Source organism: Humulus lupulus, chromosome 7 (genome assembly GCF_963169125.1).
Source record: "Humulus lupulus chromosome 7, drHumLupu1.1, whole genome shotgun sequence".
Classification (NCBI taxonomy): domain Eukaryota; kingdom Viridiplantae; phylum Streptophyta; class Magnoliopsida; order Rosales; family Cannabaceae; genus Humulus; species Humulus lupulus.
The window spans coordinates 177,485,447-177,557,535 of record NC_084799.1 but is presented as its reverse complement, the minus strand read 5'-3'; the positions used below and the strand labels follow the sequence as shown (position 1 = coordinate 177,557,535).

Sequence of the window (72,089 nt, the reverse complement as noted above, 5' to 3'; positions counted from 1 at the left end):
AGTTTTAGACTTTGTGGTAAAAAATATCATATGCCAATATGGGATGCCAAGAAAGATAGTGTCGGACAATGGTACCCAGTTTGACAGTGACTTGTTTACCCATTTTTGCGAAAAAAAATGGGATAATAAAAAGCTTCTCCTCTGTTGCCCATCCCCAATCAAATGCCCAGGTTGAAGTAGTCAACAAAACCCTAAAAATCTCCATAAAGAAAAGGTTAGAGGAGGCTAAGGGAAGGTGGCCCGAGGAGTTACCTCTGATTTTGTGGGCTAATCGAACCATAACTCGAACTTCTACAGGGCATACTCCCTTCTCCCTAGCATATGGATGCGAGGCCATGGTTCCTATTGAAGTCGAAATACCTACAATACGAAGCCATGCGTACAATCAGGCCTCGAACCAATCCCAGCTCAAAGAAAATCTAGACCTCATTGAAGAAAGACGAGATGAAGCTCAATTGAAAAATGCTGCATATCAGCAACGAGCTACTAGGTATTTCAATAAGAGGGTTCGAGATATAAAATTCAGATTTGGAGACCTGGTCCTATGACGTGTATTTCTGGCTACACGAGACCTGTCTGCTGGGGTACTCGGACCTAACAGGGAAGGACCTTACTAGATCGAGTCTATCATCTGACCTGGGGTGTATAAATTGGCGAGATTAAATGGAGAGTTGGTTCCACGAGCTTGGAATGGTGAACATCTACGACCTTATTATCAATAGGAAGGGTGTTTTGTTGTAACCAAGCTTGTTTATTTTTTATATTTTTGTTAATAAAATGATAAATTTTGCTCAAAAGTTGTTTTCTTTATTAAATGTTGTATTTTTTGCAAACTCTCTCAATTCAATAACCTATGGTCACACTCATAGGATATTAAGGAGGCATCAGTGGTATACAATCTTACCATAAGTTTGAAAAAATAAATAACATAGAATAAAAATGTCTGGATCATTAACCCGACATGAAAGTTTTAAGTATACACATAAACTAATAAAAATATCTGGATCATTAACCTGACATAGAAGTTATAAGTGTACACGCGAGCTAAAGCTGTTTGGAAATAACCAGATTAACAAGCTAAAGCTGTCTGGATTTAACCAGATTAAAAAAATTTAAGTGTATGGAGTAATAACCAAACACGCGAGCTAAAGCTGCTTGGATATAACCAGATTGACGAGCTAAAGCTGTCTAGATTTAACCAGATTGAAAAAATTAAGTGTATGGATTAATAAAACCAAACACGCGAGCTAAGATTGTCTGGACATAAACAGATTATAGAAAAAAAAAATTAGTGTATGGATTACAAACTAGACACGAGCTAAATAAGTTTGGAACAAACTAGCTAAAACTAATCGACAAAAAGTTGGTGTAGATAAACCAACTATGAATTAAGTTGATTCCGAGGCTGGAAAATTTTGCAAAAATAATTTTCGACCTCATAACCTCGAGGACCTACTCGAGGATGAGAAAAAGTGACTAGAAAAGCAAAATATAACTAAACTACCAAGATTACATGCCATATAAGTACTTTCGAGTACATGGTAAAAGTAAGGTTTGACCTTGACAATAACGAGGTCAGACATGGATATATAGAGTAAAATGTGCATGAATGCATTGAAACTCGAGCTTAAATCCAACAAATTTGTTTGTGCGAATAAACAAACATAAAAGCAAGCATTTAGTATAACATGCTTGAAACATTTCGACCTAGAAATGTAAAGCAAAAATATTAAAGCAAAAGCTAAATGTAAAGTAAAATGCATGAAGGTTTTCGAGCAAGAAAATCATGTGCATAAAGATTAAAATTACTGTCTAAATTATAATGAAATTGCTCTAAAAAGAACTATGTATTGTCTTTGCCCCAAGGGCATATATATAAAATGAGTTACAAAAAATAATGGGACACAGCCCATGATTCCACACTTATGGAGCCGGCACCTTCTCCCCAGCCGCTTCTAATGCTCCCATGGTCTCCTCGGCCTCGAGCCTGGCGTCTTCCTCATCAAGGCGAGCTTGCCATCTATCGACGAACTTGGCCTCCAAAGTGTCTAGGAAGCTTGTATCGAGCTCGGGGTTGTTCACCCAGATTCGATACATTGCCATGTCAACAACATGATCCTTCTTAACCTTGAACTCCTCCAGGAGGCAAGCCTTCTCACCTTCGATGATGTCGAATGTGGCTGCCTTTTCTCCCTCTAGCTTGGCATTCAGCTCCTGAAGTTCCTTGATTCTGAAGTCCTTCTCCTTGATATCAGAGTCCTTGGCCTCCATCTTTGATTCGAGTTTAGATATCTTCGATGTCGCAGCCTTGAGCTTGTCTGCGAGCTTTAACTGGAGGTTATTCGCCTCCTGAGCGTAGGCCTGGCTCATGTAAATATCGTTGTTCAACTTGAAGTTAAGTTGAGAAAATGCGGCGAAAGCCTATATACATAAACAAAAATGGGTTATTAAACATACAGGATAATTCCGTATAAGCAATGTTACAGAGTAAAAGGACTTACCAAGGTGAAGAGCTCGTTGCCCTTGTCATAGAGGGTGTTGTTGTCACGGCAAAAGGTGAGGAGCACCAAGGTTGCTGAGACTTTGGCCGACTCGAGATAATATATTCGAGCCCAGACTGACTCCATGTGTCCCCACAGCACTATCGTTCACATATTCGGGGATGTGGGTCGAGACCGACAATAGACATTCCTGTGCAGGGACTTGTTTCCTTGGGGCCGGAGTAGTTCGTTGGGAAACCTGGACTTCAGAAAGAGGCAGGGGGTGTGAGATCTTGGCAGATACCCTGATCTCAGGGTCTGCAGCAGTAGCTTGGCTTGGGCCTTGGGATTCCGGGGCTGGAGGAGTCACCCCGGCTCTTTTTTGGATCTTTGAGAGGAGCCCCCTCTTTGCGACACCCTCTGGCGCTTACTCGCCTTCGCCCCCATAGGACAGTTCAGTACATTGTCCAAGTCGGACTCCATGTCGCCTGCAAATACACAATTTACACATTAGTGATCGAGCCTAAACTACAAAAAGAAGAAAGACTAAGGTCAAAAGAAACCTAACGGGTACTCTCTACCGAGCTTGTGCTCGGCGACCAAGATATGCCCCTATCTTCAGAGGATGCTGGAGTAGTCCCTTCTCTATATGTAGGAGATAGCCTTGAAAGGTCTCTATAAACATTGGTCCTGTATTGAATGGCGACCCCATCCCAAACCTTGTTTAAACTATACATGGTTTGGTATTGACCTAACTAGCTATCGAACCTACGTACCCTCTCATCTACCTAGGACCAAACGTAAAAGTTATCCCTAGGATCCGGAAAGAGGATTCATGTGTTGGGCTTGTGCTTAAGCAAAGAAAGGGACCACATATTGGAGCTAAGTATTACTTTACATCCGCTACCCGAGCTCGAGGCCTCGTCCTGGGCTTCATTTCCCGAGGCAGGCTGATCATGACGGCGAGCCACAGAGGGACGGGCCCGTGAGCTCAAAGACCTCTGTCTGAGGGGAAGTCTCTTTGTGGGAAGTGGCACATGCTCCCATTTGAAGTACTTGTGGTAGGCAGAGTCGTCTGTAGACTGGTATTGCTCCAAGAGGCTACAAGCTTGGAGTCGCTCTTCATGAAGAAGATAAGATAAAGAACGCTGACCATAGGGCAGTTGGAGCAGAGTTTCCTTATGTTCCACCATCGACTCCGAGGGGGTGGGACGGTGATAGTTGGCTGAAGAAAAGGTTACATGTTATTATTCCGAGCCTAGTCATTAAATGGAAAGGAAAAGGATAAGTGTGAGTACTTACGGATGCGTTGGAATGAATAGAATTTAGAATAAGTGTGGCCATCCGTCCAGAAGAATGCCAGCTTGAAGTTTGGGGGATGGTTTAACATATCCTCAAAAATTTTCTTCTCCTTCGGATAGCTCGGCAAATAATAGAAGCCATCCCCTCCCCGAGTTCGAGAGGGGTTGCTTTTGAGACAGAAGAGAAATATAATCTCTTGGAGTGAGGGTCCTTCCCACTTAAGTTCGTGGTACAGGGACTTGAGGGCGGAGATAACCCTATATGAATTGGTCTGGAATTGGAATGGGGTGAGCCCAACAAAATCCAGAAAATACTTAAAATAGGATTTCAGGGGAAGCAGGGCCCCTACCTTCATGTGCTCGCGACTCCAAGCTGCGAGCTTAATCTTGTTGTCAGGGTTGCCATCACCCGGGGCGAAGCAGCTCTGCTCGTTTAGATTTGTAGGTCGACTCATCAGTGTGCCGAAAAGTTTCAGGCCGTGGCAAGCTAGTATCTCAGAGATTTGATCCGTTGAGGTGACTGATCTCCAATAGTGCTTAGCCTCTAAAAAAACCTCTAGCAGGGTGGGAATGGATGCAGCTTGAGAGGTGGAAGGACGGTTCGAAGGGTCCTCCATCAGCGAGAAGGAAAGTGCACCAGGCTCGTAAGCAACGGTGACTTTGAGTTTGGGATCGAGTGGGACAGGTCTAATCTCGGGGTCCGGATCTGAATAAATCGTGACCCTGAGTATCTTCCTTTTTCTTTCTTCAATCTCGTCAATCTGACGTCGGAAACGGTCTCGGGTGTCCTCTTGTTCACACCTTTCATGGTGCTCGCGTATCAACCGCTGGTTCCGAGTGAAGGGAGACTTCGGACTAGGAGTTGATGGAGAGTAAGGAATTGCAAGCACTGACCCCCACCGATTCTTAGAGTTCTGTGACATCTAACAAGAAAGAAAAGGGTAAGGGCCAGGCATGCAAGAAATGACAGAGTATAATCTTGGTGATTTGAGCTCGAAAGCACGAGATCACGGAGTAAACTCAATCAAGACTGAGGTCTCGAGAGGATAAATCAAGTTCGAAATGGAACCCCGAACTATTGTAAAGTTTGGGCTTCAAGCGTGTACTTAACATGAGAGTGGGGAAGTTTGGATTCATTTTAAGGATCCCGAATTTTTAGGGATAAAGCTGACGGTTACCGAAAAGGTGATAGTATTGGATTTGTGCAGTTAAAAACCATAATTCAAAACCCCCATTTCTTGGCTTACACGTATCAACTAAACAATATTGCTAAGGCTACTGATTAGTGCATATGTTCATACGGAAAGAAAGTACGTAAAAATGCATGAAGAAATAAAGATTGAGAAATCAAGAAATGAAACTTACAGACAGAAGCTTGCGGGTACAACAACGTAATAGACTGAAGGACCGGTTGCAAGGATGATCTCACAGAGTCAAAAATGCTAAGGTTGCTTTGTCTTCTCAGTTTGGAGAACATGAAAAGAAGAAAAGAAAGTTTTGGCTCTGGTTTTTTCTTTGTCTCTAAAAGCTGAAATGGAAAATGTGTTGAGGAAGACGAAGTGGGCTTATTTATAGACCCCGGAAAATTAAGGGTCATAGTGATATGGACCGTTGGTTTAATTTGGAAACTGATCTCACGATCGGGGTACAAATATGATAGTGGCAGCAAAAAGATGAAACGCAAAAAGACGTGGGCAAATGAAAATAATACTCGAGTACTCTGACTGCGCAATCCGTGGCTAATGCGTGTCCACACTCAAGTGTGGAGGGTGGCTTGATTTACGAAAGTAGTAGTTCAAAAGTTTCCTTCTCATAGGATTCGAACTGATACTTTTGAGGGGGCAAAATGTTACACCCAAATTTCAAGAATAGAAATTTTGATCTCGAAAGTCAAGCTCGAAATAAGCCAAGTCGTCATAATCAGCTTTAATGAAAATATCAAAGACAGTCTCGCTAAGCAGTAAATGCGACAACATCGGAATTGGTGAGCTTGTAAACTACGTGGTCTCGGAGGAGTTCCGAGGTTATAAGCTAGGCTCGAAGCCACAATGGCAATAGTTCAACACTTGAATAAATCTCCTGATTCATTTTCTGCCATCAGACCAGACAGTTCGAGCTCGAGGATTGTGAGCTCGAAGAGGATGATCGCGGCAATGTTACTTGTTAAGAACAAGGCGAACTGAGGTATCGAGCTCGTGATGGGTGAACGGTCTCGAAGGTGTGAGAGTCTAGTGTCCAAGCTCGTAAGTTGTGTGTGAACATGTTTATTGTTATAAATGCCTATGTTTAAGGGATCAAATGTAATCTGTTATTAAATCCCAAATATCATGGGATTTTTACGAGTACATAATAACCATATACGTTTATTTGCATTTATTTAATTAATTTGTATCATAACTCCCCGAAATTTGAGGGGAGATATTCGGTAAACCACTCTATAAATAGAGTGGAATAATTCATTTGTAAAGAGAGAGAATTTTGTATTGGGGAAAACTCTGTAAAATTGCTTCAAGAAAGCTTTGAGAGAATTCCATAAAGTGAATAACACAGACTCGTGGACTAGGCAGATTTTAACTGCTGAACCACGTAAAAATCGTGTCTTTTATCGTTTGTTTTCTCTGGTATTTTGTTTAATTGTTCTTCATTTCTAAGTTGACGAAAAACGGCGTCAACAGTGTATATATATTGATGTGTACACATATTTATATTTTTAATTGTTAAGATATTTTGATTTGGAATTTGAAATTTGAATTTTTTTTACCTTTTTGTTTTTTATTTTTTTAAAGTTAGATATTTAAGTATTACTTAATAGCTTTACGTTTTTTTTTTATCTTTAGATAGATGCTATTTTTAAACTATTTTTTTTAAAACACATATATCTAAAATAAAACAATATTTTCATAAAATACATTACTACATTAATTTATAAATATATTTTTTGAATGTATTAATTTATATATAAGCGTCGTTAGTAGTTACGTTTTTTTTTATATTTTATTATTACTACATTTTTTAAACGTGTAAAATAGATAGAGTAAATGATAATATCTTATAAATATCTTATTTAAATTTTAAAAAACATGTAACTACATATATTTTTTAAAATTACTATATTATTATAATCTATAAAATGAATAAAAAAATTAGATTAAACGAGAAAATAGATAAATTGTTTTGGAGCAATTTTAGCTTTTTAAACAAGTAAAATAGATTGAGTAAATAATAATATATTGTAAATATCTTATTTAAATTTAAAAAATATGTAACTACTTACTTTTTTTTTAAAAATTACTATATTATTATAATATATAAAATGAATAAAAAAATTAGATTAAAGAAGAAAATAAATATTTAAATTTAAAAAATATGTAACTATTTATATTTTTTTAAATTACTATATTATTATAATTTATAAAATAAATAAAAAATTAGATTAAAAAATATATATATATTTTATAATTATTTTAGATTGCAAGATAATATCTTTAAAATTTTAATTTATATATCATATAAATTATGTTACATTTAATACGATGAAGGAGCTAGCTCTCTCATCAACATGAATATTCATTAATATCCATGACAACGTCACAACCGCATTTGATTTTTGAAATTTGGACCAATTTGGCTATGAACTAAGTTTGAAACTTTGACTGAAATTCATCGGAGAAACAAACAAATATATACTGTGCCAAAATTACGTCGGCCAATTGATTTGAGTAGTATCCAACTATCAAGAGGTGATATGTTTGATTGGTCAATTTTAAATTAAAAAAAAAGTCAAAAATAATAATATAAATGTATAAAATAAAATTAATATAATTATGACTGCATGCGTTGTACTGCGTGCGAGATCAAACAGCATATTTTAGTAAGGATTCTTTATCTTAGCTCAATCAATATCTACAAGTCGATAGTGTCGCCTCCAAAAAAAAAAAAAAAAGTCAGCCCACACAAGAATGAATGAGTCAGTCTCTCTTTTTTAAATTTCTCCTGCTGTTTTATGAGCCACTGATTGTGCGCCACGTCACATAGTTGACGAAACAATAATTCAAATATGTTTGATTTTGTAACTAAACCTGGGTTGACCACTGAATCTTATTTTTGCAGTGGAATAGAATGAAATGAGACAGCTAAACCGCCATTTAATAATATTCATTATTTTATAACAGTTCAACATAAATAAATATTTATAGAAGCAAAAGCCGCTTTCTCTTACCAAAGGCAAACCTAGAGAGAATATTATAAGACTTGAATATTTCGTTTTGTTCTTATCTTAATTCCAACTTAGGTAAAGCAGTACTAGTTCTCTCTTTCCATATATAGCAGCAGAAGCGCCTAAGCTATAAGCTTTATTGGATTTTCAATGGAAGAAATTGAAGTACCAAAGTATTTCATGTGTCCTATATCGCTTCAGATCATGAGAGATCCAGTTACGACCATGACTGGCATAACATACGACAGAGAAAGCATTGAGAAGTGGGTCTCAACGACGATTACTTCATCATCATCTTCGAACGACAGGATGATTACGTGTCCAGTTACGAAGCTGCCTTTGCCGAGAGACTCTGACCTCACGCCGAACCACACCCTTCGTCGCCTTATCCAAGCGTGGTGTACCATCAACGCCTGCAACGGAGTGGATCGGATTCCGACCCCGACGCCGCCTCTCGATAAGAGGCAAGCTCTTAAGCTCGTGAGAGATGTTGGGGCTAACAAGTTTGATCATTTGAAGATTATCATAACGTTGAAGAAAATGGGAGCTCTTGCCGAGGAGAATGAGCGGAACAGGAGGCTCATGGTCGAAAGTGGAGTCAACAAAGCCATGGCTTTGTTTCTCATAAGGTCTGTCAAGGAAGGAAACGTGGTTGGCATAGAAGAAGCTCTGCGTATTCTCCGACTCGTTTGGACTCCTAATGATGAAGTGAAGGCGTTCGTCAACGAAGACAGTGATTTTATTGATTCTTTGGCTTGGATTTTAAGCCGTAGTGAAACGGATATGAGATTCGAGGTCATGTCGGTACTGAAAATGGCGATCAATGTAGCGAATGCGAACCGAATGGAGCGGTTGAGGCTCGAAATGTTCATGAATATAACGAAAAAGGTGTTAGGTGAGAGAACAGTTTCGCATCAAACAGTTAAATCAGCTCTCCATGTCCTAATCGAAGCCTGTCCTTGGGGACGAAACAGGATGAAGATCATCGAATCGGGGGCGGTATTCGAGCTGATCGAACTCGAGCTCACGAAACCAGAAAAGCACACCACCGAGATGGTCATCAACCTTTTGGCGCACTTGTGCTCCTGCGCTGATGGGAGAGCACAGCTCCTCCAGCACGCCTGCGGCATAGCAATGGTGTCGAAAAAGATTCTTAGGGTTTCGGACGCCACCGATGACCAAGCGATTCACATTCTTTCTCTGATTGCCAAGTTTTCGGCGAGGAGTGAAGTGATTATGGAGATGTTAAGGGTTGGGGCTGTGACGAAGCTTTGCATGGTAATGCAAGCAGACTGTGCTCCATACTTGAAGGAAAAGGCTCGAGGTATACTAAGGTTGCACTCTAAAGTGTGGAACGATTCGCCTTGTATTGCTGTGTATTTGCTATCAAGGCATCCTCGGTAACATTTATATAATAGTATAATATATTCATGGCATATATAAGAATGGACAACATAATTGTTATATTATTTTATATAATATTATGTTAGATTAAATAATATGACAAAATATTGAAAGTTGCGCAAAATTAGACAAAATTAGACAAATGTGTATGTCCAATTGTGTAACACATTTTTTGAAGTTACAAAATTAGCTACAAATTTGTAATTTTAAAAAATTACCAAATAATGTGTAGATTGGGAGCTACATATTTTTAAGATTGAATTTCATAAGCCATATATAATGTGATATAAGTGTTGAAGATATATTTTTAACTCTCATTAAGTGTATGGAGGTTACAAAATCATGTGGGAAATGTATCGAGAGGTTTTGAGAAGAGGTGCAAAGTTGGGAGGTTACAACAGCCTCCGGGCCGCGGCATGGAAGCCATGACCTGGAATATCCCAGGCCGCGACTAGGGGTGCTGTCAGCCAAATTCCATTTTGCTCTTTCTTCAATTTGAATGTTTTCAACAACCCAAGTAACTCTCAAATCTTTATTTTAATTTCATAAACATTCAATTAAACATTTGTAACAACCAAGACGATTGATGAAATTTGAAATTCAAATGGTGTCTCATTACTCTATAAATAGGAGTCTAATGCTCACTTGTAAGACACATCATTTCTATCCACTAGAACATTTGACTAGAAATACACACCAAAATGCTTGATAATTCCATAAAGCTATTTCCATTTTAGAGTTCCCTTAGTGCTTAGAGAATATGGGGAAATAAGCTTTTGGGCAAATGCCTTGAATGTCCTTGTTCAAGTTGGTGAACCCCACTACTCTACACTTTGGTTGTGTGAGTGTAAGAGTTCATTTCTAGAGTTTGTTCTTATTCTTGTTCTTCTTTCTTTGTTTTATTTCTTTATTCAGTTTATATGTTTATTTTTATTGTTATGCTTTGAGTTGTATTTTCTATTTACCTATCATCTTCTATATCTATTTATTTGTATTATTTTATTTTGAGTTGTATCCATTTTTCTTTTTCTACATCTTTCTATTTATTTGTATCTTTGGTAATTGAGTTGTGACATTTATTTAATGAATTACCTTGTCTATTGTATTTTTGCATAAAGTTGTATTTTGGTTTTTTACCATTTCCATTGAAGCAATCTATTTTTCTCTAACAATCAAAAGCTTAACCATTTGTTTGTTTCAATGGAAGGAGAGACCATCAAGATCATGAACCAAGACCTAGTGAGGTCACTACTACAAAAACACAATTTTAGGACACTCACCTAGATGCGAGTCCTAAAAACAACTCCTCCGCGAGTCCTAAAAACTATGTGTGTCCTAAAAGTTTGAATATTTTTTTAACAAACATCTCCTGAACTTTTTAGGACACTCATTGCGAGTCTTAAAAAAATTTGTGAGTCCTAAAAAAATATGGAGAGAAAAATCAGGTTTCCAAATGGTGACTCTTAAAGAGAAAAAAAAAGTGAAAACCCATTATTATTATTATTATTATTATTATAATTATTATTATTAAAAACACCCTCATCTTCCCTCTCTCTCCACGTGCTATCTCTCCCTCTCTATCTTTATCTTCCTAAATGAAGCCCTAGCTGCCAGCAATCACCATCTCATCCTCTTGCCTCCTTCCATCTTCTTTCTTCCTCAGTCTCTCTCTCACTAGCTTCCCATCCCTCACTACTTCGGTGGCGGACGAAGGCTCATGGTGGGTGGGGACTTGCTGCAAGTACTGTGGCTCATGACGGGTGGGGGGCTTGCTGCAACGGTGGCTCGCAGGTGGTGGCTCGCAGGCGAGTGCTGGCAGTGACTGTAGCTCGCGGCAGTGGTGGCTCACAGAGGCGGTCTTGGGTCTTCATTTTCAGAAATATATACAATCTCTCATTTTCTTGCTGTTGATCTATTTTTCTTTCGTGTTGTGTTTGTATTAGATTGTATCTTCATTACTTTTGTATTTGTTTTTTTTTGGATCTTTATTACTTGACATGGAAAAGTTTTGTTTGAGAATTTATTCGGGTTGATTGTATATAATCATATAATATTATGAGTGTACATTAATCTTTGCATATGCTTGTAGTTATCTCAACAATGTTTGCTTTGATTTTGTTTTCGTGTATTGTATTTATTCATTCAACTAATCATAGTAATATTTCTAAAATTTTCTATAATATATTTATTTTAAATATATAAGTATATATTTATTATTCATTAGGCAATAGTGGGATTTAAAAAAATGGGCATTTTACCCAAATATTGATTTATAAAATAAAATTATAATTAATTAAAAGGCACTCAACGAAATTTTTTAGGACACACATTGCGAGTCCTAAAAAGTCTTTTTTGTAGTAGTGAAAACTTTTTAGGACTTGCAATGCAAGTCCTAAAAATCCTCAATTTTTAAGGCTCTCAAATAGAAGACTCGCGTCCTGTGAGTTCTAAAAAGCATTTTTTGTAGTACTGGGTTGGATAGGTTTGATGGAGATCCAACTTTACTAGGTGGCAAGACAAGGTGAAATTCTTCTTGACCACACTCAAGATTGCCTACATCCTTGAGTCCACCTTAGCACCTCTCTCGAAGCCAGCCGAGAAGGACACAACTGAGGTGAACAATGTGTTACACCCAAATTTTGAGAGTAAAATAATTAACCTCGAAATATAGGCTCAAAAAATTTAAGCTCGGATCTACAGATGTTAGCAGTACACTTATATGAATTATCAAGTGGTTCCATATCTGTTATTAGCACTCGAGCATGAGTTGCATTATTCGAGCCTGAGTTGTAGGCTTGAAGACACCAACCTTCTCCGAGGAACGTATTCGACCAAATTACTGGATGAGGAGGAGGATACAACTGGAATGATGAGATCGAAGCTTGGCCATTCTCAAAAGTTCGTCAGCACAATGATCAAGCTCAATGACGCATTTGGCCCACGAAATAGCTATTAGAAAATCCCTATTTCTTAGGGATTCATTAAATTTGTATATTAAATCCCTATTATCATGGGATTTTACTTAATTAGTGCACCTAATTAATATTATTAATGCAAATATTTCATATTTATTTTATTGATTATAACTTCCCTGAATTAGAGGGAGATATTCTTATAATCAGGTCTATAAATAGCCTGGAGTAATTCATTTGTATTCACGCACAAATTATACTAGAGAATACTCTGCCAAATTGCTTTCATCCAAAGCTTTGAGAGAGTAGTGATAATAACAGTGACTTGTGGACTAGACAGATTTTAACTGCTGAACCACTTAAAAAACCTCGGAATCCTTCTACTTTTTCTATATTCTATTTTAGTGCACTTCATATTTAAGTTGATGAAAAACGACATCAATAGAATGCTAGAACCAAAAGAGAGGAGGATTATCTCCTATGTAGGTGTAACGTCCTGACACTTCTAATAGAATTAGGTGCATTGATTAACGTGCTGGGAGTGCACATGGAGTAATTATGTGTGAATTAATTGATTTATGTGATTTATATGTTTATAGGATTGAGTATCCATGATTATGTGTATTAAATGTGTTTAAAGACCTTATTTTGTTAAAAATGGGCATTTTTGTAATTTTGACCCGTTGAGGGTATAATTGTAATTTTAGATGCTACGTGCTTGAGACCACATTATTATGTGGATATGTTGGTGATATTCGGCTTGAGTGGGTCCTTTGGAGCAATTTTAGGGGAAAAGTCACAACAGAGATAAATGCTCAGGTCGGGTCGAGCTTAGGGGTATTTTGGGAATTTTTGGGATATTTTTTTTGCATTTATTGGTAAATGAAATTAATTGGGTGAAATATTTGGGTTTAGTGAATTAAATTGGGAATTATTGGTGTGAGATTTGAGGTTTAGTATTTAGACAAAATGACAAAATTGCCCTTATTCTTAGTTTTGAGGATAAGTTAAGACAAGGGGGAAAATGGTCTTTTGTCCATTAGACTAAATAAGGTTGGACCAAATGCTGAATATTCTGGGTGGTTCACGTGTATACTCTCTCTCTCTCCTAGTTCTTTCTTGAAAGGGAGTTTTGAAGGCTAAGCACTAGACCTAGAACCAATTCTTGCAATTGATTGAGGATTTTGGAGAGAAATTCAAGCTTCATTCACAGATTGGGAGCTGCCAAACCTCATCTTCTTCCTTGGATTTCAGATTTTACAACTGAGGTAAGAATTTCTCAAGTTCTTCTTAGTGTCCTTCATTAGTCCTTGATGCAAGTTGGGCTTTTTGCTAATTTTCAGATTTGAGGCTGATAAGTTATTTTAATGAATAGGTTTTGGTTGGGTGTAGGCTTAAAACTTGTTGTACAATTTCAATAACCCTTAGCTGCCATAAATTTGAGGTTTGATTCTCAGTTTGGGGCAAGGGTTGAGTTTTGAACTCTGATTTGCAAAATTTTGGATTTTGGTGTGTTGTTGGAGTTTTATTGGTTCCTTGAGGTAGTGTATGAGTTGTTTTAACTGTTAGGTGGTTTGATTTGTGTTAAACTACTAGAAATCTAAGTTGGGAATGAGATTTTGGGCTTGAGAAATCAATGGAAAAAGCCCAAAAATTATGGGTTTGCGTTGTGGCCCTGAAATACAGTTGGGCGAAATATTTGTTTCTGACTGCGCGCGGCACCAGTAGGACTACAAGGCACACAATTTTCTAATTTTGGGGAATTGGCTCAGGGGCTCGGGGGGACGATTCCATCGCCTGGATTGATGGGATTGGAGGTTCCGAGAGCTAGGGATTAATCCTGGAACCCGTTATTTCTTAATAAGCGTACCATTTATGTTGGGTAAAATGTGTAGAAAAGTTGGATAAAAAAATGATATTTTTGGACATTGTGGGACAATGGGACATTGTTGGGCTCAAGAAAAAGGAGGCAGGTGGCTGGGAAGTGCACATGGCCTCTGGGCCGTGGGGCTCTGGCTTGGCCCGTGGAGCTTGGAAGGCTTGGGAGCAGCAGGCGGGCCCGTGGGGCTGGGAGCAGTAGGCGCGGACCTTGGGGCTGGGAGCAGCATGCGTGCTCATGGCTCTTGGCTTGGCTGGGCAGGGAGGCTTCGGGCCTTGGTTCTGCAGGTGGGTCGTGAGGCTAGACTGAGAGGAAGGGAGAAGCTGGGCCTGGGCTCCTTAATTTGCAACAAAGCCATTTTTTTCTCTATGATAATATGCCACTTTGTTTTCTCTCTTTTTCTTGCTTTTCAAGAGCAAAAAAAAAACAACATATTCCATACAAAATAAACATAAATTAAGTCATATTCAAATATTTTCAATTATAAAATAAATCATATTAATTCTTTGAAAATACTAATTAAAACTTAATTTAATTTCAATAAAAGTGTATTTTTTTTACTTCTAACTAAACAACAATAATTCAAATAATTAAACTACAACATTTTCAACAAAATAACTATAAAAACACACAAAAATCAATAAAATTAAAATAAACCTAATAAATTCAAAATCACTTAAAAACTTAACAAATCAATTAAAAATTCAAGAACTAAGCAACAATTAGCAATCAAATGTGGTAAATTAACTCTATTTTGTAGAGCTATCACACTCCCAAATTTAATGTTTTGCTAGTTCTCAAGCAAAAGAAAATTAAAACACATATTTTTTTATTGGGGATATAAAAAGTATTTTCTCAAAAATTGTACAATGAAAATAATTCTAAAAAATTATTATGAATAAACGTTAAGCTTATGTAATTAATTAAATTGTCAATTTTGTTTTTTAAAAAATAGATTTTAAAATTTATTTTTCACTTAAACTTATATGAAATAAAAATGTTCTTGTTATGAAAAATGTAATTTTTGTTATAAGCAAAATTGACCCAATAATTAAAAACAAAGCTTAAAAAATTATTCATATTTTTAAGAGAAATAAACTCAAACTCAATCAATATTTTTATCATTGAAAATGAAAAATATCACCAATTTGATTTTAACAAAACAACACAAAACATAATAAAACACATACTCTCCTAAGAATAATAACCATATAAACTTACTACCTTCAAACTTAATTTAAACATTGTCCTCAATGTGTTAAAACACAAATATAATTTGAATAGTAAAAGAGTTTAGAAATTAGAATGGTCATACTTTGATATTGTGCATCGTCAAGAGAATAAAAGATACAAGAGACAAAAATGAAATCACACATAAAACAAACAAAACAAATAAAACACAAGTTACCAAGATCAATAGAAATCAAAGAGCTTGGTAAACAGGATCCTCAAGGAGAATCTCATCCACTTCATTAGTTTTCAATTCTAAAAATAGTTTTAATTTTTGTCCATTAACTTTAAAAATATCACCATTGTTAGGATTTTCAATTTCAATAGCTCCATGTTGTAAAACAACTTGAACAATATAAGTGTCGATCCGCTTAGAACGTAATTTTCCTGGAAATAGATGCAAACACGAGTTGTGTAAAATGACTTTTTGACCTGGAGAAAAATATTTATCAACATGTTTTTGTCATGGTAAAATTTCATACGATCCTTATATTTTTTCGAAAATTCATATGCATCATTCCTAATTTCCTAGCTCATTCAATTGAAGCTTTCTTTTCTCACTTGCCTTATCTAAAGAAAAATTTAATTGCTTAATTGCCCAATAGACTCGGTGTTCTAATTCAACAGGTAAGTGGCATGCCTTCCCATACACAATTCTGTAGGGTGACATGCCAATGGGCATTTTGTACGTGGTACGATATGCCCATAATGCATCAGTGAGTCTTAAGGACCAATCTTCCCTAGTTGGATTCATATTTTTTCTAAAATTTTCTTAACTTCCCTATTAGAAACTTCAACTTGACCACTAGTTTATGGGTGATATGGTGTTGAGACTTTATGTGTAATGTCATATTGTTTCATCAAATGTTCAAATGACTTATTACAAAAGTGCGTACCGTTATCACTAATGATAGCGCGTGGTGAACCAAAATGGGAAAATATATTTCCTTTTAAAATTAAAGCACAAGTTTGTGCCATTAGTGTGGCATGCAATAGCTTCGACCCATTTAGATACATAAGCAACTCCAACAAGAATATAAAGATTACCAAAAGAGTTAGGAAATGATCCCATAAAATCAATGCCCAACACATCAAATATGTCAATGATAAGAACATGATTCAAAGGAATCATGTTTCGTCTAGTTAAACTTCCTAACTTTTGGCAACCTTCACAAGATTTGCAATAAACATATGTATCACAAAAGATAGCAGGCCAATAAAAACCACATTGTAAAACTTAAGGAGTTGTTTTCTTACAACTAAAATGTCATCCACATGCATGATCATGACAAAAAGATACGATTTTAGATTGGTCACAATTTGGAATGCATCTTCTAATTATTTTACCAAGGCAATATTTAAACAAGTAAGGATCATCCCAAATACAAATTTTCACCTCAGAATAAAATTTAGATTTATCATGCTTAGACCATTGGGATGGTATTTCTTTAGTGACCAAATAATTAACAATATCAACATACCAAGGCAAGGAAGTAACATGCATCAGTTGTTCATCAATCAGGAAATGTTTTAGTAATAGGAGTGCATTTATGAGTATTTTCAACAACTAGCATAGACAAATGATCAGCAACAACATTTTCAGGCCCCCTTTTATCACTTATTTCTAAGTCAAATTCTTGTAAAAGTAGGATCCAACAGATCAAACGAGACTTAGCATTGTTTTGGGACAAGAGATATTTTAATGCAGCATGATTAGAATAGACAATAATTTTAGACCCTAACAAACATGATCTAAATTTCTCCAATGCAAAAACAAAAGTAAGAAATTCCTTCTCGGTTGTGGAATAATTTAATTGGGCATCATTTAAACTTTTGCTAGCATAGTAAATTACATGAGGTATCTTTTCAAGTCTTTGTCCTAAGACATCACCTATAGCATAATTAGAAGCATCACACATTATTTCAAAATGTATTTTTCAATCAAGAGGTCGAATAATAGGTGCATTAGTTAAAAGATTTTTCAATTTATCAAAGGCAACATGACAATCATTATTAAAGACAAAAACATTTTCTTTTCCAAGTAAACGACATAAATGTCGAGAAGTTTTGCTAAAGTCTTTTATAAATCATCTATAAAAACTGGCATGGCCTAAGAATGAAGAAATTTCTTTCATAGTTTTAGGTGGGGGAAGTTTTAAAATAAGATCAACTTTATCTTTATAAACTTGTATTCCCTCGGATTAAATTACATGACCTAAAACAATTCATTTTTAACCATAAAATGACATTTTTCCCAATTAAGAACTAATTGTTTTTCTTTGCGACAAATTAAAACACAAGAAACATGGTGCAAACATTCATCAAAAGAAGACCCAAACACAGAAAATTTATCCATAAACACTTCAAGAAATCTGTCAACCATATTAGCAAACATTGAAATCATACACAGTTGAAAAGTCGCATGTGCATTGCATAGCCCAAAAGACATGCGATGATAGGTGAAAGTCCCAAAAGGGTATGTGAATGTAGTCTTTTCTTGATCTTCTGGGGCAATGGGGATTTGGTTATATCACGAATATTTATCAAGAAAGCAATAATAGTCATGGCCAGCTAAGCGTTCAAGCATTTGGTCAATGAAAGGTAAAGGGAAGTGGTCTTTTCTTGTGACATTATTTAGCTTTCTATAGTCTATGCACACTCTTCACCCTGTTTGTGCTCTAGTAGGGATTAATTCAATTTTCTCATTTTCAACAACAGTGGTCCCATATTTCTTAGGAACAACTTGGACTGGACTAACCCATAAACTATCATAAATAGGGTAAATGTTATCTACATTTAAAAATTTAATTACTTCTTCTCTAACTACCTCTTTCATGTTAGGATTTAATCTTCTTTGACACTCTAAGGTGGTCTTAGCATTTTCCTCTAGATGAATTCTATGCATGCAAATGGATAGGCTAATTCTTTTAATGTCTCCAGTGGTCCAACCTATGGCTTATTTATGCTCTCTAAGGACATCTAACAATTTATCTGCATGTTCTTTAACTAAGGCGGATGCTATGATAACAGGCAAGGTTTCAGACTCTCCTAGAAAAGCATATTTCAAATTTTCTAGTAAGGGTTTAAGGTCTAACTTTGGAGACTCATGAATTGATTGAATATGTTCTAAGGGTGAAAAAGGTTCACTTTTGGAATTATTTAAGGGTATAGACTCTAACAAAGAATTCACATCATCAATATGCAAGCTGACACCAAAATATTTTTCACAATATTCAAGCAAGTCAATTCTATTATCTTGAAAGATACTTTCAATCATGTTAACTTCATTGATTTTCTCACACTCAATAGATTTAGCAACATTAAATACATTTAATTCAACAGTCACATTCCCAAAGGATAATTTCAAAACACCATTACGAAAATTAATGATTGCATTAGATGTAGCTAAGAATGGTCTACCTAAAATGATAAGAATTTGAGCATGCACATTTTCAACAGGTTGAGTATCAAGAACAATGAAATCAACAGGAAAGTAAAATTTACCAATTTTTATCAAAACATCTTCTATAATGCCTCTAGGAAATTTCACAGAATGATTAGCCAATTGAAGAGTTATAGAAGTAGGTTTTAGTTCACCAAGACCAAGTTGTTTATAAACAGAATAAGACAATAAATTCACACCAGCACTCAAATCAAGTAAAGCCTTGTTAATAAAATGATCACCAATAATGCATGAAATTCTGAGACACCTATGATTTGTATATTTAACAAGACTCTTATATTGAATGATGGAACTGGCTTGTTCAGTTAAAAAGACATTTTTTTTTGGAACATTAGTGTTTCTTTTGATAGTGCAAAGATCCTTAAAAATTTTAGAGTAGGCGGGAATTTGCTTAATGGCATCTAAGAATGGTATATTGATACTAACTTGCTTGAAAATCTCTAAGATGTCACTATATTTGCTGCCTCTTTTGATTGGAAGTAGTCTTTGTGGGAATGAGACTTTGGTAATGAAAGGAAGGATTGGGGTATCCTCCTTTGAAGAGTCATTATCATTGGAACTAGTGGGTTGACTATTTTCTTTTCTTTTTTCAACCTTGGGTATGTAATCGTGTTTGACAATGTTATTTCATGATCTAAGAGTTAAAATTGATTTGGCTTCTTCATTATGGCTAGGATTTCCTATCTCACATTGGCCCTTTGGATTTGGAATGGGTTGATTAGGAAATTTTCCTGCTTCTCTATCAGCTAAAGTAGTTGCGATTGTCCTACTTGTGTCTCAAGTTTGTCAATTGATTGAGACTTATTTTGTAGGATTTGTTGAGTGGATTGCATAAATTGTTGTAAAATTTCTTCTAAGAAAGGTTTCCTTAGGATATAACTTATTTTGTGGGGCATAATTTTAGTTTTGCATGTTGTATTGGCGCCCTTGATTCATTGGAGGCTGGTTTGTCTCCATGAAAAGTTTGGATGGTTTCTCCAATTAGGATTGTGAGTGGAAGAGAATGGGCTATCATTTGGTTTCCCATAAGAATGAAGAGCATTGGCCTCCTCAGAAAAGGCCTCTTGGTAAGAAGGACATGATTGGGAATTATGGAAAGGACTAGAACATATAGAACAAATATCTTTTCTGGGTTGCATTGGAGAATTTATAATTTGACTTATAACTAAAGCTTCTACTTTTCTCGCTAATTTGTCTAAGGACGTTCTTAAGTCTGAATCATCTTTTACTTCATACTTTCCTCATCTTTTTGGTGAATTAGTTGCTCTAGACCTAGGGTCAAAATAATTCCATTGTTGTTAATTGAAATTTAAATCTTCAAGAGCGTCCCTTGCCCTTGAAATTGTAAAAAGATTCTGGTACGCATAGATTGAATCATTTGACAATTAGAGGGAGTCAAACCATCATAAAAATATTTTACAAGTTTCCATTTTTCAAAAACACGATGAGGACATTTTAATAATAAAACTTTAAACATTTCCCAACATTCATAAAACTCTTCATTTTCTTTTTGACAAAACTCAGAGATTTCTCTCCTTCGGTTACGCATAGGAAATTTTTTTAACAAAAAATTATTATAAAGTTGATCCCATGTGGTTATAGTCCCTGTAAGAAGGAAGTTTAACCAAGCTTTAGATTTGTCTTTTAATAAAAAAAAAAAGGAATAACCTAAGTTTGACCGACTCATCGAAATATTTTTGAAATTGAAATGTTGAGAAAATTTCCAAAAAATCTTTTACATGCATGTAAGGATCTTCTCTATCTAACCCATAAAAAGATAGCGATAATTGAATGATTGTTGGTTTAAGCTCGAAATGGGTAGCATTAGTGGCAGGCAAAACAATAAATGAAGGAGCATTAAATGAAATAGGTGAAAAGTATTCAAGTAAAGTTTTTTCTTGTACAACATTTTCGACAGCAGGATTTCAATTATAATTAACCATTCGTTCCATGATGCTTAAATTTTTACTAGCAGTTTCAATTTAAAACAAAGACAAACATCTTTTTACCAAACAATTTTTAGAGTTACGTTCCTATTGATACAAACAATTTTCACAAACAAGGTAACAAAGATAATCTCAAGTTCACAATTTTCTGATGTGGAGGATCAATTAAAACTGCAACCACAGAGCATACTAAGAACTTTTAGAGATTTCAAAAAAATATAATTTTTATGGTTTACTTGTCCCCAGATCTATTTGATTAAACTTACTCGCACACTAATAACAACTCCCCGAGGTTGCAACGACCCAAAACATACAAGACCAAAAACATACAGAAATCTAAACTTTTACTTTAAATCATTATACCAGAAATCCATATAATTTTTTTTTAAAAGAAAAGACTGTGTGCACACACTTTTAGTTTAGCAAACAAACTTACAACTACTCTTCCACAGAGTTATAGAAAAACAAATGTCATAAAAGAAATAACAAGCTCCCAACTTTTTCTTTTCAAAATGGTGTTCCATCAAAAACTTCCCCAGGTCGGGCCACATGTACATATCCGCAAGCAGACTCCGGCCCTCACTGCTCCACTTTGCAAAGTAAGTGAAAACGCTTAGTAAGAATAGCCTTACAACACAAGCATACTAAACTCAATAACAGGTCGACCTAAGCTAGATATCGCTACCGATCACTAGGGTATGGGATAAGTCCCAACCCTACCATACAATTTTGCAAGTACTAAACATAACATATATCAACACTTTGGTTGCACCCAACAACCAATTTGTTGCATAACATTGTTGTACCTTAAAATAAGCATGGATTCAACCATTCAGCTAGGGGGTACAACTGGCAGATAAACACATGGAGAAAACAGGCGAGCAGAACATCTAGCTAACTTCGACGTGAGCAGCTCAAGTTAAGACTTGAAAGTGCGTTATGCAGATAGTCTCCAAATTGCCTCTCAGGAGAATAACCTAGTTCGAGATATGTAATGGTTAGGTCGCCTTCCTGATACTTTGAAATTGATTCAAAGTAAAGTCCATTCACTCTTTGATCTTTAGCTCAAGGAATATGTTCAGCACGTGGAAACCTGGTCATGACGCGTAGTGAAGGATCCTGAAAGACTTGGAGGTTCCTTATATGCTCATTAATGCCCAGGATGTATTACATATTTATTGCCCGAGATAACGAGAGTAATTTTCATAGGCAATCATATCCCTATGTAGATGGAAATTATCTTGATTGATTGTTTACCATATTTATGCACGCGGTTACCAAATCCCATCCAAATATATTCACTATAAATATCAGGGACAATGGATAAGAAAAGGGACTACTTTTTATGATATAGAAACTTTGCAGCAATTGTAAGAGATTAATAATATTGTCTCGTGGACTAGGTGGATTTTAACCACTGAACCACATAAAATTGTGAGTGTGAGAAGTTGTTCATATAATTCATTACGGTTTAGAAAAGAGCACTAATATCTTTGTTATTGGATTTCTTAATCTATTGTTTGTGAAAAACCGCGTCAACAGTTTGGTGCTTTCATTGAGAGAACATTAGTGCTTAATCCCTTACAAGTTTCATTCAACAGTCATCATGGTGGTCATCCGATCAATGCATAACAATGAAATGGAGCAGCCTGGTGACCAAGAGGTGCATCATACGACCGTTCCCACTGAAAAGGGCCTAGACGTTTAGCAACACCTTGGAAAGCAATAGATGGGCCAAGACAATACTGGAGTTTAGCGTCACGCCCACCAAATCCTAATCGAGGATATCTACCATACATCAAGATGAATAATTCCTAATTAGGGAGCCATCTCCCTCGGGCTAATAGGCAGATCGAGGAGGTCCTGGCTCGGTTACCCCCTCTTGCAACCGATGCTAACGATAGAAAGAGGAAAAATTCTCAATCTCATCCTTGAGTTGACGACACTCATTGGTGTGGTGCCCTATGTCGTTGTGGAAATGACAAAATTTTCCAGGGTCTCGCCTATCCCTTTCTCTTCGGATGGGCTGCAACTTCTTGTAATGAACGTGCTATGTCATGGCCACGAAGATGTTCTCTCGGGAGTCTACCAGATAAGTGTACTCGGAATATTGTGAGACGTACTTCTCGTCTGATGTGACTCCCTGCTCAGGCTGTGTGGTTCCGCTCCCTCTGGATTTGAGACCTTTACTCTTCCCTCTATGCCTTGTGCCATTGGGAGCTCTACTGGATTCAACAGGCTGGGATAAGGCAACAACTTCAGCACTGAATGCAGGCTGAAAAGCATTGTATCTAGTGGGCGATGCCCCGAACCCTCTCGGAGCCACACCAAATCCAGGAGCAGACATAGCGCTATAACAAGAAAGGATGGCACTATGGCTGGGTTGTACTCCCCCCGACCCCTATTGGATGTGAACATAGGGGGAGTATTGGATTCTTGAGGCCACGAGGCCAGGTGTGGCCAACGTAGGGAAGAGGGCGGGCACTCCGAATGCCCCGATCTGGGCGTCCTCCAAGATGATGTACTATTGTGCTCGACAAATGAAGTCGTCGAGACGCCGGCATCCCCTCCGCTGGAGATCATCCCAAAGTAGGGACCCCGCGCGTATGCCAGCTTGTAATGCCATCAACTACTGGCCGTATCGACCCTCTTGGTTTTTTCCGCTTCTTCTTTGAAGCGCTTCATGTAGGCCTTGAGAGTCTCGAAAGGCCATTGCTTTATGCTGGCCAATGTGTTGACCTCAAAGCTTACCTTTTAGACTCCTATGAACTGTCTTCGGAAGACGGATGATAACTGGTGGCATGACTGAATAGACCTTAGTCAGAGCTTTTTAAACCATTCATCTTCTGGCCCCGTTAGGGTAAGCGGGAAAACATGACACTTAGTGTCATCAGAGACACGATGTACGGACATTAACCTGTTGAACTTAGACAGGTGGTCCATGGGATCCCAACCACCATCATAGGATGGTATGGATGGAATTTTGAAGCCTACAGGTAGCGAGGCTTCAACAAGATGAGGGGTGCACGACTCAATTTCTTCATCTTTCGAGTCAAATTCATGGCCTTGCCGCCTGGCCATCCTGAGCATTATCTGCTTCAAACCTTCTAACTCTCACTACACAAAAAGGGCATAGGATAACACTAAAATCTAATAGAATTAAGAAAGTATTATGCTTGGTGAAAAGGCGGGTGACTCAAAATTTTGGGCGCCATTTATATGTCACGTTTCTCTCTTATCATTTTAAAACTTTTTATATTAAAAAATATTAATAAAGGAAAAAATCCCTAATCTCTTTTTATTCATATACCTGTCTCTCTCCTCTCAGCCGTCCCCTTCATCTTTCTCTCAAACCATCTCTATCTTCCTCTCTCACATCCATGGGAGACCAAGACTAGACTCATGGCGGCGTGCGGTGGCTCACAACGATGATGTGCGGTGGTTCGCAGTAGTGGCATATGGTGGTCGCAACCACGATTGGTCGACGGTGGGCGGAAGGGTGGGGCTGAATCTCTTTACCATGGTTGGTTTTTTATTCACCTATTTAATCTGAAATATTATTCTTTTGTTTTCTTTTTGCAGATTAGAGAGTAGAGGAAACCCAAAGAGAGAAGTGTTGACCTTGAATCCACCCACCATCGAAACTGATGGAACCACCTATTAGGATCTCTTGAATGAAGCTTATGATCATTGTGGTGAAGTCTTTGCTGAGTATGTCAGATGTTGACGCGGTTCTTCACCAATAGGTAATTAAGAAAATAAGAGAAGGGGATTAGTGCTAAGTAATGAACCAAAATAGATGAATGATATTAAAATGAACCGATGATACGAATACTTTTTTAGGTGGTTCAAAGGTTAAAATCCTTCTACTCCACCAGCCAATATTATTGCTATATTTCTGGTATTCTTTACAGGGTATTTCTTTACACAATAGAATCCAACCCCTTGCAACTCCCAGGGTCTCCATATTTATAGGAGAGGACACCTGGGGGTTGGCAAGGGGGGTCATCCCATGACCTTCTTACCCATCATGTCACTTCTGTGACATTCATGATTAATTCCTAAAACCTGACAAATGAAGTGTGGTCTAATCAATAGGTAAGGGGGATAATGGGCCGCAGGCCCAACCCAGTCGTGGGTGCCTGAACAGGCACGTTTATGCTGCGTGTCCGAGAATTCAAGGATATATCAGACACGTGATGTCTGATATATGCACGTTTACATTGCGTGGTTGACTTTATAAAGGGTCACAGCTTCCAACCCAGGCCCGTGCCTCGAGCTGGATGCCTTCTTAACCCGCGATCTTTATACCTCTGACTCGGCTCCTTAGTAATCTTAATAAACTTTTGGCTACCTCGAGCTAAAGAGGTAGGACCTGATAACAGCAGCTTCGGCCACGTGGCATCCACGTGGCTGATATAACCATGCCATATCTCAGCTCGCTAATAACCCGTGGAAAATTAGGGTGTACATTTGCCCCCCAAGCCCTTGCTCGTGGCACATGATGCCACCTGGGGCCACAGTGGGGGCTTTTAGGCTTCCTTGTGGAATCTTCACATTCCACCCATTAAGCAGGCGCCGAATACGTGGAGCATCGTGGTTGGTGACTGTACGTCTTCCAAGGACCGCATTAAATGGCCTAGCCTATACTCGGTTGTCGTTTCGCCTTTCGAGTAGAGAGCCTCGTATCCCACATCAGGGCAATCCAACGGCCCTCCTCACTTGGCCTCCTACGTATATAAAAGGGGTGGCCACCTTACGCATGGTCCACCCGTTTATTTGAAAATTTTCTAATTTTCCCCTCTTTTTCTTCCTTCTCATCCTCAAAAATCCCTTTTTTTCTTCCGGTTACTGTTCCCAGCGTTCCAGAAGTTCAGGCGCGAGAGCTCCTTTGAGGATTTGGCACCAGCTATTCCGACGAAGCTTCAACCCAGACGACCCCTTCATCCTCCCCACAACAAAACACTCTGTAAGTTTTCTTCTTATGCATGCTTTAAATTTCCTCTTCACTGTAGCTTAGGTAAATTGTTCCTGTAGCCACATGCAACATTCTGTTGGTTTTTTGCGGGTATGATAGGCGTAGGTTTTTATTTTAGGGCATTGATCATAGAAAAAACCATTTAGGAGCATGGTTCATATGGTACGCTTTTTGGGGAAATTTTCTGGGTAGGATTTTTGGTATGCCTGTTTGAAATATCCAGCCTTTTGGGTGCAAAACCGGGTAGCTTAGGGGACACGCTTCACAGGAGGTTTTCGCATTGTTTTCCTACTGAAACTTTCCTTCCAAGGCAAACTTTTATCCTGACCCTCCTGACACATGAATTCCGAGTAATCGGGGATCCGTTGGGAGCACAGGCGCGTGTTCATAGAACCGCATGGTCTCACTCTCCACGGGCTGAGATTACCTCAGCCCGTGCAAAGGAAACACTTCGGTTCAGATTATTTCTTATGCTTAGGTCGCCTTTTCTAAAATTTTCTTCTTTTGTTCGCTAGGCGACCCGATGGGACCCCAGAAGAATGCCCCTAAGAAGACCGCTGACAGCTCGTCTTCTCAACAATCCAAAGGAAAGGAGGTGGTGACGGACTCTCCAATCCCCGTTTTCGGACCGGCCATGGAGCGGGAGCCCGAGGTGGCGCTCGACGCTTTCTTCGAGGCCGAGAGGATCGTCTCAAAGATCACCGACCAGGGGAAAGTGAATAAAATATTCCTTTCCCACAATATCGAGGTTGGGAGGGGCGCCCTAATCGCCTGACCTCCCCTAGAAGGTGAGCGGAGCTGCACACCGCTCGATGAAGAATACGCGGCCTGGAGTGACGAGCACTTCAAGGCTGGGGCCTTCCTCCCGCTGGACCAATATTTTGCTGACTTCCTCAATTACGTGAAGTTGGCCCCTTTCCAGCTCCCCCCTAACTCGTATCGTTTGTTAGCGGGGTTGAGATATTTATTCCTGAAGCAGGAATGGGAGGTCCCCACCCCGGCGGATATCTTATACTTTTTCTGCCTCAAGGCCAGCCCGGAGCAGCGGGGGCGAGGCAACGGGTTCTACTACTTGACCCGTTTTCCAAACATGACTGCGGTCATCGAGCTGCCCAGCCACCCCAACGACTTCAAAGACCAGTTCTTTATGTCAAAGGGGTTTCGCAACTGCGAACTTCATTACTTCAACCGTCCTCGTAAGTATCTTTTACTCTTAGCTTGTAAGTTGACTATTGAATAGCTCCCTTTATTTGCTCCTGACTTAGAAACAATCGTGCAGCCATTTTTGCGAGGACGGCCAAGTCTGTGACCCTCGGGGGTCAATACGAGACATTGGCAGGGCTGCCCCCCAGCGAAAAGGATTATCGCCAGCTCGTGTCAGATGAGACGATGCTGGCGTGCAAACTGATCTCTCCAGAACAGACTTTGGCCTTGAGGAGACCTCAGAGCCTCCCTCCAGCCCGCGAGATAGCTCCCAATCCCGAGGAGGAGGCCGCGGGGGAAAGAGAGGAAGAGGAGGACGAGGTGCCCCTCGTGAGGCGGAAGCGGGCACTGGAGGTCGCCCAAGAAACAGACGAGGAGAGGGTCCGGTCTGGAGCAGCCGCCGGTCCCTCTAGGAAAGGTAATCCTTATATGTTTAGGGACTTAGATAGAGCCACCGCAGACCCTCGGTTAGCTAGGTTCAATCCCAACCAGCCCGTTCAACGTCATCAAAGTGACCCAGACCGCGATATAACCTTACTCCAGTGCGTCGACCAGCTCGTGCTGGATTACGAAAGTAGCCGCCCTAGGGGCACTGTAGTCGTAGATAACACCATAGCTTTTAGGTCGGTCTTTTTTTAGGAGTATGGGACCAATCTTCGGTCGTGGCCCTCTCTTCGGGAGGGTACAGTAGCTCCAGGCCTTAGGAAATATGTAGAAGAGTCTAGTCCCGAGCCAAATTCGGACCCAGAACCTCTTTCAGCTCGTGAAGTCATTGTCCTAGACTCACCCGCTGCAGCTCCGGGGCCGGTGGTCGTGACCATAGATTCCTCCTCTGGCTCGGAGGGTAGGATCCCTTTCAATATACTTGAGATCTGTTTTCCCTTTAACTTTTGTTGTCTTGTACACATATTTCTATCTGTATATTAACATTTTGCCTTTGCTTTCTCAGAGGAGATGTCTCAGCCCCGGAGCAACGACCTGCGAGCTATGTTCCCTGGAGGGAACCCTTCCTCGGGGGCCTCTGGGCCCATGGTGAAGAAACTCTAGCTGGCAAAGAAGGCCATCGGGAGTGCCTCTAAGTCCCCTGCAAAGGGGAAAAACTAGGCTTCGGCAGCTCAGGAGAAAGTACCTCCGCCACCTCCTGCAATGAAGATACCTCCTCCTCCCCCGCGAGTTCCCGACCCTGCTCGGGAAACGGGGGTGCCCACCGGGACCTTATCCACCACCACCCTCGAGGTGCGCATCCCAGTGAACCCCCAGGCTCTGGAGAAGATCCCCGACGTCTTTCGGGGAACGGTCTACGAGATGGCGAGCTACACCATGGACCATTACTACAACGCTGCCGAGAGAGACCTGCGGGCGATCGAGACGAGGAGCCCGGAGAACGTGATGGAGTCTTCATTAGGGATGGCTCTCACGGTAAGTTGGCCTTGCCATCTGTATCTCATGCTCATTATGCATTACATGTTTGTTTTCTTTTTCTCTAAGGCAGTTGCCTCATCGTCTTTTTGTCTTGCAGGGTGCCTTGGCTCTCCACCGGAGCATATCCCGATCTAGGGCTCAGCTCGAGGACATGAGGGGCGAGCACCAAAAAAATTTGGCTGCCCTTAAGACTTCCCAAAAGCAAGAACAAGATGCCAAGGATGCCCTGGCGTCTACGCAGGCCGAGCTGGACGCATCTCGTCCTAAGTTGCAGGAGGCCGAGGCTACCTTGGTTGCTCTAGCCGCCGCGAGGACTGAGCTTGAGGAGGCTCGGGCCGCTCGGGCTGCACTGGACACCGCCAAGGCCGAGGTTGAGGAGGCCAAGGCCGCCCTGGCAACGGAGAGGGCAGCCACTAGCTCCTCCATGGAGGCCATGTTGTACCACTGTTGGGTCTACAACCCAGATAGAGACTTCTCCTTTATGGGGGCGGATGCATGGGACAGCTTCTTGGAGAAATTCAAAGCTTGCCTTCAGCAAGAGGTGCCCTCCGAGACCGGGGGGACCTCCGCAGCCGCCGAGCAGGAGGGCGAGGTGGTGACTTCATCGGAGCAGCCTGGCGGGGCCTAGGACTTCTTTTCTTTCCATCCCTTGAATACATATTTATTTTTTTGTAACTTTGTATGAGGTTTTCTAACCTCGAGACAATTGGCTTTATCAATTTTTTGCTTTCTAATTGATTTATAACCTTCAGCCTTTATGCATTTTGGTAATGGTCTTAGCTTATGTTGGTGCTGCGATTGACATTTTATGCTTTTCTAGGAAAAAACATAATCACTCTTGATCCAACTTCTAAGATAAGTCCTGGTTACATCCTGGACATTACTTTAAAAAACTTAGTTCGCGTTAATTTTTTATTAATATCTCATGCTTTTTAAGAAAAACAACGATCAATCAATTTGAATTAACTTCTAAGTTTTAGGACCTGGTTACATCCAGGACGTTAATTTGAAAACTTAGTTGGCGTTAATTTTTATCAATATCTCGTGCTTTTTAAGAAAAGCATCGATCAATCGATTTGAATCAACTTCTAAGCCTTTAAGGCGACCTAGTTATATCCAGGCACCATATGCCCCCCAAGTAATTAGGAAAGGGTCTTTCGTGGTTACTTGAGATTACATTCGCAAATATACACAATAATGAAAGAAGATTTAATTCTCATTGCTTAATACACAAAAAATGGCCTTTCTGAGTAAGCCTTACAAGGGTATTACTGATAATATTTCTTTAAATGGATGGCGTTCCAAGTTCGTGGGACCGCTTCTCCATTAAGCCGAGCTAACTTGTAGGTTCCTTCCTTTATGACCTCGGTTATTTGATATGGCCCTTCCCAGTTCGGTCCCAATACTCCATCTTTGGGATCCTTACCGGCTAAGAAGACTCTCCTGAGGACCAGATCGCCAATGCTAAAGGCACGCTTTCTGACCTTTGAGTTGAAATAACGAGTGATTTTTTGCTGGTAATGCGCGAGCTGGAGCTGCGAATCTTCTCGTCTTTCATCTATCAGGTCAAGGGACGCGCAAAGAAGTTCATGGTTGCGGTCCTGGTCATATGCCTGGACTCTATGCGAAGATATCTTTATCTCAACAGGAAGGACTGCCTCACTCCCAAAAGCTAGGGAGAAAAGAGTATGACCTGTAGGAGTTCGATGCGAGGTCCGGTATGCCCACAGTACCTGGGGGAGCTGGTCTGGCCAGAATCCCTTGGCTTCGTCCAGTCTCTTCTTAAGGCTTGCCTTTAGTGTCTTATTGACGGCCTCGACCTGGCCGTTTGCCTGGGGATAGGCCACGGAGGAGAAGTTTTTCACAATGTCGTACCTTTCACAGAATTCGGTGAAGAGGTCGCTGTCGAACTGAGTCCCATTGTTGGATACGATTTTCTTTTGCAGCCCAAACCGACAGATAATGCTTTTGACCACGAAGTCGAGGACTTTTTTGGAAGTGATTGTTGCCAAAGGTTTTACCTCAGCCCACTTGGTGAAGTATTCGATAGCCACCACTGTGTAACGGACCCCTCCCTTTCTAGTGGGGAGGGTGCCAACCAAGTCGATTCCCCAGACCGCGAATGGCCACGGGGACGAGATCATCTTCAGCTCGACTGGGGGAGCTCGGGAAATTGTGGCGAATCGCTGGCACTTGTCACATTTCTTGACGTACGAGATCGAATCCTTTGACAGAGTGGGCCAGTAATATCCTTGCCTTTAGATCTTCAGGGCCAAGTTCTGCCCCCCAGTGTGGTCCCCGCAAAAACCCTCGTGCACTTCTTGCAAAATTGTCTTTGCCTCGCCTGGTAGAACACATCGTAGGAGGGGTAGAGAGTTCCCACGCCAGTATAGCACCCCGTCTACCATCGTATACCTTGGAGCCTGGTACAGTATTCGCTGTGCGTCATTACGCCCTTCAGGTAACTTCCCTTCGGTGAGATACTCGAGGATGGGGGTCATCCAGGTCGGCCTGGCGTCGATCATCTCGAGCTCCGCCCCAACCTCTTCTATACTTGGTTTCTCCAAGAACTCTACCGGTACTAACCCCAAAGCCTCCGTCTCCCCGGAGGTAGCGAGCTTGGCGAGGGCGTCTGCGTTAGCGTTCTGCTCTCGAGGTATCTGCTCGATTGAGACCCGTTCAAATGCGGACAGCTCGACTCTCACCTTGGCCAGGTAAGCACCCATCTTGGTTCCCCATGCTTGATGTTCACCTAGCACCTGGTTTACCACGAGCTGGGAATCGCTGAAGCACTGAACGTAGCTGGCCTTCAGCTCCTGGGCCACCCTTAGCCTGGCCAGCAAAGCTTCGTATTCGGCCTCGTTGTTGGATGCCTTGAATCTGAATCTCAGTGCCGAGTGGAATCTATGCCCCTCTGGGGATATCAAAATGATTCCAGTCCTGGAGCCGTTCTCATTAGATGAGCCTTCCACGAAGATCTTCCATGACGCCTGGGCCGAGGTGACCTGGGGTGACTCTTCCACAGAATCTTCTCTGAATCCTATGCATTCTGCCACAAAATCGGCCAGGGCCTGGCTTTTTATTGCAATTCGCGAGGTGTACAAAATCTAGAACTGACTGAGCTCAATAGCCCACTTCAACAGGCGTCCCGATGCTTCAGGTTTCTGCAAAACCTGCCTTAAAGATTGATCGGTCATGACGTGTATTGAGTGGGATTGGAAGTACGGCCTGAGCTTTCGGGAGGCCATGATAAGATAGAATGCCATCTTCTCCATCAACGGGTATCGGGACTCAGCTCCGAGAAGTCTCTTGCTGATGTAATAGACTGGTTTTTGAACCCGGTCTTCTTTTCGGACCAATACGGCACTAGCGGCATCTTCTGTGACAGCTAAGTAAAGGAAAAATGACTCCCCTGCCGTTGGTTTGGACAATACAGGTGGCTCGGCCAGATGTGCTTTCAGGTCGAGGAAGGCACTTTCGCACTCCTCTGTCCACTCAAACTTCTTATTTCCCCGGAGCAGGTTATAGAATGGCAGGCACTTGTCGGTGGATTTAGAAATAAACCGATTAAGGGCCGCCACCCTTCCTATCAGGCCCTGAACGTCCTTTCGTGATCGTGGTGAAGGCAGCTCCAGCAGTAACCTGATCTTATCGGGGTTCACCTCGATTCCCCTGGTGTTGACAATGAAACCCAGGAATTTTCCAGATGCGACCCCAAAAGTGCACTTTTGTGGGTTAAGCCTCATGCCGTATTCTCTTAGTATCTTGAAGCATTCCTCCAGGTCGGAAACATGGTTATCAGCAGTCTTCGATTTGACCAGCATGTCGTCAACGTACACTTCCATGTTTCTCCCGATCTGGTTGGCAAACATCCTGTTCACCAATCTCTGGTATGTAGCACCGGCGTTCTTCAGTCCGAACGACATGACCTTGTAACAATAGACGTTAGTTGGGGTCATGAAGCTAGTGTGCTCCTAGTCCGCTGGATTCATGGTGATCTGATTATAGCCTGAGTACGCATCCATAAAGGACATGAGCTCGTGCCTCGCCGTGGCGTCCACCAATTGATCGATCCTTGGCAAGGGAAAATAGTCTTTGGGGCAGGCTTTATTCAGATCGGAGAAGTCGATGCAGGTCTGCCATTTCCCGTTGGGCTTCGGGACCAGCACATGATTGGCGACCCAAATCGGATACTTGGCTTAACGGATAAAGCCGCATTTCTTGAGCCGGGCTACTTCTTCTTCTAGGGCTTCAGCTCGAGTTGTTCCCAGGTGCCTCTGTTTCTGGGACTTCGCAGGAATGCTCTTATACAAATGAAGGGTGTGCATGATGACATTTGGAGTGATTCCCACCATGTCCTCGTGTGACCATGCGAACACATCCAGGTTCTCCTGCAGGAACTTGATCAGCTCCGCCTTCCTCTTGCCACAGAGGTTTTTCCGGAGCTTAACCATCCGTGAGGGATTCTATGGATCGATATTTACTTCCTCGAGCTCTTCGATAGCTTGGAGCTCGGACTTATCCTCGCCTATTCGGGGGTCAATATCCTCACTTAGGACGATATTTTCTCCTTCGGCGCTCTAAGGTTTTTCAATCTCATTATTAGGCAAAGGTTCCTGAGATTCCTCTTCTCCACCTTGGACGGCCATTGTTAACTGCCCGGGTTTTAATTTTCCCTTCATGGAAATGTTGTCGCATTCCCTGACAGCAAGCTGATCGCCACGGACTGTGCATATTCCTGTGGAAGAAGGGAATTTCAGCGCGAGGTGGCGGATGGAGGAGATGGCTTCAAAAGCTATTAGTGTAGGTCGACCCAAAATGGCATTATATGCGGCGGGACAGTCGATGACCATGAACGCAAGGAGTTTTGAGACTGTCTGAGGTCCCTCTGCTAAGGTGATCACCAGCTCGATCGTCCCTATAGCTGTTGATCCTTCTCCAGAGAAACCATAAAGCATCATGGTGGTCGCCTTCAGCTCGGCGACAGATAAACCCATCTTCTCCAGTGTGGATCGAAATATAAGGTTTACCGAGCTCCCATTATCGACCAGCACTCTTCTGACCCTCCGATTAGCGAGCTGTACTGCTACGACCAGAGGGTCATTATGAGGGAACTGAACGTGGCTGACATCTTCTTCAATAAAAATGATTGGTTGCCTCTCCAATCGTTGCTGCTTTGGTAGATGCTACTCAACTCCACTCCATTATGAGCCTTAAGTTCGTTGACGTACCTCTTTTGGGCGCCTCTGCTTATGCCAGCCAAATGAGGACCTCCAGAGATTGTGGAGATCTCTCCTCCTATCACTAGAGGAGGGACGTCCTGATCTATCTGAGACCCGGGCTGACTGACCGGGACCTCCGGAGCTGGATAACCTGCAGGAACTCTGTTCCGCGCATACTGAGCCAAGGGGTCGGCTCGGATGAGAGTCTCGATCTCATCCTTCAGGTGTCTACAATCATCGGTATTGTGGCCAACGTTGTTGTGTAACCAGCAAAACTTAGAAGGGTCTTGCTTTCCCTTCTGGTGCTTTAACGGCTCCGACTTCTTCCAGGGAAGGCGAGCGGAGTTTGCTAGGAAGATGTTCTCCCTAGAGTGGGTGAGCTCCGTATAAGTTGCGTAGACTGGCTTAAATTTTTCTACGGACTTATTCTTCTTTGGGCCGTGCTAGTTGCCTTCACTGCTCCCCTTTCTCTTGCCTCTGCCAAACTGGTTATTCTGTGTAACATTCTGGGTCGCTGTCATGACCTCCGTTACCACTCCAGTGGGCTGCTCAGGGACCTGGCTGGTTCCTGCAGCTGAGGCTTGTGCCTCCTCCAAGTTGATCCACCCCTGGGCCCTATTCAGGAATTCGTTTACGGAGCTGACTCCCTTTCTTTGTATCTCATTCCAGAGTCCCCCTCCGACAAGGATTCCAGTTCTCAAAGCCATGAGCTTGGAGTTGTCATCTGCGTCTCTGGCCCAAGCAGCGACGTTCGCGAACCTGCTCAGGTAAGCCTTCAGAGGCTCGTCGGGTTGATGCCTTACGTTTGCCAGGGAATCGACTTTGACGCGGGCAGCCTGGGAAGCTCGGAATGCTCTTTTGAAGTCAGTAGAGAAATTTTTCCACGAGTTGATTGACTGTTTTTTATTCTATATGAACCACTGTTTGGCCGGCCCAGTCAATGTGGAGGGAAATATTTAACACCTTAGCTCGGGGCCAATGTTGTGGGCCATCATCAAGGTATTGAATATACCCAGGTGATCTGACGGATCTCCATCTCCGTTGAATTTGGACAGGTGCGGCATACGGAAACCGGGTGGGTACGCCGTTGCTGCTATGCCAGGGGCGAAGAGCTCAAGTTCGTCCCCTGAATCATATTCGTCTTTTTCTTTCTCTGACAGGAGCTTCCTCATTAGCTCCTCCATCTGAGCCAGGCGCTCAAGGGTTTTGTCCTGATTTCCTTGGTTATTCTGGGGCTGTTCAACAGCTCCGGATCCATTGTACATGTTTGGCGGATTATTGTCCCTCCTTTCTTGAGATAGGTTATATGGGACATTCCCGCTGTCGCGTACCTCGGACAGGTCTTCCCTTGGGCGAGCACGGCTGCCTTTTCCTGCTGGGTCTCCCCTTTGAGAGGTAAGACGATCTTGGAGATCGCCCCTCGGGGTGGCTTGAGGACTTTGCACCGAGCTTAGGCGTTGGCACAGGTCTCCGCCAAAAAGGTCACTACGGCGGCTTTCGGTCCAATAGCTCTCGTTTGAGAAGCTTGGAGCCCGCCTCTGGGGATGAGGATCCAGGACTTCTCTGGGCGCCCTGCTACGATGGGAAGGTCCTGCAGAAGATGGGTTTCTCCTGCTGCTCCCATAAGCTACAATATCTCGAACAGGTCGAGGAGGAGACGAATATCTTATCGGTGAAGGAGGATGTCTGACCGGGGATGCAATCCTGGTCCTGTCAGGGCAGATAAGGTTAGGTAGGGGCCTCTCGGCTCTGCCAACCTGCGGGTCTTGTGCTTGGTGGTCTGAGCGGGGCGCAGGACGGCTGGCCGGGATGGGCTGTCGCTGTGAGCCCTCCCCAGATCTCCTTCTAGAATTCCCTCGAGCCCTCCTGGGTGCACTCGAGGGTGGTAGTGAGCTGGGAGTTGAAGTTCGGAACGATCGGCTATACTGTTGCTCGACCCTAGGTAGTTCTTCGAAGGTGGTCTCTCGGTGGTGCGATGAGGGAGTAGGGTTTGATGTTGGGGGTCTGCCCGACCGGCTAGGCCTGGACCGATTACCCCGGCGAGACTTATGAGTCTCGCCTTGCCTCTTTCCGACGTTAACGTCGGTTGTAAGAGGGGGTAGTCGGGCCAACATCTCCTTAATCTGCTGGTTAGCTTTCGCCAGCTGACTCCTCAGCTGAGCATTCTCCATTTCTTCCGCCGTGTAGAAATCTGGGTTCGGATTAGGTGGCCGGGGTGCTGAACTTCCAGTGTCATCTTGGCCTATTGGCTGCTTGCCCGGCCGCTGCTGAACTTCAGGATTCTGATCATCGGAGATGGCGGCATGATGGGCCTCCTGCCCATCATGTTGGTCCACCTCGTTACCATGTCTTGAGCAGGTGACCACCATGGTTGGGTATTTGCGATAGCACCAATCTAACTAGCTCTCAATGAAAGCACCAAACTGTTGACGCGGTTCTTCGCCAACAGGTAATTAAGAAAATAAGAGAAGGGGATTAGTGCTAAGTAATGAATCGAAACAGATGAATGATCTTAAAATGATCCAATGATTCGAATACTTTTTTAGGTGGTTCAAAGGTTAAAATCCTTCTACTCCACCAGCCAATATTATTGCTATATTTCTGGTATTCTTTACAGGGTATTTCTTTACACAATAGAATCCAACCCCTTGCAACTCCCAGGGTCTCCATATTTATAGGAGAGGACACCTGGGGGTTGGCAAGGGGGGTCATCCCGTGACCTTCTTACCCATCATGTCACTTCTGTGACATTCATGATTAATTCCTAAAAACCTGACAAATGAAGTGTGGTCTAATCAATAGGTAAGGGGGATAATGGGCCGCACGGCTCAACCCAGTCGTGGGTGCCTGAACACGCACGTTTATGCTGCGTGTCCGAGAATTCAGGGATATATCAGACACGTGATGTCTGATATATGCATGTTTACATTGCGTGGTTGACTTTATAAAGGGTCACAGCTTCCAACCCAGGCCCGTGCCTCGAGCTGGATGCCTTCTTAACCCGCGGTCTTCATACCTCTGACTCGGCTCCTTAGTAATCTTAATAAACTTTTGGCTACCTCGAGCTAAAGAGGTAGGACCTGATAACATCATCTCCGATCACGTGGCATCCACGTGGCTGATATAACCATGCCATATCTCAGCTCGCTAATAGCCCGAGGAAAATTAGGGCGTACACTTTTCTTTTCTTATTTTTTTATGTTTGAGTCATTTTTTTTCTTTCTTTTTTATTCTAATCGTCTATACATAAACAATGGATAAGGCTTTGATCATTATTATGTTTATTAAATTTTTACGATTGATATAATCATATCTCTGTCCATTTTTGTTTATATAGATGAACGCATATAAATTAATCTCTATGTGTTTTCATAGATTGCTATTAACATTATTTTGTTATTTAAAGCTGGCTGGTTGTTCATCAAAAGCAACTTGTTTGGATTTAGAAAAACAAGCAATAACGTGATAATTTAATGTGAGAAGCTGAAGGAAATTACTATATGTTTCTCTGTAATATGGTTAATTATATAGCTTTTTGGCTCAAAGGTTAATTTCTTTATATATATATAAATATTTAGGAGCCATATCACCATATTAGTCGTCTCACCTTATCATCGCTATAACTTCTATATATATATAAATATTTAGCTAATTTCTAATTAAATGAACCTGTTGATTCTATACTTGCAGACTTTTATGCTAAATGAAACTCTGAACACTCCTGCAAAACTTGCAGACTTTTATGCTAAATGAAACTCTGTACCAATTATCTTTGCTTTGTAGCATCAATAAGCTTTTAATTCCTAGTAGTTTGAAATTCTTTGCAATGCTTTAATTATTCAAGAGCACAAACCTCTGTTTTGCACCTTCTTTCACCGATTCTTGATATACTAGTATTTTACTTTATGTCTCTCTCTCTCTATATATATATTCATACATATATAAACTCATATTTGGTTAATCGAATTAATGGCACTAAATTTCATGTGGCCATAACAAAAGATAAATCATTTTTATCTTATTTCTTTTTCTTTGTACTCATATTTAGAAAATATGTTTTAGTAGACAACATTGTTAAGTTTTAGATTTTCTTATGATATGTAGGCCCCTCCACTTTGAAAGAGAAGGCAGGTGGCCACTTGAGCTAAGCGCAACTGGTTAGTATTATAACTTCTTATTTTTATTTATATACAGATTGCCTCAAAGAGTGGTCTAATCAAGTCTCAAGAACTTATCCATTCTGGTATGTGACACTAAAAATTCAGATTTGAAGAACTATTAACTATGAAGTGTGAGAATTCTTATCTGTTATGTTAATGTTAATTATAACAGATCCAGTATTCTTACTTTGAAATCAAGACAATACAAAGTAAGATGGCTCTCAAAGTGAGAACATGAGAGAGCTTTAATGCACACAAAAGAGGCATCAAGAATCACTCTGCTGCAAGCTTCATGGCTTGTCAACCTCTTACTACAGTGTGGATACACTGTCAACCTCCATCATGAGTCGCATCTTGTCTCTCTCATTTTTTAGGTTTATCCTTTTTCCTGTACCCTTTTAGATTTCTTTTGGGCGATTTTATTTTGTTTTCTCTCTTCTTTGATATTTTCGTTGATCATTACTTTGATGTGTTAAATAATTATTGTGCACTTTAGATGAGACACCAGTCCTCAACAATATTTTTTCACATTAGTTTCATTATGCAAAGTCAAAATTATACTTTATGTGGAGATCTAAGTCTAGAAACATTTCCAATTACTGCTACTATATGGTTTGACTTGTTAGTGTTTTCTTGAATTAGCTTTTTTGATACACACGCAAATTCTTTAGTTAAGGTAAAATTTTATTTATAAATGTGGTATCTTTGAAACTCTTTTGAATGCATCTATTTCCTCTTTAATTCATTACTTCTGTTGTAAAAAGGTATATTGTTGCTTACAAGTATAAGTGCTTAGATTGGTATTACTATATATTTAATATATTATTTTCTTTTTTAATTCATGCAGGTGTGTTGTTGTTATATGTCCAATAGTATAATAGTATTGGCTATCATTTGGGTCATGTTTTTTTTCTTCTAAGTTCAGGCATAGTTGCTCAAAGTTTGAAATCTTTAGGTTTTGCTTAGACTGACCACTATCATCAATAATTAGTTCTAGTAAAGAGTGTACTGATCAAAGAAAAGCATTAATCATAATATTGAAACATACATAACATATAAAAATATATTGGTCCACCAATCAAACAAAAATGAAATGAGATTGGTATGCTCTGTTATTTCTATGATTAGCTATTCTGCTGCTAAGCCTCGGTTTAGATTGATAATGGGATTTTCAGTGCTTAATTTGGATGGGCTGCCTGGTCTTGCACCTTTTGAGGTATGTTTATGTGATATGCCCTATGAAATAGGCATTCATCCATGCACAATATACAATTAATCATCCAAATATTCATCTACACGCATGGCGATGCTAATAAACATGCCTCAATATTCTCACACAACAGTCAAGGGCCAGGCCCTATCAGTATCTCATGCTTCCTATAAATCCAATAAACAACAGCATTCATAACTCATTTCAGGCACATAAGCATATAAACACATAAACACAATACCGAACCCTGATTTGAGCTTGTCTCTAGCAGCGAATGTACATGTCCACCGTGTCTTCAGGAACCCTTAAACCTAGGACGCTCTGATACCAAGTTGTAACGCCCTGGATAGCCAAGACCGCTACACTGGTACTTATAAGGGTGCAAGACTTGCTAATCAAGTCATTAGTTTAAAAACGTGTCGCTAAACATGTATGAGCTAGGGTTAAAAAGGTTTTGGTCTCAAAAGTTTCATTTTATATAATTAAACTATTATTTACATGGGATCCCAAAAGAAACAGAGTTAAAAGTTGGTTTACAGACTTCTAAAGGTACATAAACAATTATTAGCCATTCTAAGGAAAAATAGACAATCTTTGGGTCTTGTGTTCCTGCTTAAACCTCAACCGTGGCGGCTGAGCAGCTGTCCATGTACATTCTATTCGCAGAGCTCTCCAATCAAGGCTGATCAAGCTTGCCCTTGCCTTTACCTGCACCACGTAGTACCAGTGAGCCAAGGCCCAGCAAGAAAACATGTGCAACACAAACAGTAATAACAGATAGCAAACTCACTAAGCATGAATTCTCATCAAGTAATCCACATTAACCATTCAACATATATTCAGAATCATGGATGCAATCAAACACTTATAACATTCATATCACATAATAATCAGGGCCAACAACTTAGGCCGCACCCCCTGTTTACCCCACTGACTCCGGCCCGCTTAAACCGAGCTCAGTGCATATTAAGCTGTCCTTGGCTACCAGTGGCCAAGCCACGCTCTGTGCGCTAGTGTAACCCTTGGCACCCTTAGGCCGTTGGTTCACTAATTAGCTTGCATGGCATAATACCATCTATTCAAGCATACACAATAAGGAACCCTTAGTCCCATCACATATATTCAACCAGGTGCAGTTTTCTTACCTTTAATCTTTACTGTTTCGGATTACGAGCGATGCTCCTCAGGCACGATCCATTCCCGAGCCTAAGCCTTTATCACCTAGTCACAACCAAGGTAAAGGATACCATCAACAAAACTTAAATGAGCTTCTAGACAAAGTTTTAATCTCCGGAACATTGAATTTCACCAAACATGGTAAAAGATTCAATCCCGAGCACCCTAGGTTAAATTCCCAAGCCTAGAATCTCAAAATCCCAAAATCCCTTAAGGGTCGCGGCATTAGCCATCCATGCCACGGAATGGCCCCAATCAGAGACCACCCAATGCCCAAAAATAGGTAAGGGCCGCGGCATTACTTAGACCATGCCGGGGCCCACCCTCCTTCCTCAGCATCCATCAACTTCAAAGGGTCGTGGCTCACCAAGAAATATGCCGCGGCCCGACCCCTTCGAACCCAAAAAAATCACCATTTTTAACTCTCAAACCTCATGCAAACTCACTCAAAACCACCCTAAATCCACAACTCAATTATCCAAATACTTCCCACAAGATTTCAACAACACAACCCAGCTGAATCCTAGACTAAAAATCTATCAAAAACCCATTTCAATTACTAAAACTTTCTAACCCAAGAGCTCAAAACCCAGCCATGCCAAACTCGAATTTAAGCCTCTAAATCATGAATTAAAGCTTACCTCTTCAGTTGGATCCTTCCTCTAATCAAAACCCAGCTAGTTCCCAAAGCTTTCCAGCTCCAATTCAACCTTAACATCAATATCACAATCACCTCATTACTCAGTCAAAAACTCAAAGTTTCTAACCTCAAAACACATTTTAATTCTTACCTTAGCCTTGATTAAATGTTCCTTGGACAATCCTTGAGTTGAGCCTCTAAATCACCACCTTAATTCTCAGAAATTCCCAGCTTGATTCGCTAAATTTTCAGTGGTTTCCTCCTTGTTTTTCCTTGAAAGAGAGAGAGAGAGAGAAGAGCTGAGAAAGATAGGTCAGTCTAATATTTGTTCTACTGTTTTCCTTAAGTTTCTGTCTATTCTTATCCCATTGAGTCAATCCCGAGGCTCAGGGCGCCGGAAACGTCCCCGAGGGCAAAACGGTAAAATTTCCCAATATTCACGCCTAGACTTCCTAACCTCAAATATATCTCCATATATTTATTTTCGTAACCCGATAGTCTAAATAACTACCCGATACCTAGAATACCCCTGAATTATCCAAAGTCAACTATTAAGCCCCGTTGTGACTTTTCCCGCTATCTAGCTAGGATCGCCTCAGGTCGCATGCTGTAGATTTACCCACATAATAATGTGATTCTCACATTTATAACATTTAATCACAATTAAACATTCATATAATCACACATGAATTCTTAACATATAATCATGTATTAAATCAATAAATTCACACATAAACCAATTATACCCTCCCGGCACACTAATCAAGGCCCTTAAGCCATATTAGTGATTTTGGGTCATTACAGGTTGTGTTGGACATAATGTTCTTTTAGGCGATTCATTGAGTATTTTTTCTTTTTATTTATTTCTTTGTCATGTAATGTTTGAACTTCTCTGCAAATATGTACTGCAGCACTGATTTTTTTTCAATTCTTTGATTGTTGTTGTTTGTTGTTCTCTTAGACTTGTAAAATTGTAGTGACATGTAAACCTAAGAGGCATTATTGTCTTAAAACTTTTGATTGTTTGTCCTGTATATGAGACAAGAATTATGTATCTAATTTGTTTTGTGTGTGAGTTGTACTGGCCAAATGTGAGATTTAAGTTGAGATTTGGAAGGAGTTTTACCATAATGAGTATAAATGACTTCGTGGAAAACTTAAAATTAGGATCAACTTTATGTTTGGTACTTGTGGGCTTCTTACTTAGGGATAGTTCAAAAGTGTTCTTCTTCTTTGTATTTTTTTTGAGCTGAAAGCATGCTGTATAAACTTTATTGCATGGTCCTCTCTTGATGATGCCTTGTCTTCTGTTTTTACAAGTATTTTGTCTTTGTAACAAAAGTTGTCTTTGAGTTGGTATCAAGTCTCAGTTCTATTTTTTGTGTGAGTGAACTGGATATCATCATTCTTTTTTTTTTCTTTTTGACTTGGGGAGGGTGGATTTGAACTTGGGACCTCCTCTTGTGAGGACTAATGTATTACCACTAGGCTATTTCTATGGCCACGATATTATCATTCTTAGCAATCTAATTATTGGGTAGCATGCGATTCAGGTGTTAGTTTATTTGTTTCTTATGAGACTAACCAAATACCCCTTTTAATAACACATGAATATAAGACTACTCAAAAAGTATTATGATAGTTAAAATAATAAGTGGCAAAGTAAAAATAAAAAATGGCGGTATTTTTTGGGAGCCCGCACTATATTGGTCTCTAATTATTTTTTTCCTATTTTTTTTTAATTACAAAGCTTGAAAGAACTTTTTGGGAAATATATCATTGCTCGACCCCTCCACCTACGGTGTCTCCGAAGTCCTCCGTCTACCCTCAATTAACTAGCTTGCTTAGTTTAAGTGGATGGTAGATACATAGGGTGTTTAAAGCGTAATACAATTTCCCTCATTACTATTGTTCATGCTCTGCCATTTGGTGTTTCATGGTCACCAATTTAGAATTTATGATACAATTACCAAATTTTCAGATGTTTCTCCTGGTACGAAAGGGTTTGTAACAAAGAACAAAACTTATCCTTAGTTGTAACGCCCTGGCTACCCCAAAACCGTTACGGTGAACGGTGGACCGGAAATTTGACTCACTACCTGAGTCCTTTGGTCAAAAATGTGCTCTAAGTGTAATTAACAGGTTAAGGTATAAAACCAGTAAAAAGGAAATGGAGATTTTATTACAACTGCTCTGCAGAGCTAAACAAAACGTTTACAAGCTGTTCTCAGTACAAAAGGTCACTACTGTTGTAAAGTTACAAACCCGCCGACCTAAGCGGCAAAAATAGGGTAAACCCCCTAGTTCCTCTGAGAACACCTTGACCGTGGTGGTCAAGCGGCTGCATATGTACACACCACCACATCAGCTCTCCACTCAAGGCTAGGTGAGCTTCTCTTTCCCTTTACCTGCACCACATAGCACCCATGAGCCAAGGCCCAGCAAGAAAACATAACACTTTATATAAACATTATCAAATGATTATCATTATAATCACACTGAGCATAAAGCTTTCAAACAAATGAGTGAACACCACATGAGGTCCTGATACACCACACTGAGTGACTGACAAGCGAGTCACTAATTCAGATGGAAGAGTGGCTGATGGGTAAGCCACTAGCCTTCAACGGCTTCTGGTAAACCGCACTGAGTGACTGCCATGCATGTCACTAATTCAAATGGGAGAGTGGCTGCTGAGTAAGCCACTAGCCTCCAAGCGCTTATTCCATTCATCGACCCTCGGGGTCCGTCTGGCACTAATGCTCTCTGAGCTATTCAATGCTGATAATTGATTAGATCCAATCTTACTGGCTTGCGTGACACACGCCAAGGCCGTCCTGACTAATAAGTCAGTTCATCGTGATCAATGCCCAACACCACTGCCGAACCTGACTAATAAGTCACAGCTTCACAGTGATACTAGCACTCTTGCCAAACCTGACTAATAAGTCAGTGCCATGCACAAATGAGCAACATATGCTAAGCATTCTATGTTCAATCCATGTCCATATTCTCACATTCAACATGCCTCAGGAATATCCATGCATGTTACACTTGGGGTGCAGTTTTCTTACCTCTGGTTCGAGCAAGAACGAACAAAAGAACAACCCTGAGAACGATTGACTTTTTGGTCCTTTAGCAGTTACCTGGTCATAACCAAAATGTAGGATTCATCAATAAAAAGTGATAACTGAGGATTCCCAAACCAAAACCCAGCCCCCGAGACCTCAAATACCACCCAACCGGGTACTAGGTTCAACCCCGAGGCCTATGGTTTGAATCCCTAAGCTAAAAACCATTTTTAAGAAAATTTGGCCTATGGGCCGCGGCACGCCTCTAAGCTCCATCTGCCAGACGCGCGTGGGCCGCGGCACGCAAAAGCTGTGCCGCGGCACCCAGCCCAATTCAGCCCAAAACCAGCACGCGAACTCAGAATTGCCCCTGTGTTTTACCCTTAAAACCAGCCTCTCAAACCAACTTTAAACCTCTTCCAAACACCCAATTCAACCCCCTATCAACACCCTTAACTCACTCTCATCAAACCCCAATCAAGCTAACACAAAAACCTCCTTTGATTCATGCTTCCCACATCAAAAACATGAATTGAAAACTATAAACAAAAACAGAGTATAACCTGAAATTCAAAGGCAATTCCTTACCTCCAACTGGTTTTGAACCCTCTTAAGATGATGAACTAAGACCACAACCTCCAAGCTTTGATTCCCTAACTTGCCACCTCAACTTGGGACCAAAAACCTCAAAGAATGATAGAGAGGAAATGATGTACGGGAAGGAAGAAGAAGACTCTCTGTTTTTGCTCTGTTTTGAACGGTTTCCACAACCTTCTAAAACCACATATATCCTAGCCAAATGACCTAAATGCCCCTAGGTCATTTAAGGCTCTAAAACCAACTTTAGGGCAATTTTGACATTTTCCACCTACACCGTTAATCATAATTAACGCTTCCCTTTTCCCGCTAATCTCAATATTCTCAAACTCCAATATTTCACATCCCGTTACCCTTTGATACCCGGTAACACTCTAACCATTAAAACACCCCGAGACTCACCCCGAGCCTCGAGCTTAAGCTTGTTATGACCAAACCGACGTTTAACATTTCTTTGATCGTCTCATACCAAATGGCTCGAACAACCCACATCATAATGTGGTCTCAAATTATATCACCGACATGCGAACAAATAATCAATTTACCCTCAACGGGCCAAATTACCATCTCACCCCTGTATAAAGAAGTATGGACTCACATGCATGCATTTCACATCATATCATAATATAATCAACATATACATGCATTTATCAATTAATAACATAATTAAGCAAGTACGGCCCTCCCGGCCTACTGTTCACGCCGTTAAACACAACGGAGAATTTGGGGCTTTACACTTTCCTTGCTACAACTTTGATTATTCATAATTATTTAAATTTCTTTCTTTCTTTCTTTCTTTCTTTGTCTCACTCTCACTTTCCTGTAGGTGCAAATATATGTGTTTTTACATTTGCATTTGCACCATTGCATGTTCATTTGTGTGTTTGGAATTTCTGCACGAGCTAATTACTCTCTTGAATAAATAAAAGCATTTCATTTCTTGGTTTTCTTTTAAATTATGGCTTTCTATTTTTTGTAATTTAATGATTTGCTTATTTGGCTCAATCTGAATTGTTCCCCAGGATTCCCATACAACTAGCTGCAAATTGAAGTTGTAACAGAGAGCTTTCACCAGTTGAATAGAGGTATAATAACTGCGTTTTTTTTTCTTTTGTTTTTGTTGGGTAAGCACTGACTTGATTTCCATTTCAGCATCTTTTATATTTTCCCTTTGATGAGCATGATATTTGGTCTGGTTAGATTTTCTATTGATTGTGATGCCTCCTGATACGGGTTTTGATGCACATGCATATTGTAATGATCACATATGGTAGTTCTAAAGGCAGTAGTTCTTTCATGTGGTCACTGTGTGTTTCATATTGAGTTTATTCGATTCTTCCTTTTTATTTGTTAATTTTTCTTAAGGAAGAGGGTGTGTATATATATATATGTGTATCCCTTTCAGTCTTGTTTAAGAATTAAGATACAGGAAATGAGAAATTGTATGTTTGTTTTTCATTTGTAACCATTTAGAAGCTTAAAAAGATCCTTTTCTTCAGTTAAATTTGATTGATTGATTTTTTAACTCAAAGTTGCGTGTGTATGGCTTAATTTTTGTTGAACTTGTGTTTGGATGTTTGGTTTCTGTTGAATAGAATAATCAACCAAAGAAGATTTTTCTGCTTACAAAGTTGTTTGCTTGTGATTGTGTTTAGTACAGTATTTTTCTTCTTTTTGTCTCTGCAGACAAATTAATCACTGAAACATATAAGTGTAAAGATTTAATTACAATGATAATTAAGTAAGTAACATTCTGAGTGCATAATCAATTGCTGATTTTATGTCTATTACTTTTCAGCTTTTTCATGTACCTCTTTCTTCTTCTTTTTTATTATTATTATTCATCTCTATCTACCCTCAATTAACTAGCTTGCTTAGTTTAAGTGGAATAATGATGAAGCTAATGTAACTTGTGGCTTACATTTATTCATCTTTTTAGTATTGCATATAAACACAAACCATTATTATTAACATACGCGCAACTTTTTGCATGCCTTGAATATATAATATAATTAGACACACACACACACACAAAATATGTCTAAATAAAAAAATCCCTTAAAGAGTTCATTAGAAAAATAATAGATGTTGATACAAGTATAACTTTCAAGAGAATATACAAGTATATATGCATATATTCATGATGTTTCTTTTCTCTGTTCTTGGTTTTTCATGTATATGAGGATTTTAATGCTTTGTTATATATAGACCTTGTTTAGAGTTTGTCTGATTTTTTTTTTATTTTGGTTTCATAGAACTACCTGGTGCAACATCAGTAGATGCTTAAGGTGAGGCCCAATATTTAACCAAGGAGATGTTCAAGAAACCATTTCTGAGATTTTCAACAACTTTCTTTTGATTGGAAAATCGGAGGTCAGTTTATTGAACTATGATTATCTTTCTATGATGGTTTAAGATTCTCTTAATGTATATAAGGTCCAAACTCCAATTTAGTTGGGTCTTTTTTTTCCTAGTTATTTTTCTACGCACATGAAGAGAGAAACATGCAAAAAACAGATATCAACAGGTGAAAGATGACTTTTCTTATAAATTATAATGAACAATATTTGAGATGCTTTTAAAGGTTGTAGTTATGTTTCTAATGGTCCCCTAATTGTGATTTCATTGATAGTTATTTAATTTTGCTTGTTTTTCAGTTCCTTCTTGACTTTTTCTCAAACACCATAGGTGTTTGATGATTTCAACATCTGAATAACCAAAAAAGAAAGAAAGGAAAAAAAAAAGCTTAGTTTTAGCTTCAGGAAAACAAAAAGAAGTGGACACTCAGAGAGCAATTCCCAGAAAATGAAGACCACTGTTTTGGCCAATGATGGTTCTTGTAGAAATACATTGAACAAGAAAGTTGGGCAGACCCACATACCATTTTTGGTCTCACTATTGCCCACATCCCATTTTCTATCTTTTTTTTCCTTATTCATTGTATGGGTACTGTTTGATTAAACTTTGGGAGTTTCCTATGTAATTCTGAACCATTCTTTATGTTCCCTCCTCCACTCTATACCATAAAAAGAACCTCTTTTTTGACATAAACCACCCTCTTTGCAAAAACTAATTGTTTTAATGCCCCATCATTCAGCACCATGAATATTAATTATTTTAATGCTCAATATTCCAGATATCACACAAGTATAGTTTGATCTACGTAATCACCAAGCTTGGGTTGCTATTCGTTTACGACTTGGAAACGACTATTGCAGTTTACAGAAATAGAATCAGTCCAGATCCAATTTTCCTAACATCGGAGGCTTCGTCACTAGGGGATTTTATGCAATTAACAGGCGGGGCCAAGTGTTATTGGCTACTGTTAATGAACAAACAATTGTGCCTTTCGTTAGTGGGCAGGCATGTATCACACATTGGTTTATCCTTATGGTTAGTAGATTATGATAAATATTTGGAATTTAAATTTTATATCTTGACTTTTTGCAGTTGAAAAATTTGGAGCTTGCTATCAATCTGGCAAAAGAGGAAATCTTCCCGGTGCTGAGAATCTGGTGTGTTTTTGTTTCTATTAAATCTTTAACTTGACTGATGATTACTGAGTGGGCTGTACAGAAATTATATCACAATAAATCCAGTCCATTTATGAGAAATGAATCCATTCACGCATTATTTTAGTGAAAGATGCCACATCACTTAGGGCTGGATCTTACTCAGCCTGTTCTTACATGACATGATCAAGTCTGATCATAGCCATAGGAACAAAGACGAATCATGATTAGTCTGCATATAGCTAGTTTATACATCCTTTTGTTGGTTCATCACAAATTAATATTCTGTGAATGATTTCACGTTGTCCAGTGATTCCAAGAACTGTTTACGCAAACGAAGTATAAAGAAGCTGCTGAACTTGCTGCTGAGTCTCCACAAGGAATTCTTCGTACTCCTGATACAACTGCCAAATTTCAGGTTTTTCCACTTTTCTTTTATTGTCATGTTGGTGTCAAGTTATTCTGTAACTTGTTACTATGTAAATTTAAAGCAATTCTCAAATTTAGGTTGTGTAGATTGTAGAATAGACAAACTCTTTGTCAATGATACAGAACGTGGAATTCCATATTGTGGCAGTTTGTTACTATGGGATGCCTGTCAAAATGGCTATTTCCCCTTGTTTAGAGGGTTGGGGATTGGAGACCAATTTCAAATGGTTGTTTCTATAATTTTTTAAACAATTGGAAAGTTATGAACCTAATTGAGATAAAAGTACCAGTCAATTACTTAGAAAAAGACAAAGTATCAGGCAACTTGAATAGAAGTGGAATTGGATATTATTGGCTTTAACAACAGAGACAAGTTCACACATCCTTTTTATGGCGAATAGTACTTTTAAGTTATGCTGGACATTTATGATTAGTAATTAATTATTATTCTTATTGTTGCAGAGTGTTCCTGTACAAACAGGGCAAATACCACCCCTTTTGCAGTATTTTGCTACTCTCTTGACCAGAGGAAAGCTTAATGCTTTCGAGTCATTGGAACTATCATGTCTCATTGTGAACCAGAACAAGAAGAATTTTTTGGAAAATTGGCTAGCAGAAGACAAATTAGAATGCAGTGAGGAGCTAGGAGATCTTGTGAAGGTTAGATTATGGAATTTTTTAATTACAGTCCTGTGCTTCTTTTCTCTTGGCAATAATTTAGTTGTTTACTTCAAATAATGCCTGTGTCATGTTGTTTATGGTATGTCTGATGCTGATGTTGATGCTCTAATCATGTCTCACTGTAGACCGTGGACAACAACCTTGCATTGAAAATCTATATCAAAGCCAGAGCAACTCCAAAAGTTGTTGCAGCTTTTGCTGAGCGAAGAGAGTTTAATAAAATTATAATTTACTCAAAGCAGCTTGTATCAAGAGAGTTATTAGAAATTTATGCATCACTTGTAATATATATATCTCACAAGCTGAGATTTCTTATGACACCTTATTTATGATTTTTCCCTTTCCCTCTTCAGCACCTCAAACCCTTATTTTTGGAAGTGTTGGTGCATGCGTCCATGGTCACTTAATTTTGTTTATTTTGTAGATGTGACAAACGAAATAGAAAAGGATACTTAATTTTGAAGGCTTTGTGTTGGGCAGCTGTAGAATATTTTGTGCTGAAAGTATTAACTTTTCAATATGTTGAATAGTTAAGACTACTTGAATACTTAAAGAACATTTTGTTGTTGATGACAGTGTTGAATGTTTTAAACTAATTTGTGGATTGTTAATACAATGTTGAATGTTTTTACTTTTTGTTATTTGAAAATCAAGTTCATTCGATGATGCTAGTATATATTAGAAAGCTAATTTTAATTATATAAATAAAAAATAAAAATAGAATAGAATAAATTAGTGTTATATAAATGAATATATAATGAGAATTTAAACTGTTGACCCTGATTTTGGTCAATTGACACGGAGTCAAAATGCTTGATGTGGACAGATATGTTGGAATGAATATAATGACAAAAACAGTAAAGCACACAAGAATTTATAGTGGTTCGGCCCCAGAAACTGGAAATAACCTACGTCCACTTGAGCTATTATTGATATGGGATTTCAAAGGAGTGATCAAAGAACTAGGGTTCTATGAGTTTCACCAACCTCTGAAGAATAAACAATATATCGTAATGTATTAGCTCTAATTCTCCCGTAAATCTATACTCTCAAGTAATCAAAAATACAAAAGTCCCCCCCTTGAATTATCTTTCTCTATTTATAGGCTCAAGGAGGATTACATTAATTTGTTACAGATATTCTCTCCTAATTAATCAGATCATCAGGAGTTATTGGAGACAATCTCGGGATTGACTATGATCTTTACAAAATTATCTTGAAATATGCGGAGTGTACGACCAGGCTGGTTGTAAGAAAAACTCAACTATTATGCTTGCAATATCTTACTGGTCGATACTCTAACAGAACTCTACCAGGTGTCAGCCACGTGTTCAGAAATCACCTGCCACGTCATCTGTGCCTGTTTTTTGGATAACATTTGCCCCCCAAGTTTATTTATTACGACCAACAATAAATAAACTTTAAGGAAACGACCCTTCAATTACCCCACCAGACCTGTTAGAGTAGTTCGTGCCACCTTGGGAAAAGTAACCTACTCTTGTCTAATCACGGCTTTTCGGTTCCCAAGTGACCTTTCAACGGCTATCACCCTTCCCCATGCTTCGAAAAAGATGAACTGATGATTACTTCCTCTTTCATGCCACAGAAAAAATATATATATAGCCTTCCCATAGTCTTCTTTTCCTTTTTACGCAAGTTATTCCTTCTTCAAGAAACCCTAAAATCAGAACCTCCATTCTCTTCTGGAGACCATCTTCCAACGTTTCAAGATCCAGCCCGTCAGTTCGTCGACGCTCGAAACTCTTTTAAACCTCCACAATTTTCTCTCGGGTAAGTTTCAGAACTTCTATGCTCTTTATTTTTGCCGTGCATGCCTCTGTGGATTAACTGTTAAGTTTTTATGTTTCTGGGTTGAGATGCATGACAGTAGGGGGTTTAATGGGTGATGTTGTATAGGATGATATTTCTTTGCCATTAAGGAGTTACGAGTTAGTTTGATAGTTGAGATCACAACTTTAGGACATAAAACCAAAGTAAAAATTTGATTTTTATGCCAGTTGAAAAACCAAGTTTTTCCCGCCCTAAAAGGAGTTGAAAAAGTTTTTTTCAAAAAACTTTTTGCTTTCACTTTTTGATCTGTTTTTCAAACTGTTCGTGTGAAAAAAAAAATAGTTTTTTGTTAGAATGCTGTTGTATAAAAGTTTGACTTTTATACTCGACCAGCGTTATTCTAAAAAACTTTCTAGATTCTTCATCCTCACCTCCTCATTCTTCTCTTCATAGATTTTGATGCCAAATTTGTGGGGAGGTGAGCGGCCAATTGACGACGATCTTCTTGCACAACTGCTTGAAGGCGAAGAACAGTCGGCCCAGCGTGCTAACGAGATTCCGTTTTCAAGAACTTCCTCTAGACCTCAACCATCAATACCCCAAATGGCCCGCTCTAAATCTCCAGGCAAGAAAAAACCAAACCCCGAAAACAATCCAAATTCACCATCCCAGTCTGACTCGCAGGCTACGATTCCCTCGACCAGTGGTCGAGAAAACGTTGCCCCAGATCCTCGTATTCAAGTTAGGGCTCATCCTCGGCATCAAAACCTTCCTGATGTCGAGTGGTATCTTTCTCCCACTAGCCAGGTGACTCCCCAGATGCTTGCCAATTATTGTAGGAAGTATCCTCTTACCGGGGTTAACCTCAAGATCTCGGCTGCTGACCAAAGAGCTAACCTGCCTGGGGGTGTCTACAGTGCTTGGTCAAGGTATCATATAGAGGCGGGGGCTATCCTCCCTCTACATCCATTTTATCAGGGGGTGGCCAACTACTTCGGTGTTGCCCCCTTTCAAATTACCCCAAACGGATATAGAATGCTGGCCGCACTCTATATCCTTTATAAACTCAAAAAATGGCCAGAACCCACTCCTCACGAGGTCAACTTCCTCTTTGACCTTAAGTCCAACCCTCAACAATACGGGACGGGCTTTTTTCATCTTTGTCACCAGGAAACAAACCGAACGTTCCTGAGTGATACTACTCATATATCCAACGTGGGGAAGTACAATCAAGAGTATTTCCTTACACCAGACATGACGACGAATAACCTGGCCTTCGCCCGAGGAGGTAAATGTCACTTTTCACTGGTCGCTACTTTTCCTTCTCAAGTTCTTCTGCACTTCTCTAAAGTATATTGTGCCTTTCAGGACCATGGTTACGCCCGAACCCAACACCAGACATGGTGTTGAGGTCCAATGCACTAGCCAGGATGGCAGACGCTGAAAAAAGCGTTAAGTCCTTGGTCACTGATGAAAACCTGAGGCTATCTGGCCTCCTGGCTCCTCGTCATGAAACGAGGGGACCCGTGGTGGCAGACGCCACTACCAAGGGGGATCCCTAGCAGCAACCCCCAGTGTCTCCTCCCCAAAGGAGGCCAACGGGGGTTACGATCAGGGAACCCACTGGTGACCCTTCAGCAGAGAGACCTTCTGCGCCCCAAGGGAAGGGGAAACAAAAGGCAACAGAGCCTGTCATAGACTTGGATGAGTCTTTAGACGAAAACGGTACTGTTATTCTGCTTTTAAATATCTTGCTAATTCCCTGTCACTTGTTTGACGAGGACGGAAATTTTACGTATACTCCAAATCTAGGGCCAGACTTCTTCGTGCTAGAGAGTGAGTGTATGACTAATAGAGTCAGTAGTGTAGCGACAAGTAGTTGTAGCTCGGGTATTAAACTTTGTGACCTCTTTTCTAATTTTCCATGATTTTTTATTTATCTTTGTCTTACTGTCTGCATGCTTTTCTTTTTCTGCAGAGATGGCTTCCCCCAATGTTTTCGATCTGTACCAGACCCAGGAGGAAGAGGAGGTCCCTCTGGTCCGACGGAGGAAATCGTCTAGGAGACACGATGGCGAATCAAGCCAAGCACCCTCGGCCAAAAAGGGTCGAACAGCTGATCCTTCCAAGGATGGGCCTACTGGCCAACCTTCTGCCCAACCTCCTGCTTCTGCTGAGAAGGAGACTACCCCTGCTGCCAACCCTTCGCCTACGGCCCAAAAAGAACAGGCCCCGCAAGCAGAACTTCCCGGGGCCAGACTCTCGAGCCGTTCCCTGCGATCGGCTAATGATCTCCTTTCCCACATCCTGAAGCATGATCCTTGTAGGGAAGCAATGGCTGAAGCTGAGAGCATGGGGGTCGATCAGATCCTTAACAGGGCCCTTAACGAAGTGGCTAGTGTAAGTACTCTTTCTCTTGGCCTTTATCTTTCCCTCTTGTAATATAGCCTAACTTTTATTCTTTGACCGCAGGCCATGCTGACAATGACTGATGCTCGCACTCGCGCCATCGTTAGCATCGAGCAGTCCCGGGCGAAGGTTGTTGAGGAACTTAAGGTTGCGGAGGCTAGGCATGCTGGGGAGTTGGAGGTGGTCACCCAGCAGAGGGATGCAGTAGTGGCAGAACTGGCAGAGAAGCAAGCATCTCAAGAAACTCTGAGGAAGCAGAGGGATGAATACCTGGAGTCCAGCCGAATTCATTGGCGTGAAGTCAAGAAACTTAGAGAGGAGCATCTCGCTAAGGATGCGACCAATGCCATCCTCAAAAGCCAGGTGGAGCAGCTTAAGCTCACCAATGCCAAGGATCTGGAGAGGTATAAGAATGCGACACTTCGGTGTTTCTACGATTTTTGGAAACACAACCAAGGTGCCGACTTCAGCTACCTCCCAAATGATGCCAGGAATGCCGAGTTAGCCCGCTGTACTGCTCGGTTGGCTTTTTCTAATGATTAAAATATGCGCAAGTATACACAATCGACAACAAGTAATACAGTGATAATGTATCAAAGTTCGTCTCCACAGGGACTTTTCAACTAAATTAATTTAAAATCAATCAAAAACAGTTTATAATACAGTAACCAAATCAAGAGAAAGGTTGTGTAATTAATTATGAAAATAAATGTAAATGAGCAAATTAATTCAACTAAAAATCAGAGATTAAAATGAAAGAATTCTGGGTGAATTTCAGATATGAGAAAAATAGATTTAGGTGGTTAATTCATAGCTGAAATTATAAACATAAAACCAGTACAGAATATTTCCATGGAGTTTGAGCAGAAATTGAGATGAGAAAATAATACAAAATTAAAGAGAAATAGAGATTAGAGAGAATTGAGTGTTGAGCTCTAGTCCCCCTTAGGCGTCTGTCTTCTTTTTCTCTCCTATTTCGTACTCCCTTCTTCTTCTTTCTTTCTGCTTCTCTCTGTACTTTGCTTAGTGAAAAATATTCAGAATTCTCCAAAATGATCAGTGTTCTTCTATATTTCGGCTGCCTCCTTTTTAGGGTACTTGGTTTACCCTAATTAGTAAGTCAAAGTCAATTGTGCCCTCTTGTCCTTTGCCACACCATCCAGCTGACTCATTCACTAAAATGGGTGCCACATAGGTGCTGAGGTCAGTAAATAAATGCAGCTGGCTTTTGTCCACGTCAGTCTTCATTTTCCAGAATTGCTACGAGTCTGGCCTACAGCATCCGAGCAGCAATGCTCCCTTTCTGTCCCCTTTTTCTCTTGATTCCCTTGGCGAGTTTAAGGTTCCTTTCCTAGATAACAAAACACACATATTTACATAAATATTTACAATTACTACCAACAAATCACAAGACTCTTGCATTAACACACTAACTAGAAAAGAAAGGTAAAAACCAAACAAACTTACAAATAACATCACACTCATTACTCTTTTCACCCAAAATTCAAGTTCAAAGTCAATAAGAATAACTCTAAATCATAGAGTTATCAGCTGCCGAAGAAGAAAGAGCTAGAGTTCCTGCTTCCCCAAGCATTCAGCCAGTTTCCGGAGCGGAGGGAGGAGAAGCCACCGGGGACGTAGTCGACCAGAGTGCTGACCAAGATCCTCCTGCTCCTAACGCTCCTTAAAAAAATTTATTCTTTTAATTTTATTTAATTACACGACCCACGGGTCATGATGTAAAGACTGAATTTTATTTTTAATTTTGCTGCATGGGCAGCATACTTTCCTTTCACTTTGAACAATTACATCCAAGCAGTACTGCTTGCGGTGTAAGAGAACTCTTTTTGATATTATAATATTTCTGCTTATTATAACATCTGTTCACATGACCGAACTTAGCATAGTACCTTGGCTTAATTTAACAAAATATAAAATTTGAAAAATACTCTAAGTACCGTACCATGCTTTCACTCATTTTGTTCATGTGTTTACATACCTCTTGGTATGCTTTGCTATCGATGTACCTTATATGCCCCCCAAGTGACTGAGGAGCTTTAGGTCCTTGGTCACTTGCCTTGACCACGACCTGTACAAACATTAATGCTCGGTAGGAAATGCAACACTTGTAATACAGCAAAACAACACACGTAATGAACAAATATTTGTAAATTTTTTTTACAAAGGTTGGCAAGAATGACTGGCTGTGCACAGTCCCTTATAATTCTTGTATTAAAATGGACTAAACATGTCTTTACGAGTGATCTTAAAAAGATCTTACACTTATAAGCGATTAGCCATACATCATGGCTAACCCTTTTTCAAAACTTGTAAGAAGTAAAAATTAATACAAGCTAGTCCTTTAAAAAGGACTGTTTATTGATAATACTTGCGCAGGTGTTCTTCGTTCCAATAGCATGGAACGAGATCTCCATTTAAGTGTGAAAGCTTGTAGGTGCCTAGATGAAGGAATTCTTCAATCTGGTAAGGTCATTCCCAGTTGGGTCCGAGTACTCCAGCAGTTGGGTCGCGGGTGTTTAAGAAAACTCGTCGAAGTACTAGGTCTCCGATGTTGAACTTTCTTTCTTTCACCTTTGAGTTAAAATATCGGGCGACTTTTTGCTGGTACGCAGCTACTCGAAGTTGGGCTCTTTCCCGTTTCTCTTCAAGCGAGTCTAGGGATTCCATCATCAGTTGGCTATTCTGGTCTTGTTCGTATGTGATTCTTCGATGTGAGGGCGGATCTAACTCTGCTGGCAACATAGCTTCATACCCGTACGCCAAGGAAAATGGGGTATGACCTGTTGCTGTTCGATGAGAAGTTCTATACGACCAGAGTACTTCAGGCAGCTGTTCTGGCCATGCTCCTTTAGCGTCTTCGAGTCTTTTCTTCAGGGTATCTTTAAGTGTTTTGTTCACTGCTTCGACTTGCCCATTTGCTTGTGGATGTGCGACTGAAGAAAAGCTCTTAACGATTCCATGCCTTTCGCAGAATTCTGTGAATAAGTCACTGTCAAACTGGGTACCGTTGTCTGAGACAATTTTTCGAGGCAAACCATATCGGCAAACAATATTCTTGATGACAAAGTCAAGAACTTTCTTGGTCGTTATGGTAGCGAGCGGCTCATCTTCGACCCATTTGGTGAAGTAGTCGACTGCTACGACTGCGTATTTTACTTCACCCTTTCCCGTTGGCAAGGATCCAATCAAATCTATACCCCATACTGTGAAAGGCCAAGGACTCTGCATCTGTTTTAACTCATTGGGAGCTGCGCGTGGGATCTTGGAAAATCTCTTACATTTATCGCATTTTCGCACAAACTCCATTGAGTCTTCGTTCATTGTTGGCCATAAATAATCCTGCCTCAGAATCTTCTTCGACAAGCTCTGCCCCCCAGCGTGATCCCCACAGAAGCCTTCATGTACTTCCCTCATTAGTTCTTTAGCCTTTTCTGGTGTAATGCATCTGAGCAGTGGCATGGAGTATCCTCTTCGGTAAAGAACACCATCGACCAGTATATACCTAGCAGCCTGTCTCTGAAGAGTTTTGGCTTTGTTTCTATCTGCTGGTAGTACACCATTCGTGAGATACTCCAAGTACGGTGCCATCCATGTATCCTTCATCCGGATTTCTATATTGGTTTCGTCTGCTCGTATGGTCGGCTCGCATAATCTCTCTACTGGCACTATATTTAAAGTGTTAGCGTCTTCTGCACTCGTGAGTTTGACTAAAGCATCTGTGTTTGAATTTGATCTCGAGGAATTTGCTGGATGGTATACTTCTCGAATTGTGCCAACAAATCTTTAGTTTTGTTCAAGTAGGCCACCATTTTGAGCCCCCGTGCTTGATACTCCCCTAAGACCTGATTCATTACCAGCTGTGAATCACTGTAAATATCAAGCACCTTTATACTCATGTCTTTGGCCAACCTTAGTCCTGCGAGGAGTGCTTCATATTCGGCCTCATTGTTTGATGCGGTGAAATCGAACCTAATAGCGCAGTGAAATCGATGCCCTTCTAGTGTTATCAATATCACTCCTGCTCCTGCGTGAGATTCGTTGGATGATCTGTCCGTGAATAAGCTCCACGAAGGAACTTCGACTTGGGGCTCAGGCGCACTAGGTTTCTCGTACTACTCATTGTTTGGGAGCTTAGTGAATTTAGCGATAAGGTCAGCCAAGACTTGTCCTTTTACTGCTGCTCGCGGTGAATATGTGATATCGAACTGCCCAAGTTCGACTGCCCATTTTAATAAGCGTCCAGCCGCCTCTGGCTTTTGCAGAACTTGCCGAAGGGGCTGGTCAATTAAGACTATGATGGGATGGGCTTGGAAGTAAGGACGTAACTTCCTTGAGGCCAAGATTAAGCAATAGGAAAATCTTTCGATGGGAGGATACCTCAATTTGGCCCCGATTAACCTCTTGCTTACATAGTAAACTGCCTTTTGTACGCCTTCTTCTTCTCGTACTAGTATCGCACTAGCAGAAAATTCGGTGATCACCAGGTAAATGAACAAAGTTTCTTCGTCTATGGGCTTTGATAAAACAGGAGGTTGTGCCATGTGGGCCTTTAAGGCTTGGAAAGCCTGCTCGCAGTCTTCGGTCCATTCGAACTTCTTGTTGCCTCTAAGTAGATTAAAGAAAGGGACGCATTTATCCGTCGACTTAGAAATGAATCTACTTAGTGCGGCTATTCTTCCAATTAAACTTTGCACATCCTTGATTTTCATCGGCGATTTCATGTCAATCAGGGCTTTGATCTTGTCGGGGTTGGCCTCGATTCCTCTTGAATTAACAATGAACCCTAAAAATTTCCCTGATCCTACTCCGAAGGAACATTTGAGAGGATTTAACTTCATCTGATATTTGTTCAGAACGATGAAACACTCTTGTAAATCCTTTACATGTCCTTCTGCCTTTTTTGACTTTACCAGCATGTCGTCCACGTACACCTCCATGTTTATTCCGATAAACTCCTTAAACATGTGGTTAACCAATCGCTGGTAAGTCGCACCAGCGTTTTTCAGTCCGAAGGGCATTACTTTATAACAGTATAACCCTGCATCGGTCCGAAAGCTAGTGTGTTCCTCGTCAGGGGGATGCATACTGATCTGATTGTATCCTGAGTATGCATCCATGAAGGAGAGGATCTCATGTCCTGCAGTTGCATCGACCAGCTGGTCGATCCTTAGGAGTGGGAAGCAATCTTTTGGGCAGGCCTTATTAAGGTCTGTGAAATCCACACAGTTTCGCCATTTTTCATTAGGCTTGGGAACCAATACTGGATTAGAGACCCACGATGGATAAAATGCCACCCTGATGAACCCATTCTCCTTCAGTCTTTCGACTTCCTCTTTTAAGGCTTTCGATCTATCCTTATCGAGCAGCATCCTTTTCTGTTGCATGGGTGGAAAACTCTTGTCAATGTTCAGGACATGGCTGATAACTGCAGGATCTATCACAGCCATGTCTTTGTGTGACTAGGCAAAAGCTTCATGGTTCTTTCACAAAAATTCCACCAATGCATGCTTCGTTGTTGCTTCTAAATTTTTCCCGACCTTTACAACTCTGGTCGGGTCTTTTTCGTCAAGTTGGACCTCTTCCAGGTCCTCGGCGGGTCCAACATTTTCCTCAAAATCCCCAAAGTGAGGATCTAACTCCTTATCCTCACTTTGGGCAACATCCTATTTGGTGACTCCATCACCGGATTGGGCTTGTGTATCAATAGCCATCTGCAACCTATCTGGGGGAGTGCATTTTGACGTTCCCTTCTTCGCCTTTGTGACAGAGGCGTTGTAGCACTCCCTTGCTTCCCTCTGATTTCCCAACACATGCCTTATCCCTGCGTCTGTTGGGAATTTCATGGCCAAGTGTCATACTGAGGTGATGGCCCGAAGTTCAACCAGCATTTTACACCGAAGGACAATCGACTACTATAAAAGTAGCGAGTAATCCTGGTAGCAGGCGCTGTACCTGCTGTTACTGGAAGTCTGATTGACCCTGCTGGGGCAAGTCCCTCACCGGAGAAGCCGTAAATCGTTTGGTTGCAGGGCTCCAAGTCCTTGACGGACAACTTCATGCATTCCAGCGAAGATTTGTACAGGATGTTTACTGAACTTCCTGTATCAACTAGTACTCTCTTCACCATCATGTTGGCGATTTGAACGTCCACGACCAGCGGATTGGAATGTGGGAACCGGACATGTTGGGCGTCGCTATCAAAGAAGGTTATTTCACCATCCTCTGATCGAGCCTTCTTTGATGCCCTGTCCTCCACAGTCATCATCTCGATGTCCTGGTCGTGACGTAGGGTCCGAGCATATCGTTCCCTCGCCTTTCCACTGCTTCCCGCGAGGTGCGGGCCTCCAAAAATGGTGAGTAAAGTGCCAGCTACGGGGTTAGGCTGCAAAGGTGGCGAGCGTTGGCGTGTGGGCGCACGCTCGTTGCCACCTGGAGCCTCTTGTTGGGAATTTCCCGAGGTCCGTACGTATCTTCTCAAGTGTCCTTGTCTAATAAGGAACTCGATTTCATCCTTCATCTGGTTGCATTCATTTGTATCATGTCCGTAGTCGTTATGATAACGACATAACTTGGTAGTGTCTCTCTTTGAAATATCTTTTCGAATGGGAGTGGGGTTTTTATAAGGCACACTAGAACTCGTGGCCTGATACACCTCTCCCCGAGACTCAATAAGGGCAGTGTAGTTAGTGAACCACAGTTCATAACGGTTTCCCTTGGCTCGTTTATTATCAGAGGTGGAAGGCTCATTATGCGGCCATTTCCCCCCATTCTTGCCATTGCCATTGCCGTTCCCGTTGCCTTTGCCGTTGCCGTTGGGTTTTGACCCATTGGCGGCTTTGGCAGGCTCGGCAGTCCCCTTATCCTTGCCTGGGGGTTTTCCTTCACTGGCGATGGCATCTTCGAGCTTGATGTACCGATCAGCTCTATCCAAAAATTCTTGAGTAGTTTTAACTCCATGCTTTCTGAGGCTACTCCACCAAGGTGTGCGACGCCTAACTCCCGCAGTTAGGGCCATCATCTTGCCCTCATCTCCCACTGTTTAGGCTCCAACCGCTACTCGCATGAAGCACTGGACGTAATCCTTCAGTGGCTCTCCTTCTTGCTGGCGTATCTCGACCAGCTGATTTGCCTCAGTTGGGTGCACACGACCCGCATAGAATTGTCCGTAAAATTCTTTTACGAACATCTCCCAAGAAACAATACTTGCAGGAGGGAATTTGAAAAACCACTCTTGTGCAGCATCAGAAAGTGTTGCATGAAAGATCATGCACCGAGCATCTTCGGACACTTTCTAAATGTCCATTTGTATCTCAAATTTGTTGACATGAGATACCGGGTCACCATACCCGTCAAAGTTTGGAAGCATGGGCATCTTAAACTTGCAAGGAGTTTCTGCCATAGCTATCCTTTGAATGAAAGGAGTGCCTCTTCTCCTGTCGTACTCGATATGAGACGTTATTCCCCCGACCAACTATTGTACTGCCTGGTTCAGGGCATCTATTTGGGCTTGCACGGCTTGAGGAATCTCTGGGGCCTCTGGTGCTGGGGGAACGTACTCGTCGTGCCATTCTCGGTGATCGTTGAGTACGTCTCTTAAATCCTCGTCTCTTCGCTGCTGCTCGCTTGCTCCGAGCCGATTAAAGACGTTATTTTGCCTGGGTTGCCCCCTAGCGTCACGTCTCTCGGGTTGGTCTTCTCTAGGTGGTGGGCTTATGCCCCCGCCTCTATCTTCATTTCTCCGACCGACATTTCCTCTGCCTGATTCGGCCTCGTTATAACCATGGCCATCTCTGAACCTCGACTGGCTATGGTGGGATCGACTGTTCCCTCGGTTGCCCCCTCGGGCAGGAACTTCCCGAGCGTTAGAGGGTGGCCTGCGTTATTCGGTAGGTCCCCGTGCATTGTCATGCCATGGGGGGCCCCAGACCGTAGAGCTTATCTCTGAGTTCCTTCTGTTACCAGAAGGACGCTGCCCTCTACTCGGTGGGTTCGGCTCTTCGCCCCTATGGCGTCTAGGACTGCGGGGCTGCTGCCCGGCCCTATTCTGCCTTGGCTGCGAGGGAATGTCACGACCAGCCTGGGATGGAGGCTGTGCTTCAGGATCCCTTAGCAGGACATCGTCCTGAGGCATTGGTGGTTGCTCGGGCCTCTGGGGGCTCAAGGGCTGGATCGGCGGGCTAGGATTGGGACCCCTTTGGGGTGGCCCATTCGTAGGTTGATTAGGTTGTGAGGCAGGTGCAGCCTGATTCCTAGCTAACTGTACGGCTGCTTCGAGGGCTGCCATGGCCTCCCTCTGGCGACAGTCCATCTCCGCCTGTCTCTCACTCAATTCCTGACGTTGTCGCTCAATCTCTTGTTGCTGCCGAGCCATAATATCAACAGCACTTTCCTGGCTGGCCCTCAGATTGGCCAGTTCATCCTGCAATACCCCCAGGGTATTCCTCAGCGTCTCAAAATCCAGTTCTTCCTCATCAAATTCCAAATGTGGCTCATCTTCGGTCATGTTTGGAGGAGGAGGCGGTTGAGATGGTGTAGCGCCAGTCGCCTGCCCAGTCTTCTTTGTGGTTTTCGCCTTTACTGTTTCAACAATATCGTATCAAGCTCTCAATGAAAGCACCAGAATGTTGACCTTGATTTTGTTCAACTAACACGGAGTCAAAATGCTTGATGTGGACAGATATGTTGGAATGAATATAATGACAAAAACAGTAAAGCACACAAGAATTTATAGTGTTTCGGCCCCAGAAACTGGAAATAACCTACGTCCACTTGAGCTATTATTGATATGGGATTTCAAAGGAGTGATCAAAGAACTAGGGTTCTATGAGTTTCACCAACCTCTGAAGAATAAACAATATATCATAATGTATTAGCTCTAATTCTCCCATAAATCTATACTCTCGAGTAATCAAAAATCCAAAAGTCCCCTCCTTGAATTATCTTTCTCTATTTATAGGCTCAAGGAGGATTACATTAATTTGTTACAGATATTCTCTCCTAATTAATCAGATCATCAAGAGTTATTGGAGACAATCTCGGGATTGACTATGATCTTTACAAAATTATCTTGAAATATGCGGAGTGTACGACCAGGCTGGTCGTAAGAGAAACTCAACCGTTATGCTTGCAATATCTTACTGGTCGATACTCTAACAGAACTCTGCCAGGTGTCAGCCATGTGTTCAGAAATCACCTGTCACGTCATCCGTGCCTGTGTTTTTGGATAACATAAACTTATCTAAATATTAAAATAATATAAAAAAATGTGTTATAATATCTATTACAATAACACTTTTTATAAGTAAAGAATTTTGTTATGCAAACTTCATTATATAACACAAAAAAATGTGTTATACTAAAGTGTAGTATAAGACAAAAAATGTGTTATACTAAAGTGTAGTATAAGACAAAAAATGTGTTATACTAAAGTGTAGTATAACACAAATTTATAAGCATTGAAATGTGTTATATAATCGACTATAAATAATATAATTAAACACTTATCTATTTATTAAAATAACGCAGAAAATGTGTTATCGTTGACAGTATAATAACACATCTGTATAACAATGATAAAGTGTTATGTAAAGTACCCTGACCTACGATAACATAGTCGGTCTTAACACATCAAAAAGTGTTATGGTATGTTTTGATAATACATTTTTGGTGTTATTAAAAACATTTTTTCTTGTAGTGTCTGCATAGAGAGGGTTGCGATCCCAGTTGACGCTCTGAGCCAGGTTATCTCTTCTCTGAGCATTGAGATTATCTTGGACCCACTCGCGTTGAGATTATCTCTTCTCTGAGCGTTGAGATCCCAACAGGCTCGCGTCTTCCTGCCTTGTTTCACCTTCGGGCATTGAGGTTGTCTCGCAAGTCGACCTGTTCTCGAAAAGGACCGTTATCCGCTAGGTGATCCACTTCGGTCTCCCCATCAGACTTGACATTTTCATTTACCGAGATATTGATGCCACATTCTCAATTTTGTGGGGCGTTCTGCGGGTGGATCCCTGGATCGTTATTCCTACGGGGATAGTTAGGTCCCAAGGGAAAGGAGCTCCATGCCTCGCGCGATATGTATGGGCCCATCGGGGCGAAACGCCCTGAGCCCCACGGGCATTGACTGCCTGGCGGTGTCCTCAGGCCCATGCGTCGTTATCTTTGCCAGTCTACTGAGGAACCTGGTGGCCATCGGTTTCTGGACGAGCCCTCTTCTGCTTTGGGGCATAATTATTATCATCCTTTCCCTCACCATGGTCATGTGGCCGTATCGAGGCTCCAACTCCTTTTGGATCTCGCGCCTCTGTGGTTGGGTGCTCGAGAGGCACCCCGACCGCATTGACAGGTGGTACTCCAAAGGGGTGCACAGATGGCACACAAGTTGGATGCCCAATTGGTACGTTGCCGTTGGGGTCCACTCGCAGCCTTTGGGTTGCAAGAGTGGCCTTCATGGTAAGTACCATATCCTGAAGGACGGTGGTGTTACCTTCTTGAGCATCAATCTTTTGTTATTGGGTGGCCACCTACTCACGGAGCACCACCATCTCCGTTGTATCTTCTGCGTCCATGAGCTGAGGGTATTCTTCCTCATAATACCCTTGGTCATGACCATTATCCTTGCCATCATACTCGGCATATTCATCGTAGTCCTCCATCATCTCAGGCACGTCCTGAGGTGGTTGCCTACTGGGTTCTCCTCCTTCAACTCCAGTAGGAGGGAGCACCTCATCTGTAACATTTCTTTGTGTAGTCACCATGGTTGTGAGTGTTTAAAATGATTTCTTCAAGCTCTCAATGAAAGTACCAAAATGTTAACTACCTTTTTCGCTATCAACCTTAATAAGAGAGATTAAAGAAATCAACTATGAGAACAAAAGGATTTTTACATGGTTCAGGTTATAAAAGAACCCTAGTCCATGAGTCTCTGATATTAAGAGGATTTTAAGCTTGTGATTGCAAGCTCCAATGGTGTATTCTCAGGTAGCGTTTAGATTGCTCTGAGTACAAGGTCTTTTCTCTCTAAAAAACCGAACCCTTTATAATGAGACTCTCAACCCTATTTATAGAGGATGGGGTCATTAATGCTAATCATAAGTAATTAATGCACATTCTTCTCATTATTGGGGGATTAATACCAATTCAATGCATTAGGCTGCATTGAATAGAGACCATGACCCAAACAAGATTTGCAGGGCCCACTGTCGAAAAGCACCTACTTTATGGGGAACACGCCCTAGGTACTGTCAGGGCGTGCTATAAGTACCTCCGTGTCAAGCGGCGTAGTGGGTGTGTGAATTGTTGAGTCGTACACTCGACAACACTGTTGACGAATCACCCATAAAGGTTGTCAGACAATCCTCGGGACCCCGCCGTACGGACGTCCGTACGGCGTCGGTGCCGGAACCCGCGCGCGGCATTTTTTCGCAAAAAAAAATTAATTTTTTTTTAAATTTGATATTTTGTGCAGTTAGGTTTAAAATATTTAAAATTGATTATCTGATAATTTTATATATATTTTTTCTTTTTAAAATATTTTGAATTTGTTATCTGAAAATCAAGATATTTTAAGATATATTTTTTTATTTTGTTATAAATAAAATATTAAAATTAGTTATCTGATTATTCAAGATATTTTTATTGTTTAAAATATTTATAATTAGTTATTAGATAATACTATTTTAAATTCGGTTAAAAGATATTTTGATATTTTAAAATTTGTTAAAATATTTAAAAATAAAATATCTTATCATTCCTAACAACTTAACAACCTTGGTTAAATTAATTATTTGAAATTGAATTTTGTTTGATAAATTCTATTTTAATTAATTTAATATTTTGTAACTTGTTTAATTAATTATATTGAATTTTGTCCGATGAATTCTATGTTAATTAATTATGGTATTTTACAAAATAGTGTATTGTTGTGGAATATTTGCATAATTTAATAATACATGCTTATAGAATAACATGTTAGGCCCATCCAATTATTAACATATCAAACATCATTATTAAGTTATTTTTTTGCATTTGGGCTTTAAATATAAGTATAATGTGGCCCAATTTTTGTGTTTAAAAAATGTGGGAAAACTCAAATAAAACTTTCATAAAATGTTAGGTTTTATTTGGGCCCAATTGAACATGTAAAGTTTAAATTCCTCTCTTGTGAGTGGTTCCACTTGTGAAGGCTCATTTGCTTTGCATTACTAGATTGGGCCTAATCAATTGAATAACAATTAATAAAACAAAGGTTCAACTTCCTGTCTTTTTGGGCTTTGTGTGGAAGTTAGGAAGCCTTAGTAGTGGGTCCGACATACTAAACCCAGCTCTCCTCCATGCAAGCTCGAATTGTTAAGGCCCATTTACCTAAGTTGGACTTAATTGTATTAGGTTATTCTTTTTAGTTGGACCTAATAATTGATTAGAAACATATTAATTCTAATTTTTGGATTAATTTTCAATGGTAATTTTAGAATTAATGGAAAATTTATAAACTATGGTTTGTTGATTATTTTTATAATTTGGCGAACCTTAGTTGGTTTATTGATTATTTTGATAATTTGGAAAACCTAAGTTGATATTTTTTTTCAAAAAGAATAAAATACTAAAATATTTAATAATGAGTTTTAAAAAATTTCAATTCGATCTCCACCGTTGATTTAACATGGTTAGAGTTCAGTGGGGCCTCGTGGCACTTTGATTTCGTCTCCCTACGAAAGGTGTTCACTGGACTTCTTAACATGGTTAAATTTCTTAGGATAGATGGTTATAGATGGACATTATATAGACTCATCCCTATGGAAACTATAGGAATTAAGTCTATAATAATCGAAACCGTGGGTCAAACTCATAAAGTAAGAAATATTTGTGACTCTCGCCTACCGGGACACATGAGTTTCTGTTACTTTGATCGAATAGAATAGGTAGTTAATAAAATTCTATGACGTTTTATTAATTGAGATGTTTCTCTATTTAACTACGTGAATATTTGTGACTCTCGCCTACCGAGACACATGGGTTCATGGCTAGCTAAAGTACCTAAGAAATAGAAGATAAGTGTTTTAGTATTTTGCTTATCTCAAAACATTTTGTATGTTATGCTATTTCTAAAATATATTAATGAATAAATGTTTGTCAAGCAATGTGTTGATTTCTACATAGTTGATAATAGAAGCTCTAGGCTTCCCACCTCATACTCTCTCCGATCTCTAAAATGTTACTCTATGGTGAGAACCTCACGAAATGTTTGTCCAACATCAACATGGTGTTAATTTTAGACAACATCGAGTTCGTGATAATCAAAGATATTCCTAATTTTCCCATGCAACGATCACCAAATCCTTCAAAGAGGATTGTTGATGGTAGTTCGAGCAAATGAAAGAATACTAATAATACTAAACAAGCTCAAGGAGAAGCTGCTTTGAGCTTCTTCTTCGAAGAGCAAGAGAGGAAGAAATTCATACAAAAAGAACAAGAAGTCAACTGGCAAGGCACCAAATGCTGCAAAGTATCTTGGAGCAAGGCCTGATTATAAGTACACAAAAAGGGGGAGTGTTTCCAACTGCAAGGAGACTGGGAATTGGAACAAGATTGCCCGGAACTCAAGGCATATGGAACCCAAAATAATTAAATTTGTCTTGGATGCATGTGATTTTAGAGGATGATACTTCGGTTTTGGATCGTTGAATCACAATCTACTAAACATGCATGTACCTTTTTACACTTTTAGCATTGGGAAAGCCATGAAGGATAAAAAGCCACGGCTTGGTATCCATCAAGGGTTGTTCGTATCAAACAAGGAAAAAGGATAAGCTTGAATGAATTTTGGAAATAAATATATTGTTTTAAGACAATGTTTATTTTATTCCGATTTTCAATGGAAATTTTAATTTAAGTTTTTCTTATTACATCAACAACAATTTGTAGTTACTTTCACAAGTAATAAAATCCTATTTCTTTAAATGGATGTGAATTGTGGGATGGATGTATGAAAAACAGGCTATACCTATTGCAACTAAACAAACCCTATGTTAAAAATAATGAGTTGTTTAAGACAACTAATTCTAGGACCGTTAAACGACAAAAGGTCAATAACGTTAGAAATGATGTACCTTTGGCATTATCGCTTTGGTCATATTTGTTGTACGCCCTGGTTTTCCCACGGGCTGGTTAGAAGGCCGTGCCTCGGATTAATCAAGTTTAGTCCGAGGCGCCATAGGCCGAGGATATTAGCTCGCCCAAATTGCCAGAATCAGAAGGCCGAAGGCAGATCAGGGGAGAAGCTCGTATTACGAGCTTCTCATGGCACGAGCTTCCCATGAAGCTCTGACCCTCTACGAAGTCAACACACGCAAGATAAACGTGCATATTTCTGACATCACATGTCCGATATCCCCCTGACTTCTCGGACACGCAGCAAGAACGTGCGTATCAGACACCCACAGCTGGATTGGGCCGTGCGGCCCATTATCTCCTTCCATGCTGATTAGACCACACTTATGTGTCAGGTTTAGGAATTAATCATGAATGTCACAGAGTTGATATGACAAATGGTAAGGTCACGGGATGGCCTCCCTACCAACTTCCAGGTGCCTTCTCCTATAAATATGGAGACCCTGGGAGTTGATGGGGGTTGGGAAAAATAGTCTTTGAAGAACTATATACTTTGTAAACCAAATACCCAGGAAATATCAATAATATTGACTAGTGGAATAGAAGGATTTTAACCTTCGAACCACTTAAAAAAAGTGTCTCGAGTCACCTATTTCATTCCCTAAGATTTCATATCTGTGGCGGTTCTACTTTCAGTACTAATCCCTTTCTCTTCTTCTCTTAATTACCTGTTGGCGAAGAACCGCGTCAACAGTTTGGTGCTTTCATTGAGAGCAAGTTCGATTAGTACTACCACCAACATCCAACTATGGTGACTACTCGATCCAGACATGGCAACGAAACAGAACAGCATGGTGGGCAGGAGGCCCACCATGTTGCCATCCTTGATGAGCAAATTCCTGAAGTCCAGCAGAGACCAGGAAAGCAGCCGGCAGGCCAAGACGACACTGGTAGTTCAGCGCCCCGGCCGCCTAATCCGAACCCATGTTATTATACTGCGGTGGAGATGGAGAATGCTCAGCTGAGGAGCCAGTTAGCAGCCGCTGGTCAGCAAATCCGGGATATTCTGGACCGACTACCCCCTCTCGCAACCAACGTTAACGTTGGAGAGAGGCAAGGTGAGGTTCCTAAGTCTCGTCGGGGTAATCGATCCAGGCGTAGCCGTTCGGATAGGCTCCCTGCAGCCAACTCCACCCCTTCATCACACCACCAAGAGGCAAACTTCAGGGAAATGCCTGGGGTCAGACAACAGGAATACAGCCGTTCGGTGAGGACGTCAACCCTAGCTCTCAACCTTCCTCGAGGCCGACCAGGAGAGATCGAGGAAGTTCCCGAAGAAGATCCGCCGAGGGCCAAAGACGTCAGCCCGTTACCGAAGACCGTCCTGTGCCTCGTCCAGCTCGCCCATCACGAGATCAGCAAGCTGGCAGGGCCGAGAGGCCCCCACCAAATTTGATTCATCCAGATGGAACTAGGATCGCCTCCCCAATCAGGCATCCTCCTTCTCCGATCAGACATCCGTCTCCTCAGCCCGTCCGGGACATCCCGGCCTACGGGGGTAGTAGGGGAGACCCGCCGTCAGCTGGGCCTTCCTAGCGCAGCAGGGTGCCAGGGGAAAGATCAGGTCGTAGCCGCCAAAGACGCACCCCGAGCCTGTCCAGCAGGAGTCACTGGACCGGTAGTCGACGGAGTGATCTCTCGGGAGGAGACCTGCGTCAGCAACTAAGTTTGGCACAGAGTCACCAGACTACCCAGGGAGGCGACCTTCGAGACCGCCTCAATTCTCACAGAGAAGATCGAGTTAGGGATGGTAGCCAAGCCCGCTCAGTGGGAGCCCGATCTGAAGTACGTAACGGAGGGAATGTCCCAAATAACCTGTCTCAAGATAGGAGGGGCAACAACCCACCTAATATGTACAACGGGTCCGGAGCTGTTGAACAGCACCGGAATAACCCAGGATCTCAGGACAAAACCCTAGAGCGCCTAACTCAAATGGAGGAACTGATGAAGAAGCTCCTATCAGAAAAAGAAAAAGACGAATATGATTCAGGGGACGAGATGGAACTCTTCGCCCCCAGTATAGTGGCAACGGCATACCCTTCTGGCTTTCGTATGCCCCACTTGTCAAAGTTCAACGGGGACGAAGACCCGTCTGACCATTTAGGGATGTTCAACACCCTAATGATGGCCCATAACATCGGCCCGGAGTTGCGTTGCTTGATCTTTCATTCCACACTGACTGGGCCTGCCAGGCAATGGTTCAAGCAGAGTAAAAGGCAGTCAATCAGCTCATGGAAGACCTTTTCGGCTGACTTCAAGAGGGCATTCCGTGCCTCTCAGGCTGCCCGAGTCCAAGCCGATTTCCTAGCTAACGTGAGGCAGCAGCCCGGTGAGACGCTGAAAGCCTACTTGAGCAGATTTGCAAATGTCGCTGCTCGAGCAAGGGACGCTGATGATAGCTCCAAGCTCATGGCCATGAGGACCGGAATCCTGGTCGGCGGAGACCTGTGGAAAGATATCCAAAGGAGGGGAGTCAGCTCGGTTAGCGAATTCCTTAACAGAGCCCAAGAGTGGATAAACTTAGAAGAAGCTGAAGCTTCAGCCGCAGGGACTAGCCAGGTCCCCGAGAAGCCCACTGGGACGGGAACGGAGATCATAGTGCCGACTCCCGACGTCGCGCAGAATAACCAGCCCGGTGGTGGCAAAACAAAAGGGCATGGTGAAAATAGCCAACACGGCCAGAAGAAGAATAAGTCTGTGGATAAATTCAAGCCCGTGTTCACAACTTATACCGAGCTCACCCAGTCCAGGGAAAATATTTTCCTGGCCAACGCTACTCGGGTACCCTGGAAGAGGCCGGAACCATTGAAACACCACAAGGGAAAGAGAGATACTTCAAAATTCTGCCGTTTCCATAACGACGTCGGGCACAACACCGACGACTGCAGGCATCTCAAAGATGAAATCGAGACTCTCATCCGAGCAGACCCATTGGCGTAGTACTCGCGGAACAGGGTCCCGGCAAGTCGACCCATTCCGGAGGTCCCAACCATTCAGCCCGGGCCTCGGGTAGATCAGGACGACCTTCCCCCCGTGGTCGAGGGAGAGATATCCACCATCTCTGGAGGGCCACACATGGCTGGCACGAGTAGAGGCGCCCAGAAGAGGTATGTGAATGAATTAAAAGCTCACAATGGAGCGGAGTTCGCCCCGGAGCAGCCTCAGTCGAAACATCAACGATTAGAGAAACAACCGATAACTTTCACGGAAGAAGATGCAGGCCATGTCCAATTCCCTCATAACGATCCTTTGGTTGTAGCAGTCCAGCTCGCTAACCGGAAAGTAAGGAGAGTGTTGGTGGATAATGGCAGCTCGGTGAACCTCCTATTCTGATCCACCTTAGAAAAGATGGGCCTGACCGTCGCCGAGCTAAAGGCGACCTCGGTGATGCTATATGGCTTTTCGGGAGAGGGATCAGCAGCGATAGGGACGATCGAGCTGGTGATCACCCTAGGAGAAGAGTCTCGAACAGTGTCCAGACTACTCGAGTTCGTGGTCATTGACTGCTCCACTGCCTACAATTCCATCTTGGGCCGACCTACGCTCATAGCTTTCGAGGCTATCACTTCCGTCCGGCACCTCGCCATGAAGTTCCCTACTTCAACAGGGGCCTGTACTATCAAGGGCGATCAGCTCGCTGCCAGGGAATGCTACAGCATTTCCATGAAGGGAAAATCTAAACCCGGGCAGCTGACAATGGCCATTCAGGGCCAAGAGGAATCCCAGGGACCCAAGGCGGCCCCTGAGATTGAAAAACCTCAGGTTCCCGGAGAAGAAAAGCTCGCCATAAGTGAGGATGTTGACCCCCGTATAGGCGAGGATAGGTCTGAGCTCCAGGCTGTTGAGGAGCTCGAGGAGGTGAATATTGATAAACAAAACCCATCACGAACGGTTAAGCTTAGAAAGAACCTCTGTGACAAAAGAAAGGAGGAGCTGACTACGTTTCTGCAGAGAAACCTAGACGTATTCGCATGGTTGCACGAAGACATGATAGGGATCAGTCCGAGCGTCATCATGCACACGCTCCACCTAGATAAAAGCGTCCCTGCCAAGTCTCAAAAGTAGAGGCGTTTAGGGACGACCCGAGCCGAAGCCCTTGAAGAAGAAGTAGCTCGGCTCAAAAAGTGTGGCTTTATCCGCGAAGCCAAATTTCCCATTTGGGTTGCCAATCCGGTGTTAGTTCCGAAGCCAAACGGGAAGTGGCGGACCTGTATCGACTTCTCCGACCTGAATAAAGCCTGCCCCAAGGATTGCTTTCCATTGCCGAGGATCAATCAGCTGGTGGATGCCACGGCGGGGCACGAGCTCATGTCCTTCATGGACGCGTACTCAGGCTACAATCAGATCGCGATGAATCCGGCAGACCAGGAACATACCAGCTTCATGACCCCGACTAACGTCTATTGCTATAAGGTCAAGCCGTTTGGCCTGAAGAATGCCGGAGCGACCTACCAAAGGCTAGTAAACAGAATGTTCGCGGACCAGATCGGAAAAAACATGGAAGTGTACGTCGATGACATGCTTGTCAAGTCAAAGACTGCCGACAACCACGTTGCCGACCTGGAAG

The 72,089-nt window shown here is 41.3% G+C and overlaps 1 protein-coding gene, 1 long non-coding RNA gene and 1 other non-coding gene across 3 annotated transcripts; all 3 read left to right on the top strand.

Annotated features, from left to right (window-relative positions):
- The first annotated feature begins 8,036 nt into the window (after positions 1-8,036).
- On the top strand, positions 8,037-9,727 carry LOC133788867 (E3 ubiquitin-protein ligase PUB23-like). The gene has a single exon (XM_062226493.1). It carries the CDS (start codon positions 8,148-8,150, stop codon positions 9,399-9,401), a length of 1,254 nt encoding a protein of 417 aa, XP_062082477.1. The 5' UTR covers positions 8,037-8,147; the 3' UTR covers positions 9,402-9,727.
- Positions 9,728-20,322: 10,595 nt separating this feature from the next.
- On the top strand, positions 20,323-20,428 carry LOC133792825 (small nucleolar RNA R71). The gene has a single exon (XR_009874297.1). It is a non-coding gene; the product is annotated as a small nucleolar RNA R71 (small nucleolar RNA).
- Positions 20,429-38,946: 18,518 nt separating this feature from the next.
- On the top strand, positions 38,947-47,931 carry LOC133790013 (uncharacterized). Its single transcript, XR_009873847.1, has 4 exons — positions 38,947-39,032; positions 45,533-45,595; positions 46,766-46,883; positions 47,647-47,931. It is a non-coding gene; the product is annotated as an uncharacterized LOC133790013 (long non-coding RNA).
- The last annotated feature ends 24,158 nt before the right edge of the window (positions 47,932-72,089 follow it).

Excerpts from the sequence above, each read along its gene's own strand:
- LOC133788867 (XM_062226493.1), top strand. The coding sequence starts at position 8,148 with ATGGAAGAAATTGAAGTACCAAAGTATTTCATGTGTCCTATATCGCTT.